The sequence below is a fragment of the Pinus tabuliformis genome, chromosome X (assembly GCF_031772625.1).
Source record: "Pinus tabuliformis cultivar Carrire ecotype Pingquan chromosome X, CPIR1, whole genome shotgun sequence".
Classification (NCBI taxonomy): domain Eukaryota; kingdom Viridiplantae; phylum Streptophyta; class Pinopsida; order Pinales; family Pinaceae; genus Pinus; species Pinus tabuliformis.
This window is the reverse complement of record NC_142308.1, coordinates 963,875,258-963,947,346: the sequence shown is the minus strand read 5'-3', so window position 1 is coordinate 963,947,346 and position 72,089 is coordinate 963,875,258.

Sequence of the window (72,089 nt, the reverse complement as noted above, 5' to 3'; positions counted from 1 at the left end):
AGAATTGGTTCAACCTAATCTATAGTTGGGTGGTACGTGGAAGTCCTTGACTTGGTTGGATTTTCCATATGTTAATAAGATCTAGTTTCCTCTCGTATTTTATGAGTAAATGTACTTTTTATGATGTGGCTTTGATGGTTGTTCTATCATTGTTATTATTTTGGTTATATGCTAGTTATAAGCATGGTTTTATGACATCTTCTAGTTATGGCTCTTATAATATTTTGATTGGTAAATGAATACTTGTAATGATGTGGCTTTGATGGTTGTTCTATCATTGTTATTATTATGCTTATATGGTGGTTATAAGCATGGTTTTATGATAGATTCCAGTTATGGCTCTTATCATGTTTTGATTGGTAAATGAATAATTATTAAATGCATGACCTAATAGATGTTATTGCAGACATTGTGAGAGGGTATTAGACCTTCTTGATGATTCTCAGATAAGTATTAGATCCCTATGTTCAAATATGCATTCATGACCTGTAGATTTCATGTTCATTATGTGTTTGAAAAAAATTCTTTCATGGTTAGGCCTACATAGGTCAAGTTCTTGACTAAGATTTACATTAATGTATTTCTCCTTGTGTCACTCATCATTCTGGAAAGTTCTATAGAGTTTTGGGTAGAGTTCTGGTACTAGCTCTGAAAAAGTGGGTAAGATTATGGGGTCGCATGCTCAGAACTAGGAAATCTAGAATGTAGTCGCTAGGACATAGGTTTATCCAAGTGAATGGAAGGTTATAATCACTGGCTTACCTTGTTTTGCAAGTGATTGGGAGTCCAAATCAATAAAAGGCAAGTTAGCTTAGGGTTTGGGCACCTAGAGTGGTTGATTAGCTCCTGTGGGTCCTGTAGATCCTAAGGAAGGTCAATAAGGTTTTGGTTTGTCGATTCCACTTCCTTAACCATATTTAGGAGGTTGAGTCATGTCATAGTAGCCCTCAACTCATGTTTACCTTGAAAAGCCGATGAAAGTGGGTACATGTGGGAGGGGTGGTTACAGATTGGTATCAGAGAAAGGTTCAAACACTTGGATTGGATGGGCTAGATGCATGTTGTTATGCATGCATTGTCATGGTTATGGTTGTCATGCATGAGGTCATGGTATGTAGTTTATGTCACCATGATTTTTTGGTATGTTATGATGTTGATATGCTGGCTGAGATGGAGTAGGAGATGCAAGTTATTAGAGCAAGGTTCCAACACTAGACCTCGGGGTAAGAGAAGATCGTCATAAAGGTTTGTATGTTTGAAATACTAGTATGTTGGTTAATGGTTATTATATGCATTGTGGTTATATGCATGCTTATCATTTTATTGTTGTTATGGTTACAACCATGATAGATGTTAGTTGATTAGTGTGGTCATATGTACATGCATCAATTAGTCATGAGTGGCAGTAACTTGTCGTTATATGCATTATGGTCAAACACATGATGATTATGGTTATCAAATCTAAGATATTGATGTTGTATGTATCGTGCTAATCTAGATTGTCTTATGAATATGGTTAGGGTTATGACATTTAGGCATGAATCGATATACTTGTGATATTATGTCATACTAATTTGGACTGACTTGTGCATATGTGATAGCCTCCCTTGAGATACATTGAGGTATGATTTGATCATGTCGTCTACTTAGTTTATCTAACATGGTATATTTATAGGTTGTTTGAATGTTTGATTACTTCATGACATGCGTATGTGTCTATAATATTGCATGAAGGAATGATATTGTTTTAAGATGGTTGTACTAACACAATATGTGTTGAGACAATTGATATGTACTTGAGTGTAAGTGGATGCTAGTTGTAGTATTATAATTAATGAATGTGAGTTGATTATGACGTGGATGTTAGTATTGGTAAAGGTCGATTTCAATTAATAGACACGATGTCTTGATTTTTGGAACATGTGACTGACATGTGTGAGCAGTTGGATGGAAACATGTTTGGTATTAGCTTGACAAGGTAACAATTAATTTGCTTATATAACTAACAACTGGGTGATGTGATAGCACATAATAATACTTAATTGTAGCAAGGAAAAAGGGTAAAAGAAAGGAATTGGGTAAGAATTCCTTTGTCTATGTTTGGAAACTATAATTCCAAATGAATGAGTGCTTTGCATGAATACAAGAAGTCTTCTTAACCTTTATTTTTTGCGACACTATGTGGATATGTGTTATATTCATGAACATGTATTTGATAGGTATAACAACTAGTTTCTAGTTCTAGCTGGATTCGTCAAGAATTTGAATCCATTAAGAGATGATATACATACGTGTTTAGTTACAATTCAACATGCTCGGTGCAATAGAGTAAGGTAACTAGTATATTGTTATGTTTTTTTATGCACTGATAGTTATGTGTTTATGGTAGTATGATGTAGGGGATTTCCTAGCATAAGAGAATTCCATGATATCTTGAAGAAGGCTCAGGTTGATATTTCCCTTGGAAGAATAGGGAACCCATGGGATTGAGCCATGGTGTTTGTTGCTAGTTTTGTGCTTTCGGTGCTTTGGGATTTGTTTGCATTTGAATTTCAATTTTGTTTGTATCTGGTGCATGGCCATGCCACTTTGTTTGTAATGTCGCAAATCTATTGGTTTTCATGATCCTTTTCTTGTTTGTTTCTTGTCCTTGCCTTTTATGTTTTGACGGTCTTGGGAATTGGTTGGGGAAGAGGAAGTTAATGGAGCTCAAGGAGAGCTGAATGAAACCCAACAGGTAATGTAAGACCCAGATGAAGCCCAGTGCATGAGTAAAGGGCAGTTGAAGGCAAGAATATGACAACCGGTTGGATTAGTTGGTTGGATTGGTTGTGTCCATGGGGATGAATGGAAAATGGTAGGATATTCATGAGCAATGTAATAATAAAGGTAAAGAAAATGGGCTTAAGGTAACAAATACCTTGGCTATGTTGGGAACTGTTGTTCTCAATGTTGTGTAAGTTGTGCACAAATAAAGGGAGTTATCTTAACCTAGACCTTATAATATTTGGTAATTATGTTGTGATCATGATTGTTTTATGCTAATGTTTCCATATATATGTGTGTGTGTGTGTGTGTGTGTGTGTGTGTATGTATGTATCTCGTTGTATGATAGGGTCGTCAGGGATCATGATTGTTTTATACTAACGTTTATATGTATATATGTATGTATGTATGTTGTTGTCTGACAGGTTTGTCAAGGATCATTTTGGTAGAGGAATGATTGCTTAGGCAAGTGAATGGCATGAAGAGGTTCCTAGTCTTATGAGAAATCGAGTGTGAAGAGTATCCCTGGAAGATCTGTGAGGTCAATATCATGTGGATATGAAGTGATATTATGTGTTTATGCTATGCCTATGTTTATTCTTTAGAAGGTAACTGTTAGGACTCCACTATGTACCATTTTTGCTATATATTTTGACATCACTTTACTCTTAAAACCATGAACCTCAATATCTTTTTCATTCACTTTATCCCAAGGTATATAGAAACCTCTTCTTTATTATATGGTTAATCTGTCTTACATTTAATTCCACAATACTCTTATATTTTATCATTTATTGAAGTGCATTGTTGCTAACACAAGTCAAAGATCGCAGATAAGTTATATGCCTTGTTGGGAACAAGCGGCCGTTGCTGAAACAGCTGACTCCGTTGCTGAAACAGCTGGCCCCGTTGCTGAAACAGCTAACTCAGTTGCTGAAACAGCCATCAAGCACGCAAATCCCGTTATATGTAATTTGCGATTCTGGAAGAACTTTTTGAGGATAATAGCAGCAGCCCGAAGATACGGTTACCTGGATTATCTTGAAGATAGCACTTCTGTTGTCTCGGTTGTAACAGTATCTCTTTTTAAAAGAACAGAATAGTCCTGTTTTGAACAGAATCGAGATATTCGCTCTCATGTAAATTGTAAATGATGTCTCCTCTTTAAAAAGAGGAGACATCATCATTAGAGGGGGATTGAATTGTAAGTCACAGAACAATATTGTGTGAGAACAGGAGCTAGTCTCCTTCTGTAATGTATCAGTTTCTTGATAGATGAATAAAGACTTCTTTTGAGCGTTCCAGTTTAATTCTTTCTCCTGGGGAATCTTGTGAGAAGGAAAGGGCCCGCCTTCCTCACAAGATTCACCCCTTTGGTTCCTGTAGTTGTTTATTTCTTTATGTGTTTGCACCTTCTTTAATTCTGTTGCTGAAACACTAGTTACATGGTTTGTGATACTCTGTTTCTTAGCGCTACACGTATTGAATGCACGAGTGGATGATGTTGAGAGCATGTGCTGAAGATCCCTGCATAAAGGGATAGGGTCTTGCTCCCATTGATTGCTTTCTTTTGCCTGCAGTGTGATTAGAAACAAGAGGACAAGTGCTGAAGGTTCCTGTTCCTGGGAATAGGGTCTTGATCTCTTGAAGTTACTTTTCCTACAGTGTGATTAGTGCCAGGCAGCAGGTGCTGAAGTTCCTCACCAGGGAATAGGGTCCTGTTCCTGCTATGGTTAATGATTTCTTTTCTTGTAGATTGATTTTCCTTTGCTGTAACAGAGAAATCGTTTCTGCTATAATTTAATTAACTTCAGCTTTAATTAAGTAGAGTGTGAATTGATAGATTGATGAATTTAACAGATGTGTGTTTTTCTTTCACTACAACATTGATCTTGCTTTTGAAATTGAGCATATCCAGTGCGCTATTACCTTTGGAATAAAAAGACCTTCTCGGGTTGACAATTTATGTGGAGCTCGAATTGTGAAGACAATTAGAGCGACCAACATTTTGGCGCCGTTGCCGGGGAAGGTAATTATAGATTTCAAAAGCATTCATTTTTCTTACTTTTAATGTGCAGATTGTATGAGAGGACGAGGAAACTAGAAGAAAAATAACCGCACAGGTGGCAAGGGCTGGGGAGGACGAAAAACGTTCATTGACGAGATTGTATCGAAGGCTGAATCATCACAAAGATTAAGTTCTCGGAAATCAAAATTTCAGCGTTCTCCTCAGTCAGATTACAGAACAGAGGAAGTTGTGGGTCCTGAAAATACAGAAGAACCAGTAGCCAGCGCTGAAGAGTCAGAGGGAAGTATTAGCAGATCAGTAGAACACATTGAGGAAATAGTAGAAAGTGCTGGACGACCGGTAGAAAACATTGAAGAATCATTAGAGGATTCTGACGATCGAGAAAGCGCAGTAGGAGGGCCAACAATGGAAGATAATAATGATGCATTCCTCTTTGGAGGAGGACGTGCAGGTCCTGAAGAAGAAAGAAGGGATGAAAATTCCCTTTCTACCTTGGGATTTCCCATCAGTGATCTTCCTGCAGGAACAATGAAAAATATCCCATTATCTGCCCTACCTAACTTTCATGGTTTATCCACTGAGGATCCTGACGAATTTCTTTTTGAATTTGATATTTTATGCAGAAGTTATGATTATGTTACTAATGCTCAAAAGTTGAAACTGTTTCCAGCTACCTTAAAAGGGAATGCTTTAAGGTGGTTCATGAGCCTTGGAAGTCAGGTAATCACAACATGGGAGCAAATGAAACAAAAATTTCTGCTTAAATATCAAGACTACTGCCGGACGAGAGAGAAGAAAGATGAACTATTCAATATGGCACAAAAATCGGATGAAAGTCTGGAGGACTACATCGAAAGATTGCAATACAACATACAGAGATCCGATCACCCGGATATAAGTAAGGAAATTCGTAAAACAATATTACTTAGAGGTTTAAGGGATGATTGTTTAAATATGTTAAATATGCTTGCTAAGGGAGATATATCTAAAGAATCATATGATGAGATTTGTGAACTTGCTAAAAGGTGCTCTAGGGGAGCTGCAAGAAACAGAGTAAGAGATTCCACCTATTCAAGGGTACATAAATCAGCCAATGGAGGAGCAACAAGAGCAGAAATAGGTAATTTACTTGAAGAATTTAAAACCGAAATGCTAAGTTCTTTTGCTTCGCAGATTGACACTTTGCAGGTTAAGAAGAAGCAGGTTGAAGCAGAAGCAACTCTGGCTGTCTATTGCCCGAAATGTAGAGACAAACATCCACTAAGGGAGTGTCCAAGAGATAAAGTACCAGTTTGCACCCTTTGTGAGAAAGATCATGAGACAGAACAGTGTCCATCTCTACCAGGAATAAAAGCAGCGTTGCAGCCAACGGAGGAAGAAGCTGAAGCAGTCTACCTGCTAACTCAAAGAAGACAATGGCAACCTAAAGGGCAAGGTACGAACTCTGGTATGCCATTTAATCGTTGGAACAATTATTCTGCTTTTGGCCAAACAAGTTACCCCCCCTTCAACCAAATGCAATATCCACTTTTCAATCAAATGAATTTCCCACCCATGCAAATGCAAAACCCTCCCTTTGTTGACCCTTCAATGTGGACTCCTTGGCCTCCACAGCAACCACCTCCTTTCAATCCTTGGAACCCAAGTTGGAATAGTCAATCACTCCCGTACCCAAATCAAATGCCTCAATTCCAACAATCACTCTCTCTGCCATCAAATGCTCCACCAAACAACCAAATGAGACCCCAACTACCTGCGCAACCAAATCCTAACCCCAATAATAAAGCTGTGCAAGTCATTGATATTCAGAATCAGTCTATATTTCCTACTATACAATGTAATGATATTCATCTGAGATCTGGAAGAGTAGTAGAGCCTATTATAGATGACATAACTGATTCAGATAAAAATGAAACCGAGAAACAAAAAGAAGCTCAACCACCTCCTAACAAAAATGTTGAATTAATAGAACCACCATTCCCTGAGCGTTTGGGTCTAACCAAAACAGTTGAAACACCTGCTTTCAATTTTATGGGGGAATTGCAAAATTTGTATATTAAAATTCCACTTTTACAAGCATTAAGAGATGTACCAATTTATGCCAAAACATTAAGGGATATTTGTGTTAAGAAACCTGGTAGGAAAACCAAGGATCCCCTTACAGTACATGTGATGGGAGACTTGTCTGCATTAATGTCCGGAAAAGCCCCTCCTGTAAAATATGGTGATCCTAGCCATCCTACTGTCACAGTTCAGATTGGTAAAGCAATGATTCCCCGAGTTTTGGTAGACTTAGGTGCAGCAATTAATATAATGACTCTGGAAACTTCACAATTGTTACAGCTGAATAACACAATCAGAGATACACCCACCATCTTAGAGTTAGCTGACCGTTCCACAATTAAGCCAGAAGGGATTGTTGAAGACCTGCTCATTTCAGTTGAATCCTGGAAATATCCAGCTGATTTTGTTGTATTGCAAACTAAAACAAAGCTGGGGGGACATCCCTTAATTCTAGGAAGGCCATGGTTGGCCACAGCTGATGCATTTATTAGTTGCAGATCTGGTTCAATGACAATATCTAATGGTTATGAAACAAAACAATTAACTCTTTATCCTCACGCTACGCCAGTAGTTAATAATGAAGATTCTATATGGATGGATTATGATGATAATGCTGTTCAGCCGATTCTAACTATAGGACAAGCTTTAACTCTTAAAGACAATACAGAGGATGAGATAATCAATAATTTTATTTGTGAACCTTCTTCTGTCATTGCTGAAACACACAATCAATTAACTGCAATTTTTGAAACTGATGTGCAAGAAAAGATTGAACCTGAAGATTCATCTCAAACTTTAACCACGACCTCATCTAAAAGCATAACAGTTGAAATTGAACCCGGTAAGACATTAAATATAAATCCTGATCTAACAGATGCTGAAACACAGCAGCTAATGAAGTTATTACACGAATATAAGGAGGCATTTGCCTGGGATTACACGGACATGAAAGGTATTTCTTCTGAATTATGTACTCACAGAATTTACATTAAAGAGGGATGCCGACCTGTTTGTCAACCCCAAAGACGAATGAATCCTAATTTACGAGAAATTGTTAAAGAAGAACTTCAAAAACTGCTTAACGCAGGATTTATATACCCCATATCTGACAGTGAATGGGTTTCCCCGTTAGTAATTGTTCCTAAGAAAAACGGGAAATGGAGGGTATGTGTTGACTATAGAGCTTTAAACAAAGCTACTCAAAAGGATCACTTTCCCTTACCTTTCATTGATCAGGTGTTGGATAGTCTTGCAGGGAAGAAATTCTTTTCTTTTCTAGATGGATTCAGTGGGTATAATCAGATAAAAATTGCACCCCAGGATCAAGACAAGACTACTTTCACCAGCCCCTGGGGAACTTTCGCCTATAGAGTTCTTCCATTTGGATTGTGCAATGCACCAGCAACTTTTCAAAGAGCTGTTATAGGAATATTTTCCGATATGCTGAATGATTGTATGGAAATATTTATGGATGATTTTACCCCCTATGGTGTGTCTTTTGAAGAGGCATTACAAAACCTTGAGAAAGTACTTAAAAGATGTATTCAAGCTCACCTCTCCTTAAGTACCGAAAAATGCCATATGATGATGAGTGAGGGAATAGTGCTTGGACATTTCATTTCATCTCAAGGTATTTAGGTAGATCCATCTAAAATATTAGTCATTCAGAATCTTACTGTTCCTAAAACTCAAACTGATGTGAGAAGTTTTCTAGGACATGCTGGTTATTATAGGAGATTTATTAAAGATTTCTCTAAAATAGCTTCTCCATTATTTGTATTGCTTATGAAAAATGTTGAATTCAAGTGGACTAATTCTTGTCAGAAAGCTTTTGAAGAGCTGAAGCATCAGCTGTCTACTGCTCCTATTTTGAGGGGGCCTGACTGGAATCTTCCGTTTCACATATCTTCTGATGCTTCAGACATTGCTATTGGAGCAGTTTTGGGACAAGAGGAAAATCATCTTCCTTATGCTATATACTTTATCAGTAAGAATATGACCTCTGCTGAGCTTAACTATACAGTTACCGAGAAAGAGTTCCTTGCAGTAATCTATGCCATTAATAAATTCCGACACTATATTACTGGTTATCCTACTTTTGTGCACACTGACCATTCAGCTATTAAATACTTAATGAACAAATCTGTCACAAATGCTAGAGTTACCAGATGGCTATTACTATTGCAGGAATTTGATATTACAATTGTAGATCGGCCTGGTAAAGAAAATGTGGTGGCTGATTTTCTTTCATGGTTAAAAACTGACAATGATATTCCAGTAGATGATAGTTTTCCTGACGAATATTTGTTTGCAGTTTCTGCTCATTCTCCATGGTATGCAGATATTGCTAATTACTTGGTTGCAGGAAAACTACCAGCACACCTGTCATATAGAGAAAAGAGAAGAATTGTTCAACAAAGTGCCAGGTACAGCTGGATAAGCGGATGTCTCTTCTATACTGGGCTTGATCAGGAGATCCGAAGATGCATTAGAGAAGATGAAGTGTATGACATATTGAAAGCTTGTCATGATGGCCCTTGTGGAGGCCATTTTGCTGATAAAAGAACAGCACATAAAATTCTGAGGATGGGTTACTATTGGCCCTCATTATTTAAGGATGCAAAGAAGTATGTAAGGGCTTGTGACAGCTGCCAGAGAATGGGTCAACCCAATCATAGAGACCAAATGCCATTAAACCCCCAGGTAGTTTCTGAACCATTTGAAAGATGGGCCTTGGATTTCATAGGACCCATTAACCCTCCATCCAATCAAAGAACCTATATATTAGTCTGTACAGACTATATGACTAAGTGGGTGGAGGCCAAAGCACTTATTAGAGCCAATGAAGAGGCTGTTCTAGCCTTCTTGTTTGAAGACATTTTCACTAGATTTGGAATTCCCAGAGAGCTAGTTACTGATGGAGGACCTCCATTCAATTCTCATGGTTTTAAATCTACCCTCCACAAATATCATATTCAACATAGAATGACTACACCATACCACCCCCAGGCCAATGGGCAGGTGGAAAGCACAAACAAAGTTTTAGAGGCCATTCTAACTAAAACAGTGAAGGACAACCGAAAGGATTGGTCCCAAAGGCTCCCTGAGGCATTATGGGCTTACAGGACTACTTGGAGAAACACTACAGGTTTTTCTCCCTATGAATTGGTTTATGGTAAAAATGCTATTTTTCCTGTGGAATTTGAAATTAAAACTTTAAAAACTGCTTTAGCTGTTAATCTTGATTTGAATGATGTGCAGACAGCTAGATTGCAGCAGCTTTTGGAGTTGGATGAAAAGAGATTAGATGCCATTCATCAAACAAACATGATTCAGCAACAAAGGATGAAGTGGCATGACAAAATTATCAAACACAAGCAGTTCCAAAAAGGTAATTGGGCCTTGTTGTATGACTCTCGGTTTGAAAATTTTCAGGGAAAGCTACGTACACGTTGGCTTGGACCATATGAAGTAGATGATGTCTTTCCAAATGGAACGGTAAGGCTTGTAACAATTGATGATGCTAAAACACCTCTACTAGTCAATGGCCATAGGCTCCGTTTATATAAGCGCCCTGTTTCTAAAGAGGATTTTAAGACTGCTTGCATGACTGATATTCATTATCTTTTTCTAGGGGAGTCTTCTGCTCCTCACAGCACTTAATTTTCTGCACTATATTTTTAGTACTAGATTAGATTTAGCACTAATAATCCCTGTCAAGGATTGGCATATTACAATTGAATTTTGCAGATTCTGGAAAAGCAATAAGGAGGACAGATTCATCATGAGAAGATCTGAAGCTTTAAATCAAGAAGTTTCTTCCCATCATTTTACCCTCTTTCCTAAAGCAATATCCCTCCATACCCACATTACTTTTATCATTCACGGACCTAACTCACTTATCCCATTTCTCTGATTTTTCCCGTTGCTGAAACACCTGTTTCAGCAACGTATCATTGACTTTTCCCGTTGCTGAAACACCTGTTTCAGCAACGTATCATTGATTTCTCCCGTTGCTGAAACACCTGTTTCAGCAACGTATCGTTCATTTTTCAGTTGCTTAAACACCAGTCTCAGCAACTGGTTATCATCAAAACAGTATCCCTCTTTGCTCTCACATAAGCTTTCTGGTTCTTCACGATATTACTTCAGATCCTTTTGGTGAAAACTATTCAGCATGTACCAGATTCAATTATACTCTGTTCTAAAAATCAACAAATTCTTCCATGTATAATAGAGCTATTTTGAAGCAACCGACACTTCGAATTATTAAATCAAAGGTAAAATGTAAGGTATAAGGTTTTAATGTAATTCGGTTAAATCATATTAAAGAGAGGATTTCATTTCATAATGATTGCATATCTTTACACGTCCAATCATTATTACACCATACGTAGGGGGGGGGAATTCCGAAAATTGAGTAATTATTTCGCATGAACCAAGCAGCCGCCCGTCGTCATATCCATTTCTGCCGTCATTTAGACTACGCAGCCTCTGTTGCAACAACTAGTGCGATCAGGGTCTGAGTTTACTGTATTGGTGCCTCTGCGGAGAACTCAAAGCTATAGCCATGGGAGGGTCGGCCATTAGAAATGAGCCCGGCTCCATAAGTCTTCTTCAGCTGTTTCCTGAAGTTTATCAGATCTTCCAACAAGCGGGATGGATAGTATATTTTGAAAGGTTGGGGGAATTCAACCCGGAACAAGTATTAGAATTTGCACAAAACCTTGAAGACAATTTCTCAGTGGTCCAAGGGGTTCGCATTTCAGTGACAAAGGATGACATAGTTTAGGTATCAGGGTTGCCAGCTGAGGGCATTCGCTGGTTTAGCAGGAAGCAGGTCGTTCTCAACGCACAGCAAGAATTTCTGCGTCCGGACGAGCAAGTGGAACCCAGAGGCCGCGGGGTTAGTCTGCACTCACTTCCTCAACCATGGCCATCAGTGGCAGAGTTCATCAAACACTACTTAACCTGTGAGGGGCGTTATCAGGTAGTGTACAATCATGATTTTGTTTTGCTGAATCACTTGAGGAATGGACGACTGATTAATATACCCTATTTTCTGCTTGGTTGTATTAAAAACATGTCTTATTATTGTAAACGAGCCAAATCTCCAATGTCATCCCTTACCCATCACCGTTTATGCCAGTTGCTGATACAGAGGGGTTTTGCGCAGCAAAATCTCCCTCTGCAAACCCCCCCAGAAATTCCCCAATCACCGGAAATCCCTCTGCAAACACCGGAAATTCCCCAGCCGGCCGAAATTCCTCTGCAACCACCCGAAAATCCCCAGGATATTCCGGAAATTCCTCAGCAGGACCAAACGCCCCAACCATCTGAAAGTCCTCATGACATTCTAGAGATTCCTCATGAAGAACAACAGGAGGAAACCCCGCATTCCCCAGTCAACCCAACCCCGAGCTCGCCTCGGTTAGCAGAGCCATTGGCCTCTACTATTCCTGTCCCTAGTGACGATTCTCTAACACCCCCTTCCTCACCCGTTAAGAAAAAGAGGAAAACCTCAGCAGTCACAGGCTCCAGACCACGGACAAGGTCCACATCCCAAATTCTTACCCCTCCGGAAAACCCTGTCCCCAGGAAAAAGCCCTCCCTTTTAAAGAAAAGGAAGGGCAGCGATTTTGCTGCCTTCCTATCAAAAAGAAAGAGGACAAAGACTGTTGAGACAAAATCCACTTCCATTTTCCCTAACCCTGCCACTATTCTACTAAAATCTTTATTCCCATCCCAAACTTCCCAACCTGTCTCGTCCGAAGGCACTGTCACACAAGAACCAGTGCCTCGGGATAATATGACATTGTTTATGGGTCAAAAAGTGACTGCTCCACAAGAACCAGTCACTTGCCCAGTGACTGAAACACAAGAACCAGTCACTGAAGCACAAGAATACACCAAGCAGGACAATAGTGGGAAATGCCCAGTGACTGCTCCACAAGAACCAGTCACTGAGGCACAGGAATTTACCAAGCAGGACGATAGTGAGAAATGCCCAGTGACTGCTCCACAAGAACCAGTCACTGAAACACAGGAATTTACCAAGCAGGATGATAGTGGGAAATGCCCAGCGACTGAAACACAAGAACCAGTCACTGAGGCGCAGGAATCCATTTCTAGCCCGGTGGATGAAACACAAGAACCACCCACTGTGGTATCAAAACTAGTCACTGAGGAACAAGAATCCATGTCTAGCTCGGTGGATGAAACACAAGGACTACCCACTATGGTATCAGAACTAGTCACTGGAGAACAAGAATCCATGTCTAGCCCGGTGGATGAAACACAAGGACTACCCACTATGGTATCAGAACTAGTCACTGGAGAACAAGAATCCATTCCTGGCCCGGTGGATGAAACACAAGAACCACCCACTGTGGCGCAACAACCAGCTACCACTGTGCATCAACAAAATATTCCAACAGAAACAATCAGCATACAAGGTCCACATACTATGACATCTCTACTGCAGGAAAATGAGTTCCTGAAGTCTGAATTAGAAGCTTACAGAGCTGAATTAGCCATGGCTCGAGAGGCTTTTGAAAAAGAACTCAATCTCCATACATTAGCACATGTAGCCTCAATGCAAAACAGGGAGCCATGTAGGGAATATATGTGCAAGGAGTGTGGCACCATTTATCAGAATGCAGGCTATGAAGTAGTTGAAATTCCACTCCCTGAAACATTGATGACAGATGGAATACAAGAGGAATGCCCTACTGCTCCACAAGAACCAGTAGGACCCCCTATGATGCAAGAAGAAGAAGAAATCAAACCAGAGATATCTCATCCTTTGTGGACTGATGCAGCCATCCCGACAGAAGAAATATTGCCCCAGCACACTACTTCTGATGCAGCTATTCCGACAGAAGAAACAATGCCCCAACGCATTACCTCTGAGGCAGCCATACAGACAGAGGAAATAGTGTCCCAACCCACTACTTCTGCTAAAAAGACACAGACTCTGCCATGGGACCCATTGGAACAACTGAACAGATGGAAGAAGCAATATGCTGAAGAACAAGATATAGTATTACGATAGCATAAGTTGCAATGGCAGAGCTATGTATATACTAACTGGGATAGCTGGGAACAAATACTGCAAGAGCACAGGGAATATAAGAAGGAAGCCAGACAGTCTAAGGAACGGATAGCCTTGATGTTTTCATTGGTGCGGAAGTTGATGATTACACGTAAACCCTCTGTAAATTACTCTCTCTTTCTTACTGAACGACTAGTTTATTTTCAGTTAAAATCAATAGCAAATGGCAGACCACATGAATTAATGACTTCAGAGAAATTTGTTGAGACCTTTAAAGAGGCCCCTGAAAGTGACCAGCATCTGCTGTGCGAACTCTACCTTCATAATGAGGCCATTCCTGAAGAGAGGAGAGTTAATCTTATTCCAATTGCAGGCGATATACAAATTAGGGAATTTGCTTCATTTTTGTCTAATCAGCTCACTTGGCAGACTGCGTTCACTGCTAGCAGTCATAATGAGGAGAATAAACTCCTGTGGATTAGACCAGAGCCTGTAGGCCCGGCCATGTTTATAGCACAGTATTATGAATTCTTGCAGAAGCCAGGAATGAACGAGCACATACAGCAATTACAGGATTCAATCCTTTTTAAGTGTCCAGAGCATATTAGAATGAAGGGTCCTGCTGCACTGAAGGCCAATGATATCTTTTGGCAGCAGTCATGTAAGGAAAGACAGGATTATCATCCTTTTAACCCTCTCAATCTTCAAGCTGCATTGTCCAGGGTTCCTAAGTATATTGATTGCATTCAACATTGTGGAGTAGACTGGATTGGGTATCATTTCCGTTTTCCAATCTTATGGCTGCCTTCAGAAAAATATCAATGTCATTATCAGTTGATGACAGAGAGGAAGCCTCGGCATGGCAACAGTTGCAGACCAACAGTGGATTCCGAGCTCCTACAGACACCACCTTCTCCAGCTACTGCTTGAGTAATTTGCATTGCCAGTCCCAGTACTCAGACTCTGATTCGGACGAAGGGGTTGCCTGAGGACATGCAACATTTTTAGCTGGGGGGGATGTTAGGACTCCACTATGTACCATTTTTGCTATATATTTTGACATCACTTTACTCTTAAAACCATGAACCTCAATATCTTTTTCATTCACTTTATCCCAAGGTATATAGAAACCTCTTCTTTATTATATGGTTAATCTGTCTTACATTTAATTCCACAATACTCTTATATTTTATCATTTATTGAAGTGCATTGTTGCTAACACAAGTCAAAGATCGCAGATAAGTTATATGCCTTGTTGGGAACAAGCGGCCGTTGCTGAAACAGCTGACTCCGTTGCTGAAACAGCTGGCCCCGTTGCTGAAACAGCTAACTCAGTTGCTGAAACAGCCATCAAGCACGCAAATCCCGTTATACGTAATTTGCGATTCTGGAAGAACTTTTTGAGGATAATAGCAGCAGCCCGAAGATACGGTTACCTGGATTATCTTGAAGATAGCACTTCTGTTGTCTCGGTTGTAACAGTATCTCTTTTTAAAAGAACAGAATAGTCCTGTTTTGAACAGAATCGAGATATTCGCTCTCATGTAAATTGTAAATGGTGTCTCCTCTTTAAAAAGAGGAGACATCATCATTAGAGGGGGATTGAATTGTAAGTCACAGAACAATATTGTGTGAGAACAGGAGCTAGTCTCCTTCTGTAATGTATCAGTTTCTTGATAGATGAATAAAGACTTCTTTTGAGCGTTCCAGTTTAATTCTTTCTCCTGGGGAATCTTGTGAGAAGGAAAGGGCCCGCCTTCCTCACAAGATTCACCCCTTTGGTTCCTGTAGTTGTTTATTTCTTTATGTGTTTGCACCTTCTTTAATTCTGTTGCTGAAACACTAGTTACATGGTTTGTGATACTCTGTTTCTTAGCGCTACACGTATTGAATGCACGAGTGGATGATGTTGAGAGCATGTGCTGAAGATCCCTGCATGAAGGGATAGGGTCTTGCTCCCATTGATTGCTTTCTTTTGCCTGCAGTGTGATTAGAAACAAGAGGACAAGTGCTGAAGGTTCCTGTTCCTGGGAATAGGGTCTTGATCTCTTGAAGTTACTTTTCCTACAGTGTGATTAGTGCCAGGCAGCAGGTGCTGAAGTTCCTCACCAGGGAATAGGGTCCTGTTCCTGCTATGGTTAATGATTTCTTTTCTTGTAGATTGATTTTCCTTTGCTGTAACAGAGAAATCGTTTCTGCCATAATTTAATTAACTTCAGCTTTAATTAAGTAGAGTGTGAATTGATAGATTGATGAATTTAACATATGTGTGTTTTTCTTTCACTACAACATTGATCTTGCTTTTGAAATTGAGCATATCCAGTGCGCTATTACCTTTGGAATAAAAAGACCTTCTCGGGTTGACAATTTATGTGGAGCTCGAATTGTGAAGACAATTAGAGCGACCAACAGTAACATTGAGGGATAAATCAGTGGAACGAAAGCGGCGTGATCTGCGACATGTTGAGACAAGCATGGACAGTGAAAAGACATTAGAAGCAAGGTTTATTGGTAGAGATGGTGTGGTCTTAGGATGTGTAGTATTGGTGTTGTGTACATGTTGTATACATAGTTTTGTGTACATATGGTACTGTGTACATGTTGTATATGTGGTGTTGTGTGCATGTTGTACATGTGGTGTCGTGTGCATGCAGTGTTGTGTACATGTGGTACATGTGGTGTTGTGTGCCTATGGTGTTGTGTACACGTTGTGTAGGTAGTGTTGTGTACATGTGGTGTTGTGTACATGTTGTGTAGGAGGTGATATGTACATGAAGTGTTGTGTACACATTGTCCATGTAGTGATATGTAGATTTTGTACTGTGTTATGTGTATTGTGCAGTCATTATATCGTGACATGCATATTCAAGGTATTGTATGGTGTGTATGTATATGTGTTGTGTTGTGCATTGGATGTAGGTGTATGTGTCGTGTAGTACACTGGGTGTATGTGTATGTGTCATGTTTTACGTCGGGTGTAGTATATGTGTGGTTTTGTACATTAAGTGTAGGTGTATGTGTTGTGTTGTACACCGGGTGTAGGTGTATGTGTTGTGTTGTACATTATGTATGTGCATGTGTTATACAATGTGATGGGACATGCAAGTATGGGACTATATGAGCCCTTGTTTCTATTGAGGGTTGAGGTTGTTTAGTCCTTGGATGACCTTGTTGTTGATATTGAGTGTTGAGGCGGTTTACTCTCGAGATACCCTTGTTATTATTAAGGATTGAGGAAGTTTAGTTGTAGGATACCCTTGTTTCTATTGAGGGTTGAGGAAGTTTAGTCTTTGAATGCCCTTTTTGTTGATATTAAGGGTTGAGGTGGTTTATTCTCGGGATACCCTTGTTGTTATTGAGGGTTTAGGTGACTTAGTCTCAGGATACCCTTGTTATTAATATTGAGGGAGGAGGTAGTTTAGTCTCTTGATTCTCTTCTTGCATAAAGAGAAGGCATTGGGTGCTTGTCACGTTTGGCAACCGATTCAGTGTGTGTACAGAAAGGATAAATAACAAAAGTAGAAGCAAAGAATCATTTGAAAGATAAGTATTTTATTTGAGTTCAATTATGCATGTGATCTATGATTTTGGTTTATCATGGTTACATGTGATTTATGATTTTAATTTATGATGGTTGCATTTTGAACTAACCGGATGTGATATGTTTATACATGATGATTTGATTAAAGAGCCAGTTTGACTTGTTGTGACAGAAAGTAAACAAAATTGTAGGTGTACCTTATTGACAAGCTGCTAATGAGGTATGATTTGAATTTAATTCAATTTCTTTTAATCTAATGGAAATTATGTGCTTGGTATAGGAAAGCACGAAAATGTCTAGTTGGGATGGTTGAAATTAACTGCAAGAATTAGCAGCAATAGCAAAAAGGAATTGGAACATGAAACAATATATTGGTAAAGCACTTCAGAATCAGGGCCACACTGGTACCCAATAGTGTCCATTAATTTCCATGGGCATGCTATGGCCGGTATGATGGTTTTGAGTCAAGGATATGCCTTGGTTTTTGTACCTTCCGATATGATGAAACCTTGCAAAGGGATGGATTTCTCAGGAAAGGGGATGTCAAGGAACTTGGAAGGTGAGTGACTTCACGAAAGGGGGTTACTGGATTTCCCGAGTGACTGTTTAGCAGAGAAGGATAGGTTGGGGGATGGATTTGTTTTGGTCATTATCATTTCCATATGGAATCAAATGCACATTGGGAGTGTGCCCTTGAACAATGAGCCGATAATTGTTCACTAAGATAACAAGTAACGCAAGGATTGTAGCACTGGATATTGGATGTAGATTTTGATTTTGGAAGTGGATTATGGACTTGCTAGGGAGGACATGAATTGTGGTACTACTTTTGAGGTTGGAGGTGTGAGCCTCTAGATACCCTTGTTGTGGATGTATACATCATATCATTTTCATTTTTAGTTAGAGAAAATGTGCATATGTATATATACGTGTATTTTATTGTGAATATTGTATCGAGTTGGATATATAAAGATCCATAAATAGTATGGTTATTTACTTTTTGAAGGAAATGTGTATAAGTATATGCGGTTTTTATTGTAAATATGGTAATGAGTTGTGTTATAAAGCTCTCGTAAGCATTGAGTTGTCATGTTTTGAGTAGTTGGTATGATGTAAATACTGCAACGAACTAGGTTATAAAGCTCCATATGCAATATATTTTTCTTTTCAGTGGTCTTGCTAGTCATAGGTGTCATTAAATATTGAGGATGGTGTTCCCCTAAGGGGTAGGGGTCCGTAATAGCCCTGGGTTAAAATTTCATGTAATAAAGTTAATAAAGGAAAAATAAGACCAAGGTCATGGGACATGTATTTCAAGCTGAATGTTGGGTAAAACATCCTAGTGGGAATCACTTGTTGTTTATAATGGCTAAGGATATTGGAAAAGGCATTAGAAAAGGATGAAAAGGAAAAAGGCATTACTTGACATTTATTTATGAAAATAAAGGAAAAGGGAGAAAGGGGAGATGAAAGGTTGTAGGTTTCATGTGAAGAGGAAATTGAAGGAAAATAGAGGAAACATGGAGAAATTAGAGGCATAAATAATAAAAAAACAGCATAGCATCAATTTGGGGCCTTTTTCAGTTTAGTTTTGGAATTGGTTTCAAATAGGCGAAGAGAACCAGGATGAGGAAGCAAACAAACAAGAAAAGGAAAGCAAGGAAAAGCAAAGGAATGACAAGAAATCATAGCAAAGAATGGATCAAGCAAGGAAGAGTTAGATCAAGTAGCTACATAGAGATTACTTGTAGGTGTTGATTTGAATTTATGACTTCCTTGTTATTTTTGGAATGCATGGTGCATGCATTTGTGTATTTGGTTCAATTTCTTTCATTGGCATGGGTTTTTCCTGGTTCGATAGTAGTGTCAGCCTTGCCTTGCCAATTCCGCATAACCATGGCATGATGAGATTCATTTCTTGGTTGAGATTTGGATTGTTGAAAAGGCATTGAATCTGGCTAAGGTGGTCTCAGGAAAATCCCAAGGGTTGGGGGTAAAGATGCCTTTCTTCGGGAAGCCCTGAATAGGTGGGTGGAGACAGGAAAATTCCTCAATGGATGGTGAAGGAATTCTAAGGGTTCCAAGCTTGGTTTTGTTTTATGATCTTGGGTATGGTTTAGGTGAGACCACTATAGTTTAAGGGTGGAGGTGGTTTAACCTCTAGATTCCCTTCGTTGTTTATGTCTTGGTTTATCCCATGAGATCCCACATTCATTCTTGGAATATGGCACGGGGCTGATTGGCTGAAAGAAAGATTTGGTTCAGCCTAATCTATGGTTGGGTGGTACGTGGAAGTCACTAACTTGGTTTGATTTTGTATATGTTAATAAGAGCTAATTTCCTCTTTTATTTTATGAGGAAATGTACTTGTTATTATGTGGTTTTGATGGTTTCTCTATCATTATTATTATTCTGGTTATATGTTGGCTATAAGAATGGTTTTATGATATATTCCAGCTATGCCTCTTATCATGTTTTGATTGGTAAATGAATGGTTATTGAATGCATGACATAATAGATGTTATCGTAGCTATTGTGAGAGGGTATTAGAACTTCTTGATGATTCTCGGATAAGTATCAGACTCCTACATTCAGATATGCATTCATGACATGTAAATTTCATGTTCACTATGTGTTTGACGAAATTTTTGTCATGGTTAGGCGTATATAGGTTAAGTTCTTGACTAATTTTTGCATTAATGGATTTGTCCTTATGTTATTCATCATTCTTGAAAGATCTATGAAGTTCTAGGCAGAGGTCTAGATAATAGCCCTAAAAACGTTGCTCAGATTCTAGGGTCACATGCTTATGATTGGGAAATCTAAACTGCAGTCACTAGAAGGCAGGGTTATCCATGTGACTAGAGGGTTACAATTGTTGGCTTGCCTTGTTATGCAAACAAATGGGAGTCCAGATCACTAAAAAGGAAAGTTAGCTTAGGGTTTGGGAACCTGGAGTGGTTGTTTAGCTTCTGGGGATCCTGTAGCTCTTGAGGAAGGTCAGTAAAGTTTTGGTTTGTCAATTCCACTTACTTAATTGTACTTAGGAGGTTGAGTCATGTCATAGTATCCCTTAGCTCATGTTTACCCTGATAGGCCAGTGAAAGTGGGTAAATGTGGGATGGGTCATTACAATTTGAATATCAACTTCATATATATATATATATATATATATATATATATATTTACCAACATTCAATGTTTAATTTGGAATTGAAATGTAGTATTTTTGATTCAGGGCCAAAAGGTCAAAATCTTTTACCAGAGGAGTTGGTTCCTCAATGAGTGGGTTTGTTAGGATAGAGGTTGTTTGGATTTGGATGTAATTCATTAGAATTTAGCTAATTATTGTGATTTTTTATTATTATTCAAAATTTTCCATCATATCCTATCTTTGTGGATACAAAACAACTTTATGTATTCATATAATTGTTGGATTAATAAAATAATCAGAGAGTGGAGTACAAGTGTGGATTTGAATAACAATTTTGTTAATTAATCCTTTTGCAATCTATTGTTTCTATTCTTTAATGTGTATCTAAATTGTAAACATCATATGGGAACTGTGTCATAGACCAACTTTGATGTAATCCCCATAATTAGAGACAGGTAAAAATTAGATGATTTTTTAGGACCAAGTGGATGGGAGGCCTATAAGCATAATGGAGTCAAAGTCAAAGTACACAGGAAAAGTGCAATAGAGGCAAACACTTAGTCTTTTTAAAGTCTCGACAGGAGTCTATCTGTTGACATAAGCCAGGGAGATGGAATCAAATTTCCATCAACAAGCATTCAACATGTGATAGATTTCAGGGTGACATGTCCCAGAGCGTCTCCCTGGGAAGATCAAAGGAGGAGCATATAAGGGAGGCATTGTGGTGAAAAGGACCAGGTGGACATGGCAATGAGCCAATAAGGGGAGCATTAGGGTGATGTGGAGTTTCTTTCATTAATGTGAAGACTGGCAAGGGGCCCATGAAAGACTACTGACTCCTACCAGAGGTAAAAGGGTTTGCACATAGTTAAAAAGCCTCAGGGGATGGAATTTGATGGAAGTCAGGAAGAAAATTTGACGATAATAGTTCTCGTTCTCTAGAGTCTATCTCCTAGATCACCCCCTTTGCATACATCTTTGGATAGGATGGGGTGATGTTTCCTAGAAGATAAAAGGGTTGTGCACCAAAGTAAGGTCTGAGGTGATGCCTTGAAGCTGACAAATAAAGAGATCAGGGACCCAGGTCTTGTGATTCGGTCACATTACATGATGCGGGAGGCAATTTTCGAGTACCAAGAGCTAATCAAGTGGAATGCATTGTTTAAAACACCCGCAAATAAAAAATTTGAGTCGATGGTTCCACAAAAGGTGAGCCCCCTCCTTTTTTTGGCTGTGGTAGTTGTTTAGGGATTTGGTAATATTTTCTTTCCCTTTGGTTTATATATATTAGATACATATATACGTTTTCAACTATGATTGTTCTAGTTTGGCTTTGGTACATTAAAGGGGAATTTTTAGGTTTAGCCACCATATGTAAAAATTTAAAAGTCAAGGTTTGCATTAGTTAGTACTAGAGCATATCCTACGTTTTCTCTATGAAAAATTAGCTAACCATGGCGCATAGAGTTGGATGGGGTACGAGAGGAGGCCAGACAGGAAAAAGGAATATAACCATTACTAAAGTGATGTGAGCTATGCAATGGTTGAAGGAGTGAATCGCAGCCATGAAAACCAGTAAGTAGAGAGAACCTGCACCTGGAAATGTAAGCAAGGAAGAAGAAGAATCTCCAGAGGAAGAAGAAACTAAAGAGCCTTTAGAAGTTGAAATATTGAAGGTTGTTCTAGGATCTATCGCAAAGGCAAAGAAAAATATATCTTCTTACATTGGCAGCATGAATCCGAAAGATATCATAGATTGGATTACAAGGGTGGATAAGTTCTTCAAATACGAGGAGATGGATGAGGGGAAGAAAGTAAAGTTTTTGTCACCAAATTAAAGGGACATGAAACTATATGGTGGGATTGTGTATAGGATGAGAGAAGAAGGAAGAATAAGCAGAAGATTAAGAGTTGGGACAAAAGGGCTACAAATCTCGGAGGCAAGTTCTTTCCAAAGGATTATTAACTCACTTTATTCATGAAGATGCAAAATATTAGGTAGATATTGATGATTGTGGAGGAGTATACATAAGTGTTCTATAAGGTGAACATCATGGATGGATATGTAGAGGAGTATACAGAGAAGACAACCAATACATTTATGGTCTCAGTATGGATATCCAAGATGAAAAAAGAGTGCTATCACCTAGAATAGTGGAAGAAGTGTGTCCACTATCTTTGAAGGCTGAGCAAAATCTTGTAAGGAAGTAGTATAGTAAAGGAAAGGGTATTGCTAAAGGAAGTCTAGGACAATAGTTAAGAATAGGAATATCTACAACAAAAAAGGAGCTAGTATCTCAAGTCCACAACTATAACAAGAGGGATAATTCATATGTCAAAGATCCTTTTCCAAAGGACGAGGAAGAGGCAAAGGAAGAAAGATTCATTTCTACATGTGTGGCAAGCTTGGACATATGGCATATGAATGTCCAGAAAATAGAGGTGCAGGTCAGAGAAGTGTTATTTTTTCCCCAACAAAAGAAGGGGAACAAAGGTATAACAGGCAAATAATGTACTAGATATAAGAGATTCTCTACTTCTTAAGAAAGTGTTGTTGAAACCAGAGAAGGAAGTTGTTAAACCATTGCAGACGAAGTCATTGATTAGGATTTTTTGTAAAGTCCATGGGAAATGTTGTTAGGTGGTGATTTATAGTGGTAGCACAGACAATTTGGTATCTACAGAAGTGGTGGATAAGTTGAAATTGAAGAATATGAAGCATCCAACACCTTATAAGGTGTCATCAATTCAAAAGGGTTATCATTTATTGGTGAATGAACAATGCAAAATGGAGTTGTAGATAGGTAGTTACAAGGATAGTGTAACCACCCACCCAACATTTACCCACTTTTATAAGCTCTCATGGGTAAACATGAGTTGATTTCTACAATGACATGACCCGACCTCCAAGTTCGAGTTATGGAAGTGGGGCCCAAAAACTGAAAGCTTACTGGCATCCCTGAGAGACTACAAATCACTGAGGAGCCAGATAACCACCGTAAGTGATCAATTCCTGAGATGGAACCCTTTTTCACTAAGCTAGCTCCATTAACACAACCTTGACACTTCATTCATGTGGTTATGAGGCTATAACCACACTCATAAGCCTGCTTCCATACGATTATGAGCCAAAAACTCTAGTTCTGTGCTAGTGGTTCTGCGATTTTAGCCACTTTTCTAGGCTAGACATTAGGCCATTTCCCAGAACTGCCTGTAACTTTCTAGACACATAATCAAGATGATGAAAAAGAAAACCAATCAAAACTTAAGAAAGAAATTGATATAAACATGCCTAATCCATGATAGAAATTTCGTCAAACATATGGTAAACATGAAAGTTACAGGTCATGAATGCATATCGGATCATAGACTTCTAAATTTCATCTAAGAATCACCAATTAGGTTGTTGGGCCTTGAAATTGTCATACACTTCCATTACATTTTCACTTATATTTCCATATTGTCATCTTCACTCCACCTCTATTTCATTACATTTACCTTACCATTATCATTATTAGGTCACATTTATGTTTTTCCAAACTTGATTAATTCTTAGCATTTTTAAGTGAATTTATGGTTAAAAATTAGAAAATAATGTGCATATGCTTATACCTAACAAGTGGGATGAGATTGTTGACATGTGTAGGTCAAAAGGAAGCTTCTAAAAGACCCTTATGTGGCCTTCCAAAACCAAATTCGAATTTGAGTGGAGAAGATCATGGGATCATGAGGATATGTGTCTCATTTCCTATTTGTATTGAAACTCTAAGAAGACATGTGCCTTATCATTTCCTATTTTGATTATAAATCTAGATATATGGGGAGAGATTCATGGACTCTCATTAATGAGATATCTTCTCATCTTTTTGTATAAATAGGGTAAGTTTTCTCCTATAATTTTTGTCAGGCCAGGGTAACTCCAGAATGAATGAGCCGAAGAAAACTGATTGATTTATTCATTAGCTAACTATCAGTTATATACATAAATATGACGGATCAGTTCATCTTCTTGATGACTGTCCAGTTCACCCATCCGTTGAGGATTAGGTGTCAACATTCCCCCCCTTAATCTGAAGGGATGTTGGTGAGTCCAAGCATCGTTCTGAATCTTTCAAGCTTTTCTCTTCCAAGCGCTTTGGTGAAGATGTCTGCAATTTGCTCATTTGTGGAACAATGACGGAGATGGATTGTTTTGGCCTCAACATGATGTCGGATCAGATGATATTTAGTATTGATGTGCTTAGTACGATCATGGAACTTTGGGTTCTTGGCCAACTTTATTGCAGAGGTGTTATCAATCATGAGTGGAGTTGATTGTATTTGTTTTACCTGCAAATCTTCAAGAATTTTCCTGAGCCACACAATTTCTTTCGTTGCTTCAGCTGCTGCCACATATTCTGCTTCTGTTGTGGAATCTGCTGGTACTGATTGTTTGCGTGATCTCCAGGAGACAGCTCCTGATCCAAGACTCATAGCATATCCTGAAGTAGATACCCCAGTTTCTTTGTCTCCATCGAAGTCTGAATCAGAGTATCCAATCAAGTTGAAGTCGTCCACCTGTGTATACTTGATTCCAAGGTCTTGAGTTCCCTTCAAGTACCTTAGAACTCTTTTTGCAGCAGACCAATGTCCCTCACAAGGATTTTGCATAAACCTGGAGAGGATTCCAACAGCAAATGAAATGTCTGGTCTGGTAGTAGTGAGGTAGATGAGACTTCCTACAAGCTGTCTATACTTTGTTGCATCCTCAAATTCCTTTCCTTCAATAGATGTGAGCTTCAAGTTTTGTTCCATTGGAGTAGAAAGAGGATTACACTCTGTCATGCCAAATCTGTTTAACAAATCTCCAATGTATTTCTTTTGAGAAAGAAATATGGACTTTGGATGTTGGGTTACTTCAATGCCAAGATAGTAATGAACATAGCCCAAATCAGTGATTTCAAAAAATTTTCCTAATTCTTTCTTTATGGATGCAATATAGCTTTCATTGTTCCCTGTCATTAAAAGATCATCTACATATACCACAAGATATACAACTGTTTTGCCAACTTTCTTGACAAATAAAGTTGCATCATCAAGATCAAAATGATTGAAGTTGAGTTTCAGAAGATGCTCAGTTAGTTTTTCATACCAGGCTCGTGGTGCTTGTTTGAGGCCATACAAGGACTTCACAAGTTTTCATACTTTATGTTCATGTCCTTTCACAGCAAATCCTTCAGGCTGGGACATAAAAACATTCTCTTTTAGATCTCCATTCAAGAATGCAGTTTTTACATCCATTTGATGGACTTTCCAACCGTTCTGAGCAGCTAGTGCAAAGAGTGTTCGGATGGTGGCCCATTTTGCTATGGGGGCAAAAGTTTCCTCATAATCGACCCCTTCCTTCTGTGCAAAACCTTTTGCCACAAGCCTAGCTTTGTGCTTGTCAAGTGAGCCATCAGCTTTGTATTTGTTCTTGTAGACCCACTTGTAGCCAATTGGTTTGGTTCCAAATGGAGGATCAACCAGCTTCCAAGTGCCATTCTTTATGAGGGCATCATACTCCTTCTGCATCGCTTCTTTCCATTCATCATGAGAAGCAGCTTCTTTGAAGGAAGTTGGTTCAAAATCTGTAGACAAGTTCAATTCACAATCATAAGTAACATCCATATCAACAGGTGAATTAGAGTTATCTACATCACCTCCATCTTGCCGGTTTGTATTTCTGGTTCCTGTTTTTCCAATTTCATCAGGATGAACACTTTCAAGTGTCTTTGTCAGCCACTTTGGGGGACCTTTCTGAGATGGTCCAGGCTGCTCTGTTGATTGAGTTGGGTCTGAATCAAGATTGAGTCTCCCAATTCTATCAATTACATCACTTAAAGCATCATTCGTTGTTGGAGTGTCATGCAGGGGAGATCGTTCTTCAGAAGAAGATTCCACATGTTGATCTAGTATAGAAATCCCCCCTTTAAGATGTGGAATCTGATTATCAAACTCTTGAAATGATTTCGGTTGTGTGAATCTATCCAAGCGATCAAGTTGCCGCTCAACAACACTGTCAGATTTGGATGATTCAAGAAAAATGACATCTCTAGATAAAACAAACTTTTTATTTACTTCATCATAGAGGCGATATGCTTTAGATGTGTTTGAATACCCCAGGAAGATACACTTATGACTTCTAGCACCAAGTTTGTTTCTATGTACCTTTGGTATTAAAGCATAACAGGTGGAACCAAAGATCCTGAGATGTTTTACCGAAGGAACATGTCCATACCACAATTCATAAGGAGTCTTGTTTCTTATAGCACTAGATGGACATCTATTCTTTATATATGCAGCACATAGAACAGCATCAGCCCAAAACATTGTCTTTACATTTTTGAAGAAAAGCATGGATCGTACCATATTCAAGATTGTTCTATTCATTCTTTCTGCTACACCATTCTGTTGAGGATTATAAGGCACAGTTGTTTGATGTTTAATCCCATGTTGGCGAAGATAGTGTTCAAATTCATTTGATGTATATTCTTTTCCATTATCAGTGCGAATAGACCCAATATGAGATTGTGCATCATTTTCAATCCATTTATGAAAATTCTTGAATGTTTGAAAAGCATCAGATTTGTTCTTCAATAAATAAACCCAACACATTCTGGTGTAATCATCAATAAATGTCATGATATATTTATTTCCATTTGCAGAAGGAATAGGCATTGGACCACATAAATCTGAATGAATGAGTTCAAACTTCCTATGTGCTCTTGAATGTGAATCATGAAAACACTGTTTGCTATGCTTTCCTAGAATGCATGCATCACATTGCTTATGTTTTCTAGGAATGGTAGGCAAACCAGCAACACCATTTTTCTTCAACAAGCGGAGACTATCATAGTTTAAATGTCCAAATCTAGCATGCCATAATAAACTTGATGGAAGTGTACCTTCTTCATGATGAGAAATATATGAGAAATGTTGTGCATAAGCAGAAGTTCCTTGCAGTTTAAGAAGTCTTTCTTCTTCTATACCTCTCATGACAAGTGAGTGGTCAGATGCCTTTCTTACCTCAAGCTTGCCATCAAACATATGAATGGAGTGACCTTGCTGGCGGATGTGGACTAGGGACAGCAAGTTTCTTTTGAGCTGTGGGAGATATAGAACATGATCCAGAAGAAAGTCTGGAAGACCACGCAGTTTAAGCCTGATTGTGCCAAGCCCTGATGGCTTGATTTTTGACTGATCTGTAAAGTATACTGCTCCATCAACATTATCAGTGAAATCTTCAAAAAAATCTTTCCTATGAGTCATATGATAGTTTGCTCCTGAATCAAGCAACCAGTCATTTTTCGAAGAAGCAAGTGAAGCATTAAACAAATCTTCATTTACTCCAATGTTACATTGTGCCTCAATATAGTGAGCAGATTCAGGTGCTTTACCTTTGTCTGTGTCATCAGTTTTACCTTTCTGCTGATTTCTTCTCTGCTCAATTTTGTCCCATGGTAGCTTGCATGTAGAAGCATCATGTGATCCATTTCGTTTGCAGCGAATGCAATGCAGATCTACCTTTTCTGCTTGAGAATGTCTGCCCCCCCTGCCTCTGAAGTATCTTCCTCTTCCTCTTCGTCCACCTCTTCCTCTTGTAGAATCTTGAGCAGGATGCTTTTCTTTATGAGCAAGGCAAACAGTCTCTTCAGAAGATTCAGGGACTGTTTTCTTTCCAAAGGCTTTCTCTCTTTCAGCAAACTTTTTCACAAGAGAGTCAAAGGTTATATCTTTAAGATTTCCATTTGCTTGTAAAGACTCAAGATAATTGGAGTAGGTAGGATAGAGTGCTTTGAGAAAGGCAATAAGAGAGATATCCAGCTCAACCTTAGTGGATTTAATATCATGCATTATAGACTTTATTTCAGATGCAAGAGCAAGAGGATCATTATTTTTCAGTTCAAGAGTGAAGAGTTTAATCATGAGCTGAACAACTTCTAGTGCAGAATGTGTATCATAGAGTTCTTTCATCTTTTGTAAAGCTTCAAAGGCAGTGGAATAGGATGAAATATGATGACTTACTTCTTCATTTATAGATGCTGCGATCAATGCATAGGCTTTGCTGTTCTTGTTTTCCCAAATGACAAGTTCTTTATCTGATGTAGGCTGCACAGGGTCTTTGTCTTCTTCTCCGACACACACTCCTTTCCACAACTCATTGTAGATGAGGGTGTGTTTTACCATTCGAGACCATTCTGAATAGTTCTCCTTGCCAGTGAGAACTATTCCTACCATAGAAATGATTGAATGCATTCTGTAAAAAATATCTCTGCTAAAAAAAAAACTTCTGTTGATAAAAAACTTCTGCTGAAAAAGAAAATCCTTATGCCACAGCCTTATGCACTTTATTTTCTTCTAACATTTGCATCAGCATTTCTTATATCACTGCAATATTACTATGTTTTGAGAGAGAAAAAATTCTCAAGGATCACTTCAATATATATCAATATATCAAATATATATGTAATGCTGGAAACACCGCAATATTTTGAACGCTTTGAATCATATAAACTGCGTATATCATGAATTTAACAAACTGCTCAATGATATATAGAAACCGCCATAAAATTAACTGCATAATACTAAAGCCCTTGCAGTCTTTGTAATACCAGCGTTACTGGCAACTGTTGCGTTCTGCGAAAATGTCTTTGATTGTCATTGCAGATAAAAATATTATTCCACAATTCTTGCATCTAGAAAGTGCAAGTATCCATCATTGACCATATTAAAAACTCTCGAACTCTACAGAAAAAGATCTTTTCCATTCTCCATTCAAGTATCAATCATTGACAATAAAACAAATAGCTGCATTTTCCAGTTCAAAACCCTATCAAGAAACACAAGGGCCGAACCACTTGTAACAGCCCCTCTGAATTGGACAAAAAAGGATTAAACCCTCGGAAAAACCCACCGAACTGAAAGCGGAAAGGCCGAGAGCGGAAGGGGCGCAGCAAGACACGGAACTCGGTGGCATGATCGAACAAGCTGGGGCTAAAGAAGAGTCCGAGACGAAGTTGAATTATTCAGAAAATGATGAAGTCGGGTCTCAAGCACAAGCTTCTGTTCAAGGCGATTTTGTCGAGAAGACAGAGATCAATATGGTTTACAGCAACGACATATCTCGGGACAAAAAACGGGATCATTAAGAGGCCGCAGCCAAAGAGTTTTCTGTGGCGCTGAAGTATATTGGGCTTGAGCTGAGTGGAGTGTCTTTGGCCCAATTTTTAAACACCAATGATAAGAACCATGTAGAATTAAATGCGGACCTTCTGCGGTGCTTGGATCTGGTCATGAGAGAGCATCCCAATGAGAATCGAATTATGGTGGGAAGAAGTCTTTATCCCAAGCAATTTGAACGAGATGCAGATATTGGCGGTGCAGCAGTGGCCGCAAGGGGCTTTTATCAAAGTCTGAGGCCCACGGCTCAAGGATTAGTGTTGAACGTAGACCTATCTGCAATAGTTTTTCACAAGAGCATTTCCGTGCTTGATTATTTTTGGGAAAGTAGTAGAATTGACTGCAAAGAGAACCAAGCTCTCTCTGAAAGAGAGATAAGGGAAGCGAAGAAAATTCTCAAGGGGTTGAAAATTAAAGTTACCCACAGACGGTGTTCTCAGAAATTCACAATAGTAGGACTGACAAAACAGGTGACCACGGCATAACCGATACATTCATGTATTCATGCGCAGAGAGGGGCAGCGTTGACAGTGTCAGGCAAACGTTTATAAAAACATTGCGCAGTCTCTGGCAGTCAGAGAGCGCAATACCGCCTTGAAAAACGCTTATAGTGCAGGCCAGGCAGAGGCAGAGCCAGGGAATCAATGTCAGAGTAGCGCTCAGGACTGAGCAGCTCTCAGGACAGCAGGAGTTACAACTATTTCTGGGACCTGTGCTCTGATACCATGTCAGGCCAGGGTAACTCCAGAATGAATGAGCCGAAGAAAACTGATTGATTTATTCATTAGCTAACTATCAGTTATATACATAAATATGACGGATCAGTTCAGCTTCTTGATGACTGTCCAGTTCACCCATCCATTGAGGATTAGGTGTCAACAATTTTCATGTGTAAAATTGGAGTTATGCTCAAGCTTTGAATACAGAATTAGATTGTGGCACCTTACTCATGAATGTTCCTTCATTTTGACTTGGTTTTTCTTACATATGGAGCATCTCGATTTACCATCTCTCACACTTTTAGATCAAAAACCTAAAATGTGTGAGATTTAATTTCTTTTATAGATTAAAGTTCATTTGCTTTCTTAGTATTAGTTTTAGAATGATTGTGTAATCTTTGCTTTTCTAGAAACATTTCAATAGGAAAGATTTATGTATTTTCCAATTGGATTAAGTTTGAGGTAAGAGCTCATAGTTATTTAGTTTCCTTTCATGTTCTGTTATTTACTTTCCTAGATTAAACTATCAATTCATTGTATAATTGAATAAAAGATCAGGCAAAGAAGGTGACTTCAAATTTGGTGATTGAATGTTCAACCTATGCAATCATTGAGCTTTACTTTTTCATGCTTTTATATTTGCTTTTAAGATCCTCATTTAATTGCATTAACTGATATTCCTAAAGAGCATTCTAAGAAATTGATTTAATAATATTTCAAGATTGAATGGTTGAATATTTAATACATGCAATTACTGAGTTATTTTCTGCACACTTGCTTTTCTAGGACATTAGAAGTTAAAGTATAAATAGTTGTTTACACATCATCTAAAGAAGGTAACACTTCATAATTGAATGTTGGAGTAACTAAGTATACATTAGTTGTTTTTTATTTCACATGTTAGTTGAATTTCATTTTCATTATTTGATTTCATAGATTAGATGAATTGGTTTTCGTTATTTTGTAGTTAGATGATCTAAACTAAAAGACAATTTATAGCACATACAGTGCACGCATGCTTCACAAGTTTACGAAACCCCCGGGTTGACAAATTAAATGACAGGAAATCACTTTGCCCTAGCAAAGGCTCCAAGCCCTCTCTAACTGGTTGCAACAACACTTGTTAATCCATCCATTCATCAACGATTGAGTAATTTAACAAGTCATGTACAAGCGCCATAGCTAGAGTACCTCATATAACATGGTATATAACCAATGTATAACCAAAATAGGAACCATGAAAAATCCTACATATAATCAACATAATAACAAGTACATGTGCTCATTATTCACATAGAAAAAATAACTCTTATTACCATATACAAAATCCAACCAAGTCAGGGACTTCCATGTACCACCCGAACATAGATTGAGTTGAACCAAATCTTTCTTTCATCCAATCACCCTCATTCCATATTCCAAGCATGAATGTGGGATCTAATTGGGTAAAATAAGACATAATAAAATAGGGACTCCAGAGGTTAAACCACCTCCACCCTCAAGCTACTGTGATCTCACCTAAATTGATCTCGAGATCACAAAACCAAAACAAGCTTGGATGCCTCATAATTCCTTCACCATACCTTGAGTAATTTTCTTGTCTCCACCCACTTATCAAGGGATTATCAAAGAAAACCATCTCCACCTGCAACCCTTTGTATTTCCTTGAGACCACCTCACTCGGTTCCAAAACCTTCTGACAATCCAAATCTCAACCAAGAATGAATCCCATTACACTATGGCTATCCAAGAAATGGAAAGGGAAGGTTAAAACCACTGTCAAACCAAGAAAAACCCATGGCAATGAAAACAAACATAACCAATAGCCAAATGCATGTACCATGCATTTTAATCTAGGCATGATAAATCTCGCATGCACATTGTTACCTACAATTCATAGTTAATTTTTGTCCTTATCACTATCCAACTTCCTCTTGCGCTCCCTTTCTTTCCTTGCTTGCTTGTTCAAGTGCTTTCTCTCTCTCCTTTGCTACACCTATTCAAAATCTGGGAAAAAAGATGTCAATTGTTTCTCAGGTGCCTTTATATCATTGATGTCTCCTTTTTCTTTACGTCCTTCATTTTTCCTCTAATTTCCCTTGCATGCAAAATTTGTGTCTCTTCACCTTCCTTTTCTCCTATTTTCCTTATTTCTCATAATTAAATGCAAATTATTGCATCTTTTCCTTTTCCAATACCTTTGCCAATTTCCATAGTCATTAATAAACCACAAGTGATGCCCACTATGAATTTTTCCCACCATTTAGGTTGGAATATGTGTCTTGTGACCTTGGTATTATTTTTATTTACGTAGAAGCTTAACCTGGGGTTGTTACAAACCCCTCCCCCTTGGGTGAACACCGTCCTCGGTGTTCAATGATGCTTATAACCAGTAAAGCATGCTGCCCATGGAGCTTTATAACACAGATCAATCCAACATTTACATGAGCAACTATTGAAAACATGACAAACATACTGCATATGTAGCTTTATAAAACTAATTAGATGTAGTATTTATAATGACAACAAATATACTTATGCACATTTTCTTCAACCAACAAATAATCATAATGTCTATGGAGCTTTATAAACACAACTTGATACAATATTTACATATACATATACACATATGCACATTTTCTCTAACCAACAAATAAAAGGATACAATACCTACATCAACAATAAGGGAATCTTGAGGCTCACACTGCCACCCTTAAAAGTAGCACCAAGACTCACTTCCTTAGGAAGTCTAGAATCCACTACCAAAATCAAAGTCTGCATCCAATGTCCAACACTATAATCCTTGATCTACTTGTTCTTTTAGTGAACATTACCTACTCATCGTTCTATGGCACACTCCCAATGTGCTTCTGATTCCATCTGGTAATGCTAATGACCAAAACAAATTTATTCCTTGACCTTCCCTTCTCAGCTTCGCAGTCCCTCAAGAAATCCATTCACCCCCTTTCGTGCAGTCACACACATTCCAAGTTCCATTGGCATCCCCTTCTCGGGCGATCCATCCCTTGGCAAGGTTTCCTTGCATTAGAAGGTCCAAAAACCAAGGCATATCCCCACCTCAAAACCATCATAATCATCATAGCATGCTCATGGAAATCAATCGACACTATTAGGTACCGATTTCCCATAATCGACCTGCTCCTGAATTCTTTCCCAACACATGATTACATGTTCCAATTCATTTTACTATTGTTGCTATTCCTCTTACAGCTAGTTCCAACCACCTAGGCATTTCCATGGTTTCCTGTACCAAGCACATAATTTCCATTAGACTCAAAAGGAATTGAAATAAATTCAAATCATACCTCATTGATATCTCGTCAATATGGTACACTTGCAATTTTGTTTACTCCAAATCACAACAAGTCAAATTAGCTCTTTGATCAAATAATCATGTATAAATCATCATATCACATCCGGTTAGCTTAAAATTCAACCATCATAAATCATGATCATAGACTATGTGCATAAATAAAAACTAAAATAAAATATTGATACTTATATTTCATGACTCTTTTTCTTTTTTCTTTGTTCTTTGTCCTTTCGGATACACACACAAAATCAATTTCCAAACCATATGAGCACCCAATGCCTTCTCTTCAACCACATACACACACTAGATCGATTGCCAAAACCAATAAGCACCCATTGCCTTCTCTTCTCTTCAACCAATTACACACACTGAATCAGTTGCAAAATATGGAAAGCACCCAATGCTTTCTCTTCTCTTCAATATCACATACACGCACTGGATCACTTTATAAACTCGACAAGCACATAGTGCCTTCTCTTCTCTTCAATATCAACAAAAAGGATTTTTGAGACTCTACCGCCTCCTTCCTCAATATCAGGAACAAGGGAATCCAAAAACTAAATTTCCTCTACCCTCAATATCAACAAATCAATATTGGTCTCATCCCAACCTATGCAGGGCTGCAGAGAACTACAATCTCAACCCACAACCTCTAGGGGTCCTAAGAACCAATCTCTTCACAAGATATAAACATGCATACAATGTAAAACACAACACATACACCTACACCCGGTGTATAACACAACAAAACAATAGATACAACATGTACACAACATAACATGTACAACATGTACACACAATAGTACTGCACATCCAGAGACCACACTGTCTCTACTAAGAAATCTTGCCTCTAGTGTCTTTCCCATGCCTTATTGTATGCATCCATAACCAAAGTCCCGAGCTTGTGGCTCTTTCCACTTTCCTTTATTGTCCTAGCATGCCACAGATCACATTGCTTGCATTTTGTTGATGTATCCTTGATACTAACCTCATAGATCTGTCAGGGCTACTCTACCCACTTGATTCCTCATAAACTAGGAACCTTTTCATGCCATTCACTTGCATAAGCAATCATTCTTCCACAAGAATGATCCCTGACATCCTTGTCATACAATGGCATACACACATATGCACACACACACGCGCGCACACACACACACACACACACACACACACACACATATAATCAGGATCACAACACAATTACCAGTGTTCGTAAGGTCAAGATTAAGGGAACTTCCTTTATCCGCATAACACATGTACAACATTGAGAACAATGGTTCCCAAAATAACCAAGGCATCTAATGCCTCAAATCCTTTTACTTTTCCTTTCATGGTTACCTTTCTCATGATTGTCCTACCACTATCCACTTACCCCAATGGATCTAACCGGCCTAACTAACTGTAATATTCTTGCCTTAAACTACCCTTTACTCATGCATTGGGCTCATCCAGGTCTTATATTACCTGTTGGGTTTCATTCACCTCCCCCCAAGATCCATTAACTTTCCTCTTTTCCAACAAATTCCCAAGACCCTCAAAACATGAAAGGAAAGAACAAGAAGAAAACCATGGAAAACAAATAACAATATAAGAGCACAAAGAAAGTGGCATGGCTATGCACCAGACACAATCAAAACCACAAATCAAGCGCAAAAAAATCACAAAATACCAAAATAACAAGACTCGCAACAGACACCATGACTTAACCCCAATGGTTCCCAATGCTTCTAATGGTTCATGAGTGAAAGATCAGGCCAAGTCGTCTTCAAGATCTATGATATTATATTTTGTGATGTAATTCCCTAGATCATATTGCCATAAACACACAACTGTTAGTGCATAAATAAATATAACAATATACCGGTTACCTTTCCCTATTGTTCCCAACATTCTTCCCTACAGTTGAACACGTACACGTTCCAATTCTCTTAACGAATCCAACCATAATTAAAAACTAGTTTTTATGCTTACATTTGATCAATCATCTTCCATGTGGCCTCCTCAACCCCAAAGTTCTTCCACGCACTTTAACTTGCTCTATTTCTTTGTCCCATAGTATGAGATTATTTTGCTACAAGATGCATTGAAGCTCTACCTAGAACTCTCCCTTTGGTTCCACCTTCCAACTTGATAATGGATTCCTAATGATCTGCCTGCCTGTTATAAAGTTCTACATAGATCTAAGGAATGATATGATTAACATACCCAATTGTCTGTGCCTCCTTAACACTATAAATATGTGGCTTGCCACCCTGGTACAATGGACAATCCTTCTTGAAATGATCCTTGCCACAAATCGAACACTGCAGTGATTCTCTTCCACTACCTTTATTCTTCTACTCTCCAAGTTGAAATCCATGTCCTTTCTTAGCAGCATTAAACTTCTTGTAAGGAGCCACATTTCGTTTCTCACCTGCATCCTAGGGTTTTCCTTGCTTCTAAGGCCATTTTCGTTTAGTCTTATCATTCCATTTCTAATCACACTTAGGCTCATAATTATGCTTCGATTGCTCATAACAATTCTTCAATTTCATGATGAATTCCTCCAATGACCGAGGCTCATCATACTTAATCTAATCCTTGAATTCTAATGGCAATGCGTTCATGAACATTTGAATAGTTCAAAGGTTCACTTATCTTATAATGATGCTAGTGGTAATGGCAGTAATGTCTCTCAGAACCGGAGCTAGAATAAATTCCATGAGTGCTAGCCCTCTTGTTCAGTGTATCGAAGGATCTGCCACCTCTCACTTTATCATCCATGTCCATCACGTGTCCTTTATGAGACCTGCTACCATATGCCCCATTAGTTCTCTCTTCTTGTTCATGGATGACCCCTAGTTGTCCTTGCTTCTGCAAATATTGAAGGCTCTGAAGAATCACTGCATTAACCTCAACTTTCTTTTCTTGGGCTCTGGCAAGAATTTCTTGTGGCTCAATCAACCATTCATTTTCTACCTTGCAACTCACGATTTATGCCTTCAACTTCTAAATGTGTCTACCAAACCAAGAGAGTTTCCTTCTCCCTGCTACCTAACAGATCCATCCCATCCTACCAATGTCTCTTCAAGCTTGTACAAAGAGTCATATGAACTACACTCAACTATTATTCTCTTCATCCTTGGTCTTCCATTTTCCCGCAACAAACCATGTTAGATAAACAAATAGAAGACATAATCAAAACCATACCTCAACGTATCTCAAGGTATGTTATCATATCTGCACAAGTCTGTCTAGATTAGCACGATACATAATAATATCAAGAACTTAACCACAATGACGATAATGATCATGAATATGACCGTAATGCATATAACAACAAGTTACTATCATGCATGACTAATCGATAGATGTGCATGTGACCGCACTAATCAACTATCATCTATCATCCATGTAACCAAAACATCAATAACATGATAGGTATGCATATAACCACAATGAATATGACAACCATTAACCATAATGGCTACAAGGAAAGCATATAAACTTGTATGACGATCTAGTTTTGCCCCAAGTTCTAGTGCTAAAACCTCGCTCTGATACCACTCTGTAACCCCCACCCCACATTTACCCACTTTTCTAAGCTCTCTAGGGTAAAAATGAGATGAGTGCTACTATGACATTACCCAACCTCCAAGCTCTAGTTATGGAAATGGGGCCCACAAACTGAAAGCTTACTGACATCCCTCAGAGACTACAGATCACTAAGGACCTAGATAACCTACCCAACTGATCAATTCCTGAGATGGATTCCTTTTTCACATACTTAGCTCAATAACCACACCCTTGACACTTCATGCATGTGGGTATGAGGCTATAACTTCACTCATAAGCCTACTTCCATGTGTTTATGACTGAAAAACTCTAGTTTCATGCCAAGGGTTCCAAGATTTGAGCCACTTTTCTAGGCTAGACTTCAGGCTACTACCCATAACTGCATGTAACTATCCAAAAAGATAAACAAGATGATGAAAGAAAATATGATGTAGCTGCTGATCTTGATGCCCTCTTGTGCTTTCCTGCTCTTCCTTTGCCTTCTCACTCCAAAAATCCAAGTATGTCACACCCTCCAAGAGTGCTCCAAGAAAACTCTAAGTCTCCAAGAGTATGTGAGAGAGAGAATAATGAGAGAGCTCCAAAACTAAACTAACAAAAAGGTTACCAATTGATCCTCATAATCCTTTTTATGAATGAGGCCTCTATTTTCTTCATTTTCCATTATTTTCCTTCATTTTCCTCCTCACATGCAACATGTGACCTTTCACCTCCCGTTTCTCCTAATTTCCATTATTTTCATAAATAAATGCGACAAAAATGTCTTTTTCCTTTCAAAAGCCTTATCCATTTGCCTTTCCAATCTACTTAGCCATAAGCAATCACAAGTGATCCCCATCACTAGTATTTTTTCCCAACATTCAGCTTGGAATAAGTGTCCCATCGACCATGGTTATTGTTTTTAACTTTTATTACATGGAATTTTCACAAAACCATCATCAGATCATCCTCTATCGAATCCTTCCACAGCTCCAGAGTGTTTGTCCAACCAAGGCTCTAGGACTAGTAACTCAACCCACAACTTTTACTGGGCTCCAGAACATTTGTCCAACCAAGGCTCCAGGACTAGCAACTCAACCCACCAAGGGCTCTAGAGTGTTTTTCCAACCAATTCTCCATGACTAGTAACTCAATCGAACATGTTCCAGGGCTCCAGAGCGTTTGTCCAACAAAAGCTTCAGGACCAGTAAATCATCCCAAGCTAAGGAAAATTAACATGAGAACCAACCAAAAAAAACCGTGAAAATAAACCCATAATCACCATGACTATCCAGGAAATGGAAAGGCTAGGCAATCCACTGTCAGTCCAAGCAAATCCTACATGCCAATGACAGATCAAAGCCAAGAAACAACATGCATGTGCCATGCATGCCAAAACTAGTGAAGGAAACATACATGCAACTCAGAACCTGCAAGCAAATTTGATGTAGATGTTGATCCTGATGCCCTCTTGTGCTTTCCTGCTCTTCCTTTGCCTTCTTGCTCCAAAAATCCAAGTATGCCACACCCTCCAAAAGTGCTCCAAGAAAACTCTAAGTCTCCAAGAGTATGAGAGAGAGAGAATAATGAGAGAGAACCAAAGCTAAACTGACAAAACGTTACCAACTAATCCTTAGAAGCCTTTTTATGTATTAGGCCTCTATTTTCTTCATTTTCCATTATTTTCCTTCATTTTCCTCCTCACATGAAACTTGTAACCTTTCACCTCCCTTTTCTCCTCATTTCCATTATTTTCATAAATAAATGTGCCAAAAATGCCTTTCTTCCTTTCCAAATCCTTATCCTTTTAATTTTCCAATTTCCTTAGCCATAACCAATCACAAGTGATCCCCGTCACTAGGATTCTACCCAACATTAAGCTTGGATAAGTGTCCCATCGACCGTGGTTATTGTTTTTAACTTTTATTACATGGAATTTTCACCAAGGATGTTACAAACTAGACATGCCTTATCCATGATATACATTTCGTCAAACATATGGTAAACATGAAAGTCTTTGTAACCACCCACCCCACATTTACCAAATTTTACAAGCTATCGAGGGTAAACACGAGTTGAGTTCTGCTATGACATGACTTTACCTCCAAGTTCCAGTTACGGAAGTGGGGCACACAAACTGAAACTTACATACAACCCTCAAAGACTACAAATCATTAAGGAGCTAGGTAACCACCCCAGGTGATCAATTCTTGAGTTGGAACATTTTTTCACTGGCCTAGCTCCATATATGCACCATTTAGACTTCATGAATGCGATTATGAGGCTATAACCACACACATAATCCTTCTTCCATGCATCTATGACCCCAAAACTCCAGTTTTTGCGCCATCGGTTCGAATATCTTAGCCACTTTTCCAAGCTATCCTTCAGGACACTACTTAGGATTACCTATAACTTTCCAAAAACATAAAGAAGATGATTGCAAAGCCAACCAATCTTAACTCAAGAAAGAACTTTGTGATAGCCCCGAGTTAAAAATTCATGTAATAAAATAAAACCAAGGTCAAGGGACACTTATTCCAAGCTGAATGTTGGGAAAAATATCCTAATAGGAATCACTTGTTGTGTTTATGGCTAAGGAAAATTGAAAAAGTAAATGGAAAAGGCTTTGAAAAGGAAAAGAGGCATTAATTGGCATTGTATTTATGAAAATAATGAAAATTAGGAGGAAAGGGAGGTGAAAGGTCACATGTTGCATGTGAGGAGGAAATTGAAAGAAAATAATGGAAAAATGAAGAAAATAGAGGCATCAATAATAAAAGACATTAGAGAATCAGTTGATAGCCTTTTGTCAGTTTAGTTTCAGAGTTAGTCTCAAAGAGGAGAAGAGCACATAGAGGAGAAGGAAGGACAAGGAAAGAAAAGGAAATAAAGGATAAAGTAAGGAAAGGTTGGATCAGGTAGCTTCAATTGGAATACTTGCAGGTAACATATTGCATGTATGGTTTCCTAGATGGTTTTGGCATGCATGGCATATGCATGTGTTTATTTTTGTTTCTTTGTTTTCAGTGGCAAGGATTTTTCCAGTTTTTTCACAGTGGTTTCAAACTTGCGTTTCCATTTCTAGATAGGCATAGTTTGATAGGATTCTTTCTTGATTTAGCTATGTATTTCCGGAAGTTTTTGCATCTGGGTGAGGTGGTCTCAGGAAAATCCCAAGGCTTGGGTGTGGAGATGGTTTTCTCCAAGAAGCCCTCAACATGTAGGTGGAGACAGGAAGATTACTCAAGGGATGGTGAAGGAATTCTGAGGCATCCAAGCTCGGTTTCGTTTTCTGATCTCGAGACCAGTTTAGGTGAGATCACAGTATGGTGAGGGTGGAGGTGGTTTAACCTTTGGATTCCCTTGGTTTTTTATGGATGGTTTTATCCCATGAGATCTCACATTCATGCGTGAAATATGGCATGGGGGTGATTGGCTAAAAGAAATATTCGGTTTAGCCCAATCTATGGTCAGGTGGTACGTGGAAGTCCCTGACATGGTTGGCTTTTGCATATGGTTAATAAGAGCTAAGTTCATATTTCTTTTGACAAGTATATGTACTTGTTATTATGTGGATTTAATGGTTGTTCTCTCATTATTATTTATCTGGTTATATGCTAGTTATAAGCATGGCTAATTAACAGATCTAAGTAGGATCTTAACACATCTCTATTAATGAACGCCTAGATAATGAATGCAAGACCTAATTGGTGTTATGAAAACTATGGTTAGAAGGCATTGTTCCTTCTTGTTTATCCTCAGATAAGTTTTCAGATCATTATGTTCATATTGGCATTCATGATTTGTAGGTTTCATGTTAACCATGTGTTTGATGGAATGTTAGTCCCGATTGGGAGAGGTTAGGTCAAGTCCTAGTTCAATTTTTGGTTGATAATATTTGTTTCTATGTCATTTATCATTTCTGGAAGTTTCACTAATTTTTGGGGAGAGGCATGAGTTCCGCCCCGGAAAAAGTGGCTCAGAATTTAGGGTCACTGGCGTAAAACTGACTGGAAAATTCCACCGTCGCATGGAGGCAAGATTACCAATGTGACTAGAGGGCTAAAATCACTTACATGCCTTGTAAAGGGAGAGGCTAGGGCTCTAGGTCAGTGGAAAAGAGAGTTATCTCAAGGGTTGGACACCTAGAGGGGTTGGGTTGCTCTTGGAGGTCCTGTAGCACCTGAGGGAAGTCGGTAAGGTATTAAGTTGTCGAATCCATTTCCTTAAGGTCATATAGGAGGTTTAGTCCTATCCTAGTAACTCTAAACTCATGTTTACCCCTGGAAAACAAATGAAAGTGGGTAAATGTGGGAGGAGGTAGTTACAGGGTGGTATCAGAGTGGTTTACACTCTCTTTGGGTAAAGTCTTATGTTTTCATGGTTATGGTTGTCATGCATGGGGTCATGGTGTATAGTTAGTATGTTCATGCACGATGTTTTTATAATGATATGGTTGTATTTATATATGTATCACGCTAATGTGGATTGATCTTGCAGATGATTTAAGCCTCCCCTGAACATCAATGAGGTATGGATTTTATTATGGTATCTATTTGGTTTATCTAACATGGACTGCTTGCAGGAAGAAGAGAATAAAAGATGATGGGAAAAATGGTAGACTACAGTTCTCATGATTCTCCCTATAGATTAGTTGGGAAACAAGGAGGAGAGCATTCTCCTGGTATGGCAGATAAATTGAGGAGTTTGAGGGTAGAGTTTAGAACTTGCAAAGTGGACAATGACAGGTTGGTTAAGGCTCATAGAAATACTTACAAGGACTTGGGAGAAGAAGGTAGAGGTCAATGCATTGATTCTTCAGAGATTTTCAGAGTTGCAGAGACAAGGATGATTGAGGATCAGTTAAGAGCAGGAAGAGAAAACTAATGGAGGCTATGGTAGCAGGTCTTGTTATGGATATAGATTGGATAGAGGGGATACAATTAGAGGTGGCAAATCACTAGATACACCTTACAAGAGGATTGGTATGTATGGGAATCATTCTAGTTCCTCATCCAGGAGACATCATTAGAGTCATCATCGTGATCATCCTTATAAGAGGAGGGAGTACTTGCATGAGGACTTAAAGAAAGTTAAGATGCCTACATTTGATGGAGAGATGAAGAAGTCGGAACATGTAGTGGCATGGTTGCTTGGGATGAAGAAATTCTTCATAATGCACAAATATTCGGAGAAGATGAAAGCCAATATAGACACCTTCAGTCTCAAAGGGAAAGCATATATTTGGTGGGAAGATGTGAAGAATGTCAAGGGAATTTGGGAAGAAGAGTTGATTTGGGGTGAGTTTGAGGGACATGGTTCGTGGCCTGGAGAGTAGCAAAATAGAGGTGATGGTAGGGGACTGTTGCATTGTTGGATATGTGGAAAATATCATATAAAGAAGGATTTTCCATTATACCAGGGCAGTATATCTTAGATCTATAGTTATCAGGAGTCGCAGAAAGTTGGGTATGTTGGTCATAGAATTCCTCGTATTTATGCAGTCGTGGAAAACAAGCAGGGAGATCACCAGGCATCCATTTTTGAGATGGAAGGTAAGCTTTGTGGTTGATTTGTTTCTATTTTGATTTATCCTGGATCTGATTATAGTTATGTTAATATTGACCTCGTGGATAAGTGTGGCTTGAGAAAAGAAGTGCATGGAGAGTCTTGGTTGGTGCAATTGTTTACAGGTACTAAGAAGAGAGTTCATCACTTGGTAAGAGCCTGTGCATTCGAGCTAAATGGTATTCCTACAAAAACACATCTAAATGTACTATCATTGGGATCATATAATATTCTTTTGGGTATGGATTAGTTGTACCTTCATAGGACCAAAGTAGATTGTTATGAAAAGGCCATTGCGTTCCCAAATGATAATAGGGAAAAGAGAATTATGTAAGGAAAGAAGAAGCCGACATCAGTTAGGATGGTCATAGTTATGCAGGCTAAGCGTAGTTTCACAAAGGGATGTGTGATGTTTGTAGTTCATATTTCCAGTGACAAGGGTAAGGGTGTTGAGGATGTATAAGTATTCAAGACGTACCCTATATTACACCAGTTTCAGAATGTGTTTCCAGAAGATATTCTAGAGTTACCTCCTCACAAAGAAGTGGAATTCTCTATTGAGTTGGTACCAGGGGCAGTGCCAACATCAAAGGCACCTTACAATATGAGCACAAGATAGTTAGTAGAGTTGAAATTGTAGCTGAAGGAAATACTTGATAAGGGATACATTAAGCTAAGTGTATCGCCTTGGGGTGCACCAATATTGTTCGTGAAGAATAAGGATGATACTCTCATGTTGTACATTAACTAAAGGCATTTGAACAAGGTGACGATCAAGAACATGTACCCATTGCTAAGGATTGATGACTTGTTTGATCAGTTGGAGGGAGCAGTAGTGCTCTCGAAGATTGATATGAGATCAGGATATAATCAGGTATGCATCAAAGAAGAGGACATCTACAAGATTTCTTTCAGGACTAGGTATGTCCATTATGAGTTTTTTGTAGTTCCATTCGGTTTGACTAATGTTTTAGCTACTTTTATGTGCTTGATGAATAGTGTGTTGCATCCTTATCTAGACATGTTTATTATTATATTCATTGATTCCATCTTGATATATTCTAAGAATGAGGAAGAGCATGTCGGTCATTTAGAAGAAGTGTTAAGATTGCTAAGAGAGCATCAATTTTATGCCAAACTTGGAAAGTGCAATTTATTTCAGAAAAAGGTGCATTACTTGGGACATGGTGTTTCCAAGGAAGGCATAACAATAGATCCAGAAAAGATAACAACTATCATGGGATGGGAAACTCCTAAGAATGTGGATGAAGTCATATCATTAATGGGGTTAGTTGGTTATTATAGGAGGTCCATTAGGGACTTCTCTTGGATTCAAAATATTATTTTTATTTATTTTTTTAACTTTGCAAAAAAAAAATATTTCATTATGAAAAACCATTGCAAAGAAAAACATAAAATAAAAACTCGGAAAACCCATCTTGGGGGGCAGATCAATTAGTAATCTAAAATATGTGAAATCATTGAAACTCGAGAGACCCAGGTTCAAATCCCCCCTATTTTTGACCCAATTTATGGAGAGGAGGATAGACCGTAGACCTTGAGAGGTTTACTAGTTGTTATGTGTCAGGAACGTTGTTGGGTTCCTCTAGGTCACAAAAATAAAATAAAAAAAATGGAAAACCCTTAATATATATATATATATATATATATATATATATATATATATATATATCTTAGGACGAAAAAAATGAAGAGAAATAAGACAACTTCAAAACTGGTTAAACTTAAAACATAAGAAAATTTAAAGTCTAAAAAATATGCCTTAAAAAAATGTTGATGCTTTTCAAAATCTACATGAAAATCATCAACATTTAAAAACAATTATCCACACCCAATACATTAGAAAAATTAAATTGTCAAAAATAAGCCCTCTAAAAAAAAGGGTTGATGTTGCATCAATACCTTTCATAATTAGCATGAAAATCACCAAAACTTTTACTAATGTTCATACTTCAAACGTAAGAAATTTTTAAGTGTCAAAACTATGCCTTAAAAAAAATGTTGATGTTTTGAAAATCTACATGAAAATCAGCAACATTTAAAAAACATTATCTACACTTAATACATCTAGGAAATTTAAAGTGTAAAAAATAATCCCTCTAAAAAAAGGCGTTTATGTTGCATCTGTTGGGTGTGCGTTATATTCTTTCCACGACTAGCCCCACTCGTGAAGCTAGGGGGTTAGAGGGGAGGTGACCAATTCTCCCTTCGTTACATTGGGTGCAGGGTGGGGTTGGCAGCGTCGCTTGTCAGGGGGGTTTGTAGGGGGGCAGTAGCTCCCCTGCACTAGGTTTGGGGCAACGGCCGAAGATTTTTTTTTGGACCCTATATTAGGTGGGCGGACGTACCTATGGTTTTGTGCATGGATTTTTCACATGGTTTTGGGCATGATGGTTTTCTACCCATGGTATTTGTAGATCCGGTCAAGGGAACTACATTTATGTTCTAATCCAGGTTTAATGGATTGAGGTTTATGGATGTTTCAGCATGTATATATATGTATTGTAACATTAGAAGGAATATAATGAAAAATCAATCTGGTAGTCCCGGTCTTTTGGATCCAAGGGAAAATCTCTATGTATATTTGTTTTATGTTTCATGCTCTCGCTATTGTTTATTTTCCATTTTTAAGAATTCGTTTGTAGGTAATTTTTGTACATGGTTAAAACCTATAGCATCAACACTTTTCAAAATTAGCATGAAAATCACTAACATTTTAAAAAAAAAAGTTTATACTTGATACAGAAGAAAATTTAAAGAGAAAAAAATTGCTATAAAAAAAGGTGTATTCTGAATCAACACTTTTCAAAATCGGATGATATTTTGCTACCTCAAAAAAATGGGTACTCAATACAGTTCCCGTTTGATAGTTTACATTGTTTGTTCCATTTCTCATGGATTCATAGTTCTAGAACTTCTCAACCTGAGTATAGAGCTTGGAAGACAAACTAGGAAATGTAGTAAGAGTAGGGCCATTGTCTCGACAAGACTCATGAGATTAGGAAATCATACAAATTTCAGCACCACATAGAATATTAATCTCCTCCAACTTCTCTATCAGTCCATTGAGTTGTCTATGATAAATCTAGGTGTGCAACCATGACGAATAGTCAAAATAGCCACAAATACCTTTGATATGGTGTGGAAAGCACCAAAATGGGAAAGAAGAAGTTGGATCTGAAGTGCATTCAAAACCCTACCAATCGGCACTCTACTTTCAGAAGCATTAGGATTCAAAGAAATGACAGCTAGAATGGAATAATTAAATAAAGATTCTCGAGAATTTTCTGGAATAACCAATGCAGAGTACAAAGGTGTGGAGGAAGCTTCATCTACGCAATGAAAGATTTCATTGTAAGCTCCACATAAGGAAATATTCACACAATAAAGCACTACACAATCCCATAGATGGTCTGATTGGAAGGATTGAAATCTATTTTTCTTATGCTTAGTCTATTTGAAATAATATTGAGTTAGTCTTTGCCACCAAACTTTACCATCATTTTCACCTTCACACTCCGCACAATGAAAGCTACCTCCGCATATTTGTTCAACATCCCCTTCCCCCTCATAAACCCCACCCACCCTATTGTTTATGTAAGGAATCTAGCACCCCATCAGTTCTAGCATCATTGAGCAGAGTTGTACTAACGTCGGGCTATCAGTGTTAGAGAACTCACTGACCGAATGACTACTCACAAAACCAATTTTCTTTTTTTTTATTATTAGGAACTGATAAATAATGAAAATAAAACACCCTGCACTAAGAGAATGATGTCACATCAAGGCTTGCTCAGTTAATTGAAAATTATAAATAAGATTTCCAAAAATTAGAAATTATTTTTAAATCTACACAAAAATAGGAATATTTAGCATTTTCCCAAAAACTTTGATTAAAGTTACAAAATCTTGACAAAATAATCCAAAGTCAATCAAATTTGATCGTGAGATGACTATTATAAGCCCTAGCGAGGTAAGTACTAATAAAAATATAAAAAAGTGTACAACATGATTAAAATACATGTTAAAATTGAATTGGTAGTTACATCTCATGCTTGATGATCCCTATGATCTCGATAATAAACCAATATATTATGATTAAAAACTTCTTTGATTGGATAATTATTTGCTCAATGAATATCAAATATTTTTCATATTGTAGGCGCTAGTTACAACTTGTGAGCAGAGTAAGGGTGATCCATCAAAAACTCACAAAAGAAGAATTGGTGAGGCCATTATGGTGGTCGGTGGATGTATAATTATAAACACAGTATTTTAACTAATACATTGAAATATTTTTATTATTTATATTAAATTTATCTTAGTTTTATATTTAGTTTGTAAAATTAAAAATATTTTAAATTATTATTTTCTTAAATAAGAATTTATAAATTTTTTTTAAGAGAATAAATATATGGTAATTATTTTAATAGATATTTTTTAAATTATTATAAATTTATATTAACTCCCAATTTATTTATATAGATAAATTATTTTTTTAAATCATTATAGATTTTCACTGACTCTTGATCCATAGAGTTTGGAGAGAATAAGTGTTTTTGAATTGCAAATTTAAAAACTTAAGAAATTACACATCTCCTTCATATTTAGCAACACTAATTATGTTTTAATTATAAGAATTTTTTTATTGAAATTTATTTTAAATATATAATTGACATTAAAATGTTCTAATCAATATAAACAATGAATATATATATATATATATATATATATATTCTAATTAATATATTTTTTAAATATTTCATATTAACTTCATGAAACTAATTTATATTTATTCCCACATAACAAATTATACATATATTTCATATTAAATTGTAAAATCATCTTAAATGAAGATCTATCAAGTATCTAGAAAAATTTATATTATATATTAATACTTCAATATTAAATTACAAGAAAACATTTTTCCCAATTATTTAGTTATTTTTATAATGACCTTACCATTAAAAGTAAATATTTGTTATTATTATTGTTATTCTCTATCCAACTTAGTTATTTTCTAATTATTCATTTGTCGAAACCCAGATGTTTTTTGCATGTTGTAGACGTTGGTTATAACTTCTGGGCAGAGTAGGGGTCAAACCATTAAAAACTTATGGAAGGGGATTCAACAAAGCCACTATAATCCTATGCCTGAGTAGTGGTCGAATGATGATGAGTTGGACATTGTAGAGGATGATCAAAGGCAACTAGGGCATAGTCAAGAGTGTTGTTGTAATCAGGATTATCCTAGTCATCATCATCGTTGGCATTACCATGTTTCTTGCACCAATCTCTACACTTTGTACTATAGAATCTCCCATCTCTAACGGACATTCCACTATTCCTACTAGTTCTTTCACTTAGTGGTATATATTGTTTTCTTCCCATCTTATTTTTACTAGCAATGTCTTGTTTTTAAGGTCTGCACCTTTTTGCTTTACCTAGGATTTTTTGAAAATAGGAAAAAGCATGCCTTTCTCTCGAGTTATGCTTACTCTTATCTTTTCACCCAACTTAAAATTTATCTCCAGCTAAGTTTATCTTTCCACCTCTCATAACATTTCTCTCTGGCTATGATGTTTACCAGTGGCAGTCTTTCTCCTAGGAATTTTGGGAAAATTTGGCAAGGTTCCACCATATGGACTTAATCAATTAATAATTTATTGGACAACAAGAAGCTCAAAATACTCATATGCTATTTCCAAAATACTCATATTTTATTTCCCATATCATTTCCAAGAGAGAGAAAACATTCATTTAATATAGAATTTATTTACATAAATAAGTTAACGTTAATCTTGGTCCCACAACCAACAGTCCCACAATATTTACAAGTAAATATAAATAATAATGTTTGCAAAAGAAATTACCTAAAGGTATCACATTTGACTCCAATTTCATCTGACATACATGTATCTACACAATGGGATTCACTTTTTGCATCATGTTGATATTCGTCTTCTCTTTTGAATCTTCCTTTTCCACAATGTCTCCATTATTTTTGTGATATAAAAATATTCGACCTCTCTTGTTACAATAATAGCTTCATTAACAATAGCAACCCTCTACTTAATGGTGTTGTTTCTCCTTTCACTCTATGTCATTTCTAGAATATTCCAAGCGTCTTTGGACTTGGTTGTCGCTACAATCTCAACAAAAATACTATCATTTAAAAATTGCTAAATGATAAACAATGTTGCTACATCATACTTCATGTTGATTCTAAATCAATTCTATGGATGTTTAGTCATGAGCTTACAAGTTTCTCTTCAAATGAGGGTTCCTCAAATCCATTCAAAACAATATCCCGTAACACATCTATTTTTAATCTAATTCTTATATTAATTTCCAAAAAATCATTATTTTTACCAATAAAATTAAATAAAATAAATGATTGAAAATAAAAATTACTAAAAAAATCCATAATAATATTTATGAGAATAACTCAATCATCTTTCAAGAATCAATCACCTTTCAACAATAACATAAACTCCCTTTTTTCACAACTATTTATTATTATTATAATAAACTCCTTTTTATTAATAATAATAATAATAATAATAATAATAATAATAATAATAATAATAATAATAAAACCTTTTCACCATCAATATATATCCTTTTCACTAATTTTAATCACAATATAACTCATAAGAAACCTTTTCACCCATAAATAAAACTTACACCAATAAAACTCACCTCTTAAAATCAATTTCCCTTTATATTGCAAAATCGTTTTCACTCATATTGATCACAATATAACTCATAACAAACCTTTTCACCCATAAATAAAACTTACACCAATAAAACTCACCTTTTAAAATCCATGTCCCTTTATATTATAAAAAGATTGTGAATTTGCAAATGGAGATATTAATTAAATGAATTATTAACGAATTTTAATATTCAACTTAATAAAAAATTATTATGAATATTTTTTTTATGTGTGAGTTTAATATGCCAAGATGTTTTAATAAGAAACTTAGAAAATGTTATGAGAAAAGTCAACTGCTATAATTTTTTTAATGGATATGTAGATTTTTCAAATGGAGATATTCATTAAATGAATTATTAACGAATTTTAATATTCAACTTAATAAAAAATTATTATGATTTTTTTTATGTGTGAGTTTAATATGCCAAGATGTTTTAATAAGAGACTTAGAAAATATTATGAGAAAAGTCAACTGCGATGATTTTTCTAATGGATATGTAGATTTTTTTAGAATAATAGTAAGAGATGCCGAAAAGTGAAGATTTAATGATTAATTTAAAAGCAGAAATTTACTATTTAAGTTAAAAATTGTAACGCAATTTCAAAATAATTTAGAAACATAAAATAATGCGATTGTTATTAGTGCAATTTTTTGGAAGTTTTTTCGGTGGTTTTTTTTAATTTAATTTCTCTAAAATCTTGCAGGAATTTATAGAAATCACAAGCTTGATGGGTATCCCCTGCACAATCGAAGTGCCCTAGGGGTTTTTTAGGGTGCTAAATCCATATATATAGTCAAAAAACCAATTTAAATAACACAAATCAAGATTTCACCTCAAACTTTTCCAGCGGATTTCGGCAATGGAAAGTCCAAAAAGTCGCACTAAAAACAACTCCTAAAATAATTAAACTTTACAATTAAGGTGTGATCAAATAACTCAACTCCTTCACTAAAAAGATTCATGTGGTTGGAATATCTGTAAGACGAAATTAAAATTACTGATACTATTCAACCAACATGTGTATCAATACAAAGATATACAACTAGAAATTGTAGCAAGAGGTGCACAGGAACGTGGATAGGAGGAGTGGAGATATATTATTTTGTGCAATCAAGCATAGAAATGATCGGTAACTTTTTCTTTTCAGATTAAAGTTTGTTGATATTTTCATGTTTTCACACTGCTCTTTTCAATGTATTTTTTATTTTATTTTTCTTGTGCAATATTTTAGGGTTGGGGATGGTAGACAACAACTCAACAGATTTGCTCATGTGGTATTGTTGGAAAACAATGCAGGGAGACATTTTCAACTTGTTAGAAATCTTGTTACAATAATCCATAAACTCTTCAACATGCATGCATACAAAAGGAAAAGCCAGAAGCAAATATCAATGTGCCATACATGGCAATAGGTGCATTAGTATTGTTGAATAACTAATATTTCAAAGCTCATTAAATCCTACCCTGTGGCTTGCATTTGGAGAGGCTACCTTGTCTACATCAGATTCCCTACCTGAAGAACTTGTTGAATCATAATCTTCCAACAAAGAAAAGAGACTACGAAAACATGTGGCAAAATTTGGCATGACATGTACATACCATCCTAAAGAAAAGATCATTCCCACACAAAACTAAACCCCAGTTCTCTTGGTCCACTCCCATATCAAGTAAGACTTTGAAGCTTTTCTTATTCCTTCTATCATGTTCTTTATTTTTTCTACATAAAATTATGAGTAATACTCGTGCCATATCTTTCTTTGATGTTGATAATGTTGAATATGTTTGTAATGTTTACCTGGTTACATGCCATCCCACATTTATATGCATTTTTTGTGGATGAGGTGTATTGGTTTGAATTCCATTTCTATTATTTAAATATTCATATTATTGTGATAAGAGTCTTAGCGGCACATTTTGTAACTACTTTGTATGCACAATGGGACATCTTAGAACATGTATGCACCTTGTATTCTTTGTCTCCGGCTTGGAAGTTGCTTTAATATGTGCTGCCTACATTTTCTTTCTTTTGGATGATTCACCTTCATGTCACATTAATACTCTGATCAAAGCATTAAAATGGCATTTAACTTTGTAGATGTAGTTGTTAATGATGCATATTTCCACTGCAAGCACAACTTACCATAGGAAAAAATGTTTTCTTGGAGGTACCTTAACTCAGATCATGTTAACTTTAGGTTTTGAGAAAGAATATATCCTCAGCCAGTATAAGGATTTGGAGGTGAAACTGAGGTTTTTTACTTTTTATCTCACTCATTTTTTATCAATGATTTACATGGATTAAGGTTATAGAGTGGACAACTAATGTGCTTGCTTCAATTTTTGTGGTATACCCACCAGAATTTCTTTACCATCTGTTTCAGTACACTCAACATTCTCAGACTCTATGTTGAATTTGTTTCCTATAAAAATTGTATTTTTCTTTGGTGTCTAACTTTATTTCATCCTGAATCTCAGTCTAAGTCATTTGATTAAATAAGGGGCCCAACATGCACCTTTTCCACTAGTTATGGTAACTGCAAGTTTCGACCCACCTACAAATATGATTATTTCATAGGACACTTTTGTTGCAGTTAGTCAATCTCTTGACTAATTGATATTTGTGTTGGTTTTCTTCAGTTTTGATCCATGTTGGTTTCTTGTGCTTTAGACTATATATCTCTAGATGGCATTTGCATGTTTCAATCCACCTACAAAATTGATTATTTCATGGGATACTTTGGCTGCAGTTAGTCAATCTCTTGACAAATTGATACCTGTGTTGGTTTTCTTCAGTTGTGATCCATGTTGGTTTCTTGTGCTTTTGATCTGAAAATGGGGCTCTTAGGCTTCTTGTCTAACTTACAAGAACCTCTCCCACCTCCAAAGCTTTAAAATTTCCCAAGTCTTAATGATTAACCAATGCGGAATTAAGAAATGCTTGAAAATATAGGTGTATGCTTGTATTTTGTTTCTGACTGTTGAGTGCTTATGTTCATTTTCTTATGCTGATGTGAAACAAAAATAACAATAAATAAAGCAGCAATTCAACAAACCCATAAGACAACAATATAATATGGAGTTCACCCTGATATCTTGGGCTACGTCTCCTGGAGCTCTAATCAACTTGGTTAGACTCTCTGGGATTATGGCTTCAATTCTTTTACAAGTGCTACACTTAACTCCATTGGTTTACAGCTGAACCAATGGGCTTAGAATGCCATCTTACCCCTCACTATCCTTGTTCTGCAGACAGGTCTAGACTTTTCTGGACTTGACTCCTTCAGTCAGTGCTCTGAGCTTCTCGAGCTTCTGGCTTCTCTGACTCCTTCAAAATTCTGCATTTGTCTATGGAACTCCTTCTCCTGTCTTCGACACACCTTAGACAACCAGCCACAGCTCGATCATTCGATCTCCTGATGTGCTGCAACTTCACTGCAGCGTCGTGGCTCTTTAGAAGTCTATTAGAGATCTTTGGCTTTGTGGCTCTGCCTCCAACCTCTGGTGGCTCTGCCTATTACAGTGAGCTCAATTTGAGTCTCACATAACAGATACAATCATTAGGATTGTACTTGGATCCCCCAAGTCTCTCTAGAGTACATAGACTCTCTGGAGTACTCTCTTTGTCTTTATCTTAACCCTAGCTCACTTGCTGCCTTTGCTTCTTCAGGTTAGCTCGGCTCTGGTTTCTCTGCTTCCAGGTCTGCTTATTGCTTCCTAGGCTGCCCCCTTCTACTCTCTATCAGTCTGTGGCTTTAAAGCCAATCTGCTTCCTGACTATTCGTTTCCGCTTCTTAGATTTCTGGTTCCCTGCCTCCATCTGTTCGAATCCCTTCTTTCGCGGTTACAGTAACTGCATAACGTCTTATAGGGAGGTGGCCACCTATTCCTTTAACGAATGAGTGTGTCAGGTTCGCTGGAAACACTCGATCATTCGAAACGGCCGTTATTTCTGTTTACTCTAAGAATGCCCGTGAAACACGAATCTCTGCTAACTCATCGTCCACGTCGGACTTCAAAATCCCGCACAATATGCTTTATAACTTCGTCAAATCCGGTCATCCATTGGGTCGCATCTTTGCCGTTGATCGGGACCCTCCAGATCCTACGGTCATTGCATATATTGGGCGGATAACTTGCTTGACGTTAACCCGTCCGATGTGAGCGGTTTTCTCTCTCTTCCGCCAGACGCGTGTCACTCGCTATGTGGCATCGGGCGAGACTCGGTCTAAACCGCTTACTGCTTAAATCCCTTCTGTTATCCTGTCGGTTTCTGTGGAATCTTGCCTCGAGCGGAACCGAAACACTTTCCGCTGCATTTCATGATTTTTCGGGTCCGGGGACATTTGGCTCTCCTTCTTCGAGGGGTTTTCCCTACGATATGAGATATGCAATTGTCACTAATCACATATCAGATTCCTCCCCTGTTGACTCAAACCATCACTGACTTTGCTAATTTGCAACAGCACGTGTTACCATGGTCCACCGCTATGCGCGCTTGATCGACGACCCTCGTTGATTTGTGTTGATCGCAGTTAGCAACTGTCATGAGGATTCCTCTGATAAGCTTGATCTTCACAAGATTTTTACTCTTTGGCATAAATTATAGATAGTTCATGAAGACTTAGAGAGTTTCAAGATCCATTTTGGATCACGCCTTCCCACTAAAAGAAATTTTGGTCCACCAAAAGACTGATATACTGATCTAAGCAGTAAATGAGAGTAACATCACCCTCTTCTTTCAACCTCCCTACACTTTCCTTTTCATAGTGCCTCTGAACCAAAATCTCTTACCACTTCCCTGCTTGGATGGGTTGGTCATCTCGGGAAGATCTATTTTCCTCCTTGATTTCATGCAGAACTTTTGCTGTGAAGTTTACAGAAGGTAGTTTGAACTTCTTTGCCTTGATCCTTGATCCAAGGTGGCTCAAACGAATGTGAAGTACATCTACTCCACAAAACTTTCATTTGTACCTTTAGGACTCTTTTCCAATAGATGAAAAAATTCATCATTATCTCCATTTTGGAGACCAAGTTAACTTCTCCCAAGCCAACATCACATGCATGCATTCCATCTTTCAACTTTTGCTAAAGTACATTGTACTTTCGAAGCTGAAATGAACATATTGTTGCAGCAATAAAGTGAGTTTCCTACTCAACTTCTTTCCATTTACCATTTTGGTAAAATCCTGCAACTTGCATTTATTCCACAAAGAAATGCAAACAGATGCATCAATATACATGCAGTCTTAATTGGATAAGAATTCTAACCATTTCTTACCAATCCATTTCAAAGATCCCTCCTTTGTTTGCATATCAACATCAATATGTGAATCATCCTGAAACACATCAATCATGGAATCTTTATTTCCATCCCTGCCATTTTCTTTTTCCACCTTCTCCTTCAGCTTTTGGGGAAGCAGTGATGGATTCAAAGTCCAACACCTTTCAACAAGATGCCCTTGTTTATCGCAGTGAGTGCAACACATGTGCATCCTTTTGACAACATGATTTGCCTTGTCCTATGGACCTTTTGCTGCTTGCTTCTTTTCCTTCAAAAGTCTACTGTATGTGGCCATCCTCTCCCAACATATAGAACATAATGGTTATCCAAACCACAAAAGGAACATGAAATTCTTTTTCCATGCTTTACAAAATCAAAAGGAATGTGTTTAGAACCAGATTTATACCTGCCTCTTTCACCTTTATTGCCTTCATGAGGAGGTGAAGCAAATGAAGAAGTGGCTCCCTTTGGAACACCATCACTTTCTTCAAGGCTGTCAGAGTTTCCACAACTCTTTGGTTCAAGTGTGTGCTTCTAAACACCTGCATCCTGCGAATGATGTTTCGAGCTATTGCGTTCCTCCTGAATATAATCCTCATACTTCTGAGGTGGAGGACCTGCAATGAAACTACTTTTTGGAACTGTTTTAATGGCCTTCATGGCAGCTTTGGAACTCTCTCCATAAGACTGTCCATAGTCAAGACCCAAATACTTAGGCCTTTCCTCAACCATTATTGGCTCAACAATAACTTTTGCATGTTTTCCCAATCCTTTTCCTTCATAGCCCATCTTGGACATTAGCTTGGAACCTATGCCTCTGGTATGTTTTTCAAAAGAACCAATATAAGCATTCTTAGAAGAATTTGAAGACAAACAGGAATAGTTTACCTCTTCTTCAAGCTGATACTTGGCCAAGGCTTCTTTGGCAACAAAGAGTTGTGACTCCAACTCATGCATCCTTTTCAAGTTTATATTTGCAATATGAAGTTGTCTCTCCATTTCCTGTAATTTTCCAGAAAGCATCTGCGCCTCTTCCTCCACGGAATTCAACTACTCTTTAAGTATGTTGCTCTTCCTTCCCTCCTCATACATTTCTCTCACAATATCCATCATGGTGGACAAGTCTTTCTTTATGTCTCCATTAAAGGAACTTGGGGAGCAAGAATAATTTGAGAACTCACTTGTAGAAGTTGTCATTTTCAAAGTGCACAAAAGAACTTCAAACAAGATTATTAAAGAGCTTATTCAGTAACCTCTTGCAACAACCTTTTGTGCTTCAAGGATTGCCATGAGGTCCTTTGGGATAGAAGAATGCCTTCAACCCTTCTTCCTTCTTGTCCTTCTTGGACTGAGCTATCAATAGCTTTCCCTTCACCTCTGCAAACTCAAACAATAGTAAGTCTGCAACCAAGCATAAAATCAATGAGGTAATCAATCCTTGACTTTCTAAACACCTTTCAGACAAGCAATCTTTGCGATGTCAATCAAGAATTATAATACAACCTTCTTTGAATGTGGGGTTAATCAATATTAAGCTCTGATACCACCTGATCTGAAAATGGTGCTCTTAGGCTTCTTGTCTAACTTACAAGAACCTTTCCCACTTCCAAAGCTTTAAATTTTCCCAAGTCTTGATGATTAACCAATGTGGAATTAAGAAATGCTTGAAAATATAGCTGTATGCTTGTATTTTGTTTCTAACTATTGAGTGCTTATGTTCATTTTCTTATGTTGATGTGAAACACAAATAACAGTAAATAAAGAAACAATTCAACAAACCCATAAGACAACAATATAATATGGAGTTCACCCTGATATCTTGGGCTACGTCTCCTAGAGCTCTAATCAACTTGATTAGACTCTCTGGGATCATGGCTTCAATTCTCTTACAAGTGCTACACTTAACTCCATTGGTTTATAGCTGAACTAATGGGTTTAGAATGCCATCTTACCCCTCGCTGTCCTTGTTCTGCAGACAGGTCTAGGCTTCTCTGGACTTGACTCCTTCAGTCAGTGCTCTGAGCTTCTCGAGCTTTTGGCTTCTCTAACTCCTTCAAAATTCTACATTTGTCTCTGGAACTCCTTCTCCTATCTTCGACACACCTTGGACAACTAACCACAGCTTGATCATTCGATCTCCTGTTGTTCTGCAACTTCACTGCAGCCTCGTGTCTCTTTAGAAGTCTATTAGAGCTCTCTGGATTTGTGGCTCTGCCTGCAACCTCTGGTGGATTTGACTATTATAGTGAGCTCAATTTGAGTCTCACATAACAGATATAATCAGTAGGACTGTACTTGGATGCCCCAAGTCTCTTTGGAGTACACAGACTCTTTGGAGTACTCTCTCTGTCTTTGTCTTAACCCTGGCTCACTTGCTGCCTTTGCTTCTTCAGGTCAACTCGGCTCTGGTTTCTCTGCTTCCAAGTCTTCTTACAACTTCTTGGGCTACCACCTTCTACTCTCTGTCAGTCTGTGGCTTTAAAGCCAATCTACTTCCTAATTCTTCATTTTCGCTTCTTAGCTTTCTGGTTCTCTGCCTCCGTCCATTCGAATCCCTTCTTTCAGTAGTTATAGTAACTACATAACACCTTATAGGAATGTGGCCACCTATTCCTTTAACGAATGAGCGTGTTAGGTTTGCCGGAAACACTTGATCATTTGAAATGGCTGTTATTTCTGTTTACTCCAAGAATTCCCGCAAAACATGAATCTCTGCCAACTCATCGTCCACGTCAGACTTCAAAATCCCGCACAATCTGCTTTATAACTTCGTCAAATCCGGTCATCCATCGGGTCGCATCTCCGTCGTTGATTAGGACCCCCCAGATCCTACGGTCATCGCACATATCAGGCGGATAACTTGCTCGATGTTTACCGGTCCGATGTGAGCAGTTTTCTCTCTCTTTCGCCAGACACGTGTCACTTGTTGTGTGGCATCGGGAGGGACTCGGTCTAAACTGCTTACCGCTCGAAGCAATTCCGATATCCTGCTGATTTCTATGGAATCCCGCCTCAGATGAAACTGAAACACTTTCCGCTGCATTTCATGATTTTTCGGGTCTGGGCGCATGTGGCTCTCCTTCTTTGAGGTGTTTGCCCTGTGATATGCGATATGCAATTGTCGTTAATCGCATATCAGATTCTTCCCCCATTGACTCAAACCATCGCTGACTTTGCTAATTCACGACAGTGCGTGTTACCATGGTCAGCCGCTCTGCGTGCTTGATCGACGGCCCTCGTTGATTCGTGTTGATCGCGGTTAGCAACTGTCATGAGGATTCCTCTGATAAGCTTGATCTTCACAAGATTTTTAATCTTTGGCATAAATTATAGAGAGTTCATGAAGACTTAGAGAGTTTCAGGAACCATTTTGGATCAACTTTATGCTTTTTATCTTTAGACTTAGGAGTTGAATCTAGTGGAGGAAAGCCTATAGAATGTTCTTTTATGTCAGAATCTCGTCATTAGCCTTTTGATATAAAAAATTTAGGAACATGTGCATAGTGTACCACTTCAAGAAAAAAAGTGGGCAATTTTTTTTGCAAGGTGGCAAGAGTCCACTGGTTCAAATGTACTAATATTTTTGTTTAAGTTATCAACCAACTAAGCAGAAAATAATGCAAAAATTTCCAAGTTGGTGAAATCTGAGTTGTCGAAATTTTCAATTGCTGAACTTTTTATATTGTAATACATTCTTCTAAAATTAAGCCAATAAATATATTTCAGCAATAAATATATTATATATTAGTCAATACTTTTTTAACCCTAATCAATATATCACCTGTCCAATTCCATCCTAAAATGTTCGGATGGAGATTCATCCTAAAATTGTCGAGAGGTGTAGTGCACATTGTAATCCACCCTAAAAGATTGACGAGTCTTCCATTCCTATATTTTTCCACACTGCAATTTACCCTTCGATTAATGAGTCTTGAATCTGGGCATATTTTAAAACCATGAATACATTTGATGTGGAATCTAGGGCTGCAATAGAGCGTGATATTGATCATTCATAAGGCAAAGGTAGATGTTCATTTTATAATCAGAATTGAAGGCATGAAAGGGAGTTTGTGGTATTAAAAATAAAAGGAATAACTAGAAAGAGGTTGCGCAACTAGAGACTATAATTATAGACAATATTATTGAAGCATTGGTTAGTGTTTGAAAGATTTTTCCTACAAGTTCTTGATGGTGGAATCCATTGCAGTGATATTTTTGAATAAGATTTGTAAATTGTCTTTTATTGCATCCACAATTGCTTTGTCATTGCTGATAATAGTTTTTCAAGTCTGGGAACCACATCAGTGTCAATATCATACTTTAAATATTATATCTTTGTTGTAAAGGCTTTTGCATGTAGATGAACCTTGTTGCTCTAGCATATATGTAGAAACTTAACAGATTGAAATGATTCATTAGACTCTTTTGTTCTCAGAGGCCCTGCTAACAATGGAGATAATTGAATAGATGTTATCTTGGGAGCCCAAGCAACCTCTACCTATGTTACACTTTCTCGAAACATGGGAGACATTAATACCCGAAGATAATTTTTCAGTGAGCAAAATTAGGTTTATATGTGAGATTATTGCTGAAACTTTACATGAAAACATCAGAAATATTTTTGAAATTTGTACATAGGGTACATATTTCTAACTTGTCAAAATAAATACGAAATTCACTTCACATTTTGTAGAAGTTATTAAGTGTTAAGTAATGAAATATAAGCTCCACCAACTCAAATAAGTATTTAAGAAGGAAATCTAATGATAGGCACATGTAGCATATGAAACGTGCAATGAAATCTACCCAAGACCTCGTCGATATTTCTCATTATCATAACTCCAACTACAGCCAGTACATTTCATCAAAACTTTAGTCCTATCTCGAAACAGAACAGTTATGACAACGAGAAATAAACCAATTCAACATTGAGGTAACCATACCTAGAACACTCTTTAATCTAGTTTATCAGATCCTTGTGTTAACCAGTTGGGTCAATACAATTAGGAGGACAACTTCAAAGAGCTAGAAAAGAAACATACCAGACAGAGATCAAACAAATATTGACAAGAGGAGGTTGCAACGACTTTTGACTTTCAAAATGATGATCACAGATCTCACTGGCTTGCCCATGTCCAATAGAACGCAACGTTTTGTTAGGGTGAGCAGTGTTTTCTCACCCCAACCCAACAGAGGAAACTCCTTCCATGAAAATATATAATAATAATTAAAAAATAATATTAACCGTTATTAAATAAAACCATAAATTTTCTTGGATTTGATTTAAATTATATTAATAAAAAAATTAATTTATATGAATCATATTGAGCAATAATCATATAAATGTGGTGGGCATATAATTGTTCACAGTAATGAGGCATAGATTATATAAATAAATTAAGAAAACATCATCTCTAAGGATATCCAAAGTGAGTAGAGTGAACTATGAACTGGTTATTGCTTGAAGCGGTATAATCCACCAAGAATGAAAATCACAAAAGCACATATACTTTATAAAAGATTGCAGTACAACCAATCATGCATGTATGCATCTAGGTCAGGGCAGGTCCCACTCCTGTCATAAAAAAACATAGTCCCAACCTTGCAGTAAAACAGAGGCAATTGTAATCATAGATACAACATCAAGACTTTAAATAATGACACAATTACTAAATACCAAGCTCTGGATTTATTTATCAAATCATAGCTCTTCCAATAAGTTGTCTTTTCACAAATAGTACTTGTAGAAATTTCCTAACAAACTGCTCAGTGTTCACTCTTGAATGGATGCAAATTTTGTCTTTTCACATTTAGTGTTCACTATTGAATGGATGCAATTTTTTGTCTTTTCACAAATAGTACTTACAGGTTGAATCATTTTGCAGAAATTTCCCAACAAAGTGTTTAATGTTCAATGTTGAATGGATGCAAGCTCAGATCCCATCAACTCTCTCTCCAATTTCTTAATGGATGGAGCAGTGGATTTCATGGTGCCATCATATACATACAGAGTGCCTCCTACCCAAGTCACATTATTTCTCATCGATGGCTTCAAGAATTCCCTGCACGGGTCTCCTTTGGTAGTGATGATGTTATGACAATTGTAATGTCTTATTTTTCCCTCTATCTTGTGTTGTGCTTTCCCTAGTATATTGTTAGACATGTGAACTCTAGTGGCATACACGTTTATAGCCTACACTATATACTTGCGATATCTCCTTATGCCTCTCTTCACATCTCGGAATAACAACTTCTAAAATCCCCATTCCCTACACAAAAAAGTTATCACATTGAATTTCAAACCCAAAAAACATAATCAAATCTTTACTTAGAATTAACTGAAACTTTAATGGGTCTTACTTGGAATAAGAATTGCTGGTCGAGAAGTTGTGATGTTTACAGTGCTAAGAAAGATACTAATATGATTTTCACAATCATTTTCCATATATCTAAAGAACTCACCGACTAGTAACCTTAGACCTCCTCTAAATTTCAATCATAACCTTTTAGGAAGAATAGCATAATTTTAACTATTACATTCACTCAAACTATTTTTACCTAATCAAACTATTACATCCATTCAAATTATTTTTACCTAAAATTTAAAAATTATAGATTGGTCATTTCTTGATTGGATCTCGGATCTCGAGTTAAACGAATGACAGGGTAAGTGCAATACAGTCTCATAAAAGTTGGGTGACTGGTTGGTGAGACATTGAGTGTCTAAGTCAGATAAATAACAACGTTGCAGAGGGTCAAAATCATACCCATATTGAGGACTAAAATAATGCCCAGTGTGTCTATGACAAAAATGAAATGTTGAAATATTCCTAGCTCAATATTCCAAGAAGAATCAAAGTCTAAATTAATGTCATCATATATGTAATTTCCAATAGCTTTATCATTAAAAATCAAAGGTCAACCCACAAATATGTAGCATCGTTGAGCTCTAATCAATGTCTCTGGAACACATCATGCAGAGTCCATACCCTATTCCTACCGGCGTTGTTTAATTCTTGCAGATTCTTCCAGAAATGGAATTACAGTATCTATGTTATTGTAGAGATATGTTAAAGGCAGGGTTAAAATTTCGGCTATGGAAACAATTGATGTGAAGGCTTTAAACTGTGATTGAGACCCAAAAGTCATGATGTCTTTTAATAGGCTGCAATTTTAGGTATTAATTCCTTTGAATTTTTTGAAGGAATTTCATTTTCAATGGACATCTGGATACTCTAATTGATCCAGAGGCAAGTAAAAGATATTGATGGATATAGTATTGTTAAGGTACATGCAAAACAGATGCAAATTGTATCACTTAATAGGCATATCTCGTAACTTGCCAAAACAATGTCTTTTCTTTTTTCAATTATTAAGATTTTCATTTTTTTTCTAGGGTATAATGTAGCTTTGCATATTTTCTTTTCATATTTGCTTTGTATATTTGATTTTCATGTTGGGTGTAGTATAAATTTACAAATTTAATTTGGCTATATCACAAACCTTTTTTGTGGGCAAGTCACTCTGCTTTGTTTTCGAAGCCAAAGGAAACACAATCAATTTGTGTTGTGAAAAATTATCACAATGGATTAAAAATAACATGAATTCATGAGAAGAATGCAGTGAATCAACTTTGTAGCGAGGTCATTAACTTGTAGTTAGTGGTTTCTCTCTTTTAAATAGAGAATACAAAACTCAAGGATTAGTTTTAGACTACTATATCTAAGGAAACCAACAAGGTTGACAGTTTGGAGATAAAAATGGGATCTTTTTCCAATATCTCATGAATAAATTTTAGACTAAGGTCAGCCTTTTTGGTGATTTGATTAAGGAAGTCGATATTTTTTCTTATTCAAAAATGTTTTCTTGAAGAAGGAAATTTGCAGGCCATTTGTGTTGTGAAAAAATTATCACAATGGGTAAAAAATAACATGAATTCATGAGAAGAATGAAGTGAATCAACTTTCTAGTGAGGTCATTAACTTGTAGTCAGTGGTTTCTCTCTTTTAAATAGAGAACACAAAACTCAAGGATCAGTTTTAGACTATGTTGACAGTGATGGACCCGCCAACACGTCAAGAGATCTCCTCAGTAAGAAGTCCCAACTAGACCTCAGACCGTTTAATGTAGGAGTCCCAACAGTTGCATGTACAGTATCGCCTTGACCACGATTGCGCATAGAGGCAAGTAAGATGTTCCTGTTGGTAGAAAGGGTGTGACATATGCAACAAGTTAAGAAAGGTTCATGAGCGGTTCTAACACATAGAGGGTGAGGTGAGTGCGCCCCTTGGGAACCTGTGAAAGCACGGAGTTAATAAGGGAACACACGAGTGAATATGCATCACAAACTGGAAGGAAAGTAAGCTAGAAATCCAAAGTGATGGTTAAACCAACAACACATTTCAGTAAGATGCATACTTACATATATAGAAAGATTATATACACACGTGTAAGAAAACAAATACATATATCATTTAGAGTAAACAAGATAGATGAAATACAGTATGACATATGCATGAAATGTGTTGGCTTTGTTATATTAAGAAGTGAAAGTTCTGATCATACAATACAACCATGACCAACCACTAATTCCGACAGTGGAATGTTACAGTCACTATCACCTTCTCCTCCAAAGAGATATACTAGCTCTACACAGTGGAGAAGCCAAGGCTCATTATAATACTCTCCAAGATTTCTCTAAGATACTCCTATCAGAAGCTTGGTTGACCAAAAGCCTATACAATGAGTTGTGAGGGACTATATATAACAAAGGGTGGGGTGACCCTTGACATTCCCCTTTGTGACTGTTCATCTACCCTCATGACTCTTCAACTACTCTATGATTGTTACATTCAACTATCGACACTTGAACTTCCACTTGACAAGATGTTACATACAATCTACACATGTACCCATGTGAGACAAAATAGGCTTGGCCAAGCCATGCAAGACATCACTAACTCTCAGAAAGTTGTGGTAAGACCAAATCTTCGAAATCCTTGAAATGATCGACAGTGGCAAACTGATGCCAAGCTTGGTCGTTCATGATGGTGTTCGTGTGCTTCAATGGCAACATCTTGCTGAAAGCGAACTCTTGCCTCCGTTACATCTGGGTATAATGATATGGCTCCTCTGTCCAACTCGTCAGATAACATGTGCATCATCGTCTTGAGTGAAGTTGGACCAACAACATACTGATGCACAGTGTCTCTTTTGATCTCCGAGTGTGTCTTGGTGGCCATGTGCATCAACTTGTCAAAATACATGTTCAGCTCTAGTTAGACTTGCTTCTTCTCTTCGCCTCGGTGAGTGTGCCAAATGGGTGGGATCGCATGCGTGCACATAATGACATCCATGCTTCTGGATACCTTTGCATGTGATTGACAGCACTGCTCACCCCGTCTACTCCATGTCGTCTTCTAAATGGATCTATAACTTGTACGGGCACAGTTTCATTAGTCTGTGCATGTCGCGCCCCCTGTTGTACCTATTCCTAATGCAACACATCTCTCATTTGTACAACTATTGTTCTTCCTTGAGTTGTTTCTTCAGCACATGCAATTGCTTCTCTATTTCTCTCTCTTTCTTTGCACGAACTCCGTGTCCTGCTGTCACATCATAGCCTCAATATCCAAAGTTGTTTTCATCACAAGTGGATCTACTTTGAACTTTCAGCTTTGCTTCGCCTTCATGCTATCAACAACCTTACTCTTGCATTCATCGCATGAAGGTGTGCTACTGTCTACTGCTGTTGATGGTGCTACTCGCTGTGTTGTTGCTACCATTTCATCTTGATATCCTTGTCTACGAACAACTTGATGTCTTCATAGGTAGGCAAGCTCATAGACACTTGCTTGGTTGCATCTCTAGTTGTGCTCTCAGCGATGTCTTTGAATCTTCTCTCCTGGAAGCCATTGTGCCTGCATTGCTGAGAGGTAGACAAACACCTGTGATACATGGAGACATAACAACTCTCATGGCAAGAAATTTCTAGCCAAAAACCGAAACAAACTTGAGGACTGACTTGCAACATACCTGTGTGACTGGTCATGAAGATTGTGCAATTTTCGTTAGGAGGTTGGGAGATTGACCGCCAAAACTGTGCAAGGGACAGTCTAGGCTATCAGGAGGCTAAATGAATGCTGGAACTACACAATGCATAGTCCAGCCTGGCTTGCTGGATGCTGAGATTGCGCAATGCTCAATTTCAGCTGGCAAGTGATATAGGCCCAAGGACTGCATTGCGTAATTTTTTGGGCCAGCAATCACTACCTCTCAAAATTGCGAAAATCAAGATTGGAGGGCATTGACTGGCCAGATTTGTACATTTTCTGGGAGGAAGGAAGGGCCTTCCCTCTCATAATTGTGTAATGTTTTTTGGGCAAGACAGAGTCCTGACCAAGGTAGCCGAGATTCGCCGACGGGCGACAGAAACATGAGAAGTCTAAATTCCTGGTGAAGCTGTGTGTAAACAAGAGTGAATGATCATGCATGCAAACAATAAGTGAAGGACTCAGAAAATGGGAAATCATGCATGTGTGTGAAGTGAGTCGCTACAACGGCGACCGTCAGTGAAAAAACAGTGTCATGCATGCTACAATAGTGAGATGCAAACAAAAACTGAAACGGTGCTTATACAAGCTAAAATACATGGAAACAATAGAAGGCACTGTTGAAATCAAGCAGACAATACTTACACAATCCGAAACACAAAAAGCAAAAAAAACGCAACAGAAGACATGCGAAGCGGGCTTACCCCGAAACAACTGAGTTGAATGTGCCAATGACTCCTAGATACAATGTGGGACGTTAGAGATGAAGGTCGATGTGAGGAATGACCTATACAATGTCTGGTTCATAAGTTTTGATAAAATCTAGGTTATGACACGTATGCCACAAATCTAGGAAAAGCGACAGTTGGTGGGAGGTTTCTAAAATGAGCCTTGCATGTAATCTCTAGCTGCTAAAATAGATCCATAAATCTAGGGAAGCCTTTGCATGCTGCCTTGGGAAGAGTATTCCATGCATGCAAATCAGTTTTGCTCGGTCCCGGAGGGAACCGGTCAACCTAAAGGCACATGCATCGGTCTGCGTGCCTGGGATGAAAATTTGCGCAGCTCCTGGGCTGAGTTGGGCTAGCTATCCCAAAGGGATTGCACAATTTCTGGGGTCAGCAGGTGATTAACTCCCAGAATTGTGTAATTTATGGGATGAGCAGTGGTGCTTGGTCAAATTGCATAGTTTTCTGGAGGAAGGCTGCCTAACTGTTCTATGCAATTCTAGAGCCTAGCAAGTTGCCAAGTTGATTTGTGCAATTTCTGGAGGGAAGGTTGGTTCCCCTCCAAAATTGTGCAATTTTCTGAGGGATGCCTAACACACTGATTTGTGCAATTCTTGAGCTCAGTAGGTTGGCCAGCTAATTTGCGCAATTTCTGGAGGGAAGGTTGGTTCCCCTCTAGAATTACACAATTTTCTGGGGGAGATGCTTGGCCAACACATGGTCTAATTCCGGAAAGACAACCTGTGAGGGGAGTGAAGCAAACTGACATGCATAGGCTGACAAGACACTGCGAAATAACTAAAGCCTATATGCTTGACGGTGCAATACATGTTGTTGAGGATGGTTGGTAGGGAGGCTCCAAAATGAAGCTAAGGCAAAATTTTGGAGGGTGTTTGTAGCTACTACAACACTTGGTGACAAACTGGTAGAACTCTAGGTCTCTAAATGAACCTTGTTCATGAAAAGCAAATCTAACACCTCTGGAAGTATTGCTCAGTTCTCTGTTCATCTTGGTTTCCACACTTGATTGATTGTAAGATGTAGCATCTACCAAGCCCTTGGTCGGTCAACGCACATTCCAAGCCAAGTCAACACAATTGTTTTGATTGGGGATGAGGGGTATATTGGTGCACAAGCCATATGGTCGTCAGAGTTTTAGTTTCATCTTTGGTGTTGCTCCACTACTAGCAAGCTTGGATGGGACCCCCGCGGAGTCACGCAGGAACACAAGCATCGCTCCGCTGCCAGCGAGCCTGGTCAGTAACCAACGAAGTTACTTGCATCACCTCTCTTCGTAGGAATCCTTTCTCTTCTTTCACCTTATTAATTTTTCATTTTTTCATTTTTTTCATTTTTCATAATTGTGCATAACACTTATTCATTTCAGGGGCGGAAGAGGGATCCTGACTTATTGAGAGAAGAAGAGGTTGTTCCTTCAGAGAAGTAGTTTTTATATACCTCTGACATGCTTATTAAGGTTTTCCCCCTCACCTTACTCTACTTGACTGAGCTGACAAGGATTAACCCAAAAAAAACCGACTAGAGTAGGTGACACTAGTTAGCATGCAAGCGTTGTGTTTTCACCAAGGTTCACTTCGAATAGTACATATTTTCCATCAATGTATCATGGACTGAAGACAACAAGTTCTTCATACAAAGGGAGGATGACAAAATAACCAAGTATTGATAGTTGAACAAACCATCTTGTACTTTACCCATCTTGTTTCAAGAGTCACACACGATCCATGCAAAACTGACCTACGAACGCAAACAAGCAAAAAAATCAGAAAAAAAAGAAGAATAAAAAAGGAGAAGTAAACATGTAATCAAAGCGAGTAAACAAACACACAAGCAAGTAAGCAAACACACAAGGTAAGAAAGAAAACATGCATGCAAATAAACAAGGTAAATAAAGCGCTACTCCTACTCCTAAGCTAACGGTGCATGGGTCTGCTCACGTGAAGTGATACTTCCAATGCAGCCATCGACACATTGGTTGACCCATGTTGGTGAAGGCATGGTTTGCGAACAACACAACTATGCAAACCAACAAACATGAAAGATATAACAGTGAAGCCAAACACACTTCGAGTTTATATGTGTCCACAGAACACAAGTGAGAGCAAGTGCATGACATGTGGTCTGTGGACTTACCATGGTGTTGTGTGACCCTGTGTGCAGATGTTAAGCATATGCACACTCTTGACTGTGATATGCAAGCAAACAAAAGAAACAAAGACAACGTGTGTTGCGCACGCGTACTTGTTATGTAAGATTCCTCCAATGCATGAGCGATGGGATCGTGTATTTCGAGTGGATGAAGCGAAATATGAGTGTTATATTGATCTTTAGTGCATACAGATGAGTGATGAGGAGCCTTGGGTGTTTTTACAATTTCCTGATCAAAAGTGAAACCAACCTTAGGACAATGAGGGCCTGACATAACCATTAGCTTGGGCTGAAGTGCCTCGACAGTCTGCGAGGTTTTGACCTCGTCGACAGATAGATCATCATAGACTAGTGTCTTAGATATATTAACAACAGTTGAATCAATATCGTGATCGGATGAGGAAGTAGAGAGATCACGACAATCAAGATCATAAAATCCAGGATGTTTGTCGGCATCGTCATGATTAGATGAATCACCCAGAGGGGTAGATGAGAAGAAAGGATGTTAACCCTCTGCGTTTTCGGAAACAGTAGATGAAAAATCAAGCAGATTTCCAATGAATGATTGGTACTCTCTGTTTTCGGATTATGGGTTGACATCTGGTGTGTTCTACGAACGATCAACAATGGGTGCATCCGTAGATGGAGATACAAATGCAAAATCAAGGATGGCATAATCATCAAAGATGTCAAGGAAGAATGGAGGAGGCTTGGATGGAAGGCAGTCATGCTTTGTCGAGGTTTAATGCTCAAGTGCCCAGTCACACTCTTCATGAATGACAACGAAGGTTGGTTGTGCAACACCAACTCTGTCGATAGCTTGATCCTCATCCGCAACAAGAGTAGAGTCTGGAATGGAAAAATGCAAGATAGTGTCATTTGGAGGATCACTACAATACAAAGATGGAGGTTGAGGTACGAAATATATGTGATAACCCATGGGATTCGCAACCCAATCTGCGCAAAAATTGAAAGAAGCAATGTTGGGAGGATGTGATGGCTGAACGAATGTGTGTGCATATTCTCCTACATCACCCTATGGTGGCGGAGCTGCTTGATGATGGGATGGCGGACAGTCATTTGTGATAGTGACTGTGTATGTCTGTGATTGCACAACTCCATCACCAAAGTATGTTGAGCGGGGTTTGAGCTTGAACTTCTTCTTGGGATTGACATATTTGATAAGGTAATATTCAAATCTTTCCATGAGATACTGAAATTTCATTTGACTTTTCGGGGCTTCAAACATGAATAGACGGAAGTGCTCTGAAATCTCCATAGGCGATTCATGTGGGGCCTTCCGTTGTTTTACCAATTTTTTATCAAGTACTTTAGGATCAAAATGGTGGAGAATAGATTCGATTAGATTGCTCAAATACTTGAATGAGTGGACGGAGTTATGAGGTAGTGTGTCACACCATTGCAATGGGTGGTCGCAAAGTGTGTGTGCAAGCAATGAACAGACCTCTGTTTCATTAAAATCTTCCATGCCCTCCATGAGTGCATGGAAATCAACTAAGTGCTTAGGCCAGGCCACTTCGCCTTCACCATCATACGTGATTTGTGACAAGTGATCCCAGAACTCCCTCTCAATGTGAAAGATATTTCCGTTGGATAGACATTTCGGAGGGAGAACTATAAATAACTCCATGATAGATGTGCGAAGACTCAAAACAAATGATGAGGACTTAGTTTGTCATTTGGCCCTCCTTCTAGCACTAGAAATATTGACGGTGCTGAACCCGCCAACATGTCAGGCAATCTCCCCGGTAAGAAGTCCCAACTAGACCTCAAACTATTTAGTGAAGGAGTCCCAGCAGTGGGTCATACGGTATCGCTTTGACCGCGGTTGTGCACAGAGGCAAGTAATATGCCCCTGTTGGTAGCAAGGGTGTGGCATATGTAATAGGTCAAGGAAGGTGCATGAGTGGTTCTAACACACGGAGGGTGAGGTGAGTGCACCCCTTGGAAACCTGTGAAAGAACGGAGTTAAGAAGGGAACACACAAGTGGAGATGCATAAAAACCTGGAAGGAAAGTAAGCTAGCAGTCCAAAGTGATGGTTTAACCGACAACACATTTTAGTAAGATGCATACATACATATACAGAAAGAGTCTATACACACATGCGTAAGCAAACATATACATATATCATTTAGAGTAAACAAGATAGCTGAAGTACAACACGACATATGCATGAAACGTGCTAGCTCTGTTATATTAAGAAGTGAAATTTCTGATCATACAATACAACCATGACCAACCACTAGTTCTGACGGTGGATTGTTACAGTCACTACTGCCTGCTCCTCCAAATAGATATACTAGCTCTGCACAGTGGAGAAGCCAAGGCTCATTACAATACTTTCCAAGATTTCTCTAAGATACTCCTATCAGAAGCTTGGCTGACAAAAATCCTATGCAATGAGTTATGAGGGACTATATATAGAAAAGGGTGAGGTGACCCTTGACATTCCCCTTTACGACTGTTCATCTACCCTCATGACTCTTCAACTACTCTATGACTGTTACATTCAACTATCCACACTTGAACTTCCACTTGGCAAGATGTTACATACAATCTGCACATGTACCCATGTGAGACAAAATAGGCTTGAGCAAGCCATGCAAGACATCACAAACACTCGGATAGTTATGGTAAGACCAACTTTTCGACATCCTTGCGATGATTGACAGTGAAGAACTAATGCCAAGCTTGGTTGTTCATGATGGTGTCCATGTACTTCAATGGTGACATCCTGCTGAAAGTAAACTCTTGCCTCTGTTGCATCAAGGTATACTGATATGGCTCCTCTGTCCAACTCGTCTGGTGACATGCGCATCATCATCTTGAGTGTAACTGGACCAGCAACATACTAATGCATAGTGTCTGTGTTGATCTCCGAGTGTGTGTTGGTGGCCATACACATCAACTTGTCAAAATACATGTTCATCTCTAGTCGAACTTGCTTCTTCTCTTCGCCTCGGTGAGTGTGACAAATGGGTCTATGCTCCATGCTGGTTCTTGAATGGATCTATAACTTGTACGAGTGCAATTTCATCAGTCTATGCATGTCGCGCCCCCCACTGTACCTGTTCCTGCTGCAACCCTTCTCTCATATGTACAACTGTTTTTCTTCCTTGAGTTGCTTCTTTAGCACAAGCAAATCCTTCTTTGTTTCTCTCTATGCCTTCGTGTGATCTCTATGTTGCGCCGTCACATCATAGCCTTAATCTCCAAAGTTTTTTTCATCACAAGTGGATCTTCTTTGAACTTGCAGCTTTCCTCCGCCTTCGTATTGTCAACAACCTTCCTCTTGCATTCGTCGCATGCAGGGTTGCTACGGTCTACTACTACTGGTGGTGTCGCTTGCTGCAATGTTGTTACCATTTCAACTTGATGTCCTTGTCTACGAACAACTTGATGTCTTCATAGGTAGGCAAGCTCATAGACACTTGCTCAGCTGCATCTCCAGTTGTGCTCTCAGTGATGTCTTTGACTCTGCTCTCCTGGAAGCCATTGTGCCTGTGCCACTGAGAGGCAGATGAACACCTATGATACCTGGAGACATAGAAACACTCATGGCAAGAAATATGTCATTCAAAAACCAAAACGAACTTGAGGACTAACTTGCAACATACCTGTGTGACTGGTCATGAAGATTGCGTAATTTCTGCCAGGAGGTCGGGAGACTGATTGCCAAAACTGTGCAAGGGATAGTCCGGGATGTCGGGAGGTTGACTAACTACTGGAACAGTGGAATGTACAGTCCATCCTGGCCTGCAGGATGTTGAGATTGCGCAATGTGCAAATTTCAATTGGCAAGTGATGCAGGCCTAGGGACTGCATTGCGACAGAAACACAACGCAAGACATGAAAAGTGATCTTACCCTGAAACAATTGATATGAATGTGCTAACGACTCCTAGATGCAATGTGGGATGTCAGAGCTGCAAGATCGATGTGAAGAATGAGCTCTGCAGCGTATGGTTCATAATTTTTGATAAAATCGAGGTTATGACGCGCATTCCACAAATCTAGGAAAGGCAACACTTGGTGGGAGGTTTCTAAAATTAGCCTTGATTGTAACCTTCAGTTGCTAAAAATAGATCCCTAAATCTAGGGATGCCTTTGCATGCTGCCTTAGGAA